Here is a 72,089-nt window from a genome sequence, read left to right as displayed (position 1 = left end):
TCTCACATCCTCTCCCTACTTTTCTTCCTCCTTCCCTTCCTCTCTCTTCCTCCCACTACCCCTGCACTTGCCCCTGTTCCTTTTACTTCCTCTCAACTCCTTTTCTCTTGTATCTCCCCCCTTCTCCCTCCTGCTTTCCCCCACCCTCTTTCTCAGTCCTTTTCTCTGCTCCCTTCTTCTCTCCCCTCGTTTCTGCTCCACTCCAAAAAAGAGCCTAGACATCATCTTTCAAGAAATTACCAAGGAAATCTGACCTGATATTCTGGAGCTAGACAGTAAAATGAATATCGAAAGAATCCACAAATCACTTTCTGAAACACATCCCAAAAGGAAAAGTCATAGAAATATTGTAACCAAATTCCAGAGCTCCCAAATGTCCCTCTCTCCCCTTCCTTTGGGGTTTACTGGCTAGATGTCCTTCCTTCCTTCCTTCCTCTCTCTTCCTTCCTCCAGGGCCATCCTTGACTACTTCTTAAAGAGGCCTATTCACTCAATGGGCATTACCTCCCTCTAAGTCTGTACTGGAAAAGCCCTAGCTTAAAAAGGTCAAGGTCTACCATTGCATCCTGGGCCATCTCCAGTCATCCTGATGGATATCTGTTCACTGGATCTAGATGGCTCAGAAGGAGAAAGTGAGCCTGGTGACCTTGCACAGTCCTCCCTTACTCAGAACAAAGTCAAATGCAAGTCATGTCATCATTTCTCTGATGTCATGATCTTCTTAGAAAAGAAGGATGAACACAACTTCCATTTCTTTTTCCCTTCTCTTTCCTTTACCTCTTCCTCCACCTTTTCTTTATTTGACCTCAGACCCACTCCTCTTCCTCATCTTTTCCTACTCCCCACTTCTCCTTATTCCTCCCCTAACTCCTTTTCCTCTTGCCTCTTCCCCCTCTTTATTTCTCTTATTTCCTCCCCTCTCCTTCCTCTCTTGTACTATTCCTCCCCCTCTTTCTTACTTGTTCTCCTTCCTCCTTGTCCTCCGTCTTCTCTTTCTCTTTTCTTCTCTCCCCATCTTCTCCTTATTTTACCTCAGACTCCTTCATACTCCCCCTCTCCATCTCCCTGCTCCTCCCCTTCCTCCTCCCACTTCCCTTCTCCCGATTACTCTCCTAACCTTCCCCTCATTCATTCTCTTATCTCTCCCCTCCCCCTTCCTGCTCCCTTTCTTCCTCCCCATTCTCTTACCTTCTCTTCCTACCTTCTCTTTCTCTGATGTCAAACCCCTTCCTCCTCCTTCCCTTCTTCATTTCTTTCTCCTGTTTTCTTTTCCTCAACTTTTCTTTATCTTATCTTCTCCCCCTCCTTCTTTCCCTTATCTCTTCCTTTCCCCATCTCCCTCCTCTTTTTCCTTTTCCTGTTTATCTGTTTTCCCTCCTTCCCTTCCTCTTTCTCTTACTTCCTCCACCAGCTTTCTTCCTACCTTCCCCTTCCACCTCTGCTTCTCTTTTTTCTCTTACTCTCTTCCTCGCTTCTCCTGCATCCTAGAATTTCTAGCTTCATCAAGGCTGCCTTCCACATGAAGCCTTTCCCTGTCTTGGGGCAACCAAAGAAATTGGTTGGAATTAGTGTCAAGTGGTTGGAAATAGGGTTAGATTGGACCTCGTGTTGGAAGACTCCAGTTCAAATATGATGTCAGATACTAGATGCGTGATCCTAGGTAAGTCACTTCACCTCTGTCTGCCTCAGTTTCCTTATTTGTAAAATAAGTTTTTTTCTTTTTTTAAATGTTCATTTATTTTTAGTTTTCAACGCTGCTTTCCACAAAACTTTGAGTTCCAAATTTTCTCTCCATCTCTCCTCTTCCCCAACCCAAAATGCCATGCATTCTGATTACCACTTCCACCAATCTGCCCTCCCTTCTAACATCCCTCCCTTCCCTTATCCCCATCTTCTCTCTTGTTCTGTAGGGCATGATAAACCTGATCACCTGTCTTTCTTACTTCACAGTTGTATGCAAAGACAATTCTCAACATTTGTTCCCAAAACTTTGAGCTCCAACTTCTTTTTCTTCCTCCCTCCCCACCCATCCCCATTGAGAAAGCAAGCAATTCAATATAGGCTATAGATGTGTAGTTTTGCAAATGACTTCCATAATAGTCATGTTGTGTAAAACTAACTCTTTCCCTCCATCCTATCTTGCCCCCATTTATTCTGTTCTCTTTTTTGACCTTGTCCCTCCCCAAAAGTGTTTACTTCTAGTTGTTCCCTCCTACCATTTGCCCTCCCTTTCATTATCCCCCCCCCCCACCTTGCTTATCCCCTTCTCCCCTTAGGTCCTGTAGTGTAAGATACATTTTCATATCAAATTAAGTGTGCATGTTATTCCTTCCTTAAGCCAAATGTGATGAGAATAAGGTTCATTTTTTCCTCTCACCTCCCCCCCTTTCCTCTCCGTTGAAAAAGCTTTTTTTTGCCTCTTTTATGACAGATAATTTGCCCCATTCCATTTCTCCTTTTCTCCTCCCAATATATTCCTCTCTCACCCTTTAATTTTAGTTTTTTTTTTATATTTCAACCATTCCTATATGTGTGTGTAATCCCTCCAACTACCCAAATACTGAAACAAGTTTCAAGAGTTACAAATATTATCTTTCCATGTAAACAGTTCAACTTTAGTAAGTCCCTTATGATTTCTTTGTGCTATTTAGCTTTTCATGCTTCTCTTGATTCTTGTGTTTGAAAGCCAAATTTTCTACTCAGCTCTCGTCTTTTCATCAAAAATGCTGGAAAGTCCTCTATTTCACTGAATGATCATTTTTTTGCCTGAAGTACTATACTCTGTTTTGCTGGGTAGGTGATTCTTGGTTTTTATCCTAGCTCCTTTGACCTCTGGAATATCATATTCCAAGCCCTTCGATCCCTTAATGTAAAAGCTGCTAGATCTTGTGTTATCGTGATTGTATTTCCACAATATTCAAATTGTTACTTTTTAGCTGCTTGCAATATTTTTTCTTTGACTTGGCTACAATGTTCCTAGGAGTTCCATTTTTTGGATCTCTTTCAGGAGGTGATTGGTGGATTCTTTCAATATTTACTTTGCTCTCTAGTTCTAGAATATCAGGGCAGTTTTCCTTGATAATTTCATGAAAGATGAGTCTAGGATCTTTTTTTGATCATGACTTTCAGGTAGTCTCCTAATTTTAAATGGTCTTTCCTGAATCTATTTTCCAGGTCAGTTGTTTTTCCAATGCGATATTTCACATTATCTTCTATTTTCTCATTCTTTTGATTTTGTTTTGTAATTTCATGGTTTATCATAAAGTCATCAGCTTCCATCTGCTCCATTCTAATTTGTAAAGAACTACTTTTTTCAGTGAGCTTTTGAACCTCCTTTTCCATTTGGATAATTCTGCTTTTTAAAGCATTCTCCTTTTTGGACCTCTTTTGCCAATTGAGTTAGCCTATTTTTAAAGGTGTTATTTTCTTCAACATTTTTTTCAGTCTCATTTACCAAGCTGTTGACTCACTTTTTATGATTTTCTTGCATTACTCTCATTTTTCTTCCCAATTTTTTTTCCACCTCTCTTACTTGATTTTCAAAATCTTTTTTGAGCTCTTCCATGGCCTGAGACCACTGCATATTTATTTTGTAGGCCTCTGATGGTAAGCATTGTTCTTCCTCATCTGAAAGGATGGAAAGAAATACCTGTTCACTAAGAAAGTTACCTTCTCTAGTCTTATTTTTCCCCCTTTTGGGGTATTTTCCCAGTCAGGTACTTGAGTTTTGAGTTCTTTGTCAACAGGGAGGTACACTCGGGGCACCTGTAAGTTCTCAGTTCCTCCAAGGTGGCACAATGAAGGGAAAGTAGTTTACTCCTCTCCTGGGCTGTGCTTTGGTCTGGGAGCTACCAGACCTTTTCTGCCTAGAATCTTCAAGTAGAATTCCCTTTCCAGAACATTCACCAGCTCCACCACAACAATCATCACTCTTCCTCACTCCCAGGCTGCCACTCAGGGCTGAGACTCAGATCAACAGCTCAGTTCCCCCAGGGGCTATAAGTGGAAGGCTCCAAAAATGGACATTGCTGGTGCTGCTGCTACCACCACCACCACTGCTTGGAGCTGGGCTGGGGGAGGACCCTGCTCCCTTCTCACTCCAGTGAAAAAACTTTCTCACTGGCCTTTAAAGCTGACTTTGGCGTTTGTGGGTTGAGAGATCTGAGAACTGCCTCTGCTGCTGGGGATTCCACACCCGAGGCCTGTTCTGGTCCTGTTCCTGCTGGTGCCACAGCCAAGGCTGGACTGGGCTCCGTAGCCTGCGCTCCATTCTGTGTTCCATGTGATAGACCTTTCCTGTTGGTCTTTTAGGCTACCTTGGACTGGAAATCTCTTTCACTCTGCCATTTTGTGGCTTCTGCTGCTCTAGAATTTTTTTAGAGTCATTTTTTTACAGGTATTTTATGGGCTGTGGGGGAAGAGTTAGAGTCTGTGCATCTTTCTACTTCCTCATCTTGTTTATTTGTAAAATAAGGACAATAATACCTCCCTCTAAGGCTGTTTATGAGGATCAGATGAGATAATCATTATAAAGCACTTTGTCAAACTCCTGGAACATTGTCGTCACTAATCAATGTTAGCTATCATTTTTGACATTTTGATTATGATGAACTATTTTGAGTGTTTTCCTAATGCTGAGCCATCCTTGCATCCCTGGTATAAATCCAACTTCATTATAACAAATGAATTCTTCAGTAATTGGTTGTAGTGTGTTTCACAAGATTTTATTTAAATTTTTTAAATCAGTTTTCACAAATGATATTGGCATCTAGTTCTTCTATGTTTTATCTTTTCTTGGCTTAGGTATTAGGAGTCTGTCTCATAAAAGGATTCTTGTAGGGTGTTTTCTTTCTCAGTGTTTTGGAATAATCTGTGTGGGACACTTACTAGTTCTTCTTTTAAACATTTGATAGAATTCTTTTGTCAACTCACAAGAACCAGGAGGTTCTCTCCCCCTATTCCCTTTGGGAGTTCCTTTAGAATAAGTTCTATTCCTTTTTCTGAGATAGGGTCTTTAAGATCTCTATTTGGTCTCTCTCAGCTTGGCATTTGGCATTTTTGAAAGTGTTCCTCTGTCTATTCTCAATTGTGTTTTGTTTTTGTTTTTTTGCTTTTACCATATAGTTGTAACTATTCTTTAATTTGTCCTGGTTTTGTTGTGATTTTCCCTTGCTCTTTGACTAATTTGTTTCTTTGATTTTTTGCCTTTTTAACCAGATTGGTGAATCTACTTATAAGTTTTTATGAAGCAACTACTTGGCAACGGGCACTGTTCTAAGTGCTGGAAATGTGAAGAAAAAGAAAAGAAAAAGAATCCCTGGACTCACAGAGTTTATAACGTATTGGGAGAAAGTAATGTGGAAAACAAGCTGAAAAGCAGGTGTGTTAGAGTTAAGGGGGCTAGGGCAGTCGGTACCCAGTTCACAGCCCAAAGAGTGCAAGCTGGTGGGAAACAAGGAGATGGTTGCCCTGGGGGCCTTCTTTAAATGGAGAAGTCCTTGCTCCTGTCCCTGTAGCCCTCCACTCGTAGAGTACTGTGGCAGTGTGAACCCCAAAACTCATGAAGTCTCCCTGGATGAAGAGTATCCTCATTGTAGGTTTCCTGGGGCTCTGCAGTATCCAAGGAATGTAGGATGGTGGAAAATTTTTGCCGTCTTTCCAGAGAACCAGTTTGTAGTTATCATTTCTGTAGAGATTTCTGTGTTTTTCAGTTTCTTTCCAGTTTACTTACCTCTCTAATTTCTAGTATCTCTTCTTATGTGCTTATTTTAAGATTATGTGTTTACTTTCTAATTTTCTAAATTTATAATCAGTACATTAATCTTCTCTTTTTCTATGTTTGTAGGCTATGTTTAGCCCCCTGGCTAAACAGAGAAGGACATTGAAATGTCCTGTCACCACTGTGTTACTCTCTGAGTGTTCTTGTGTCTCTGTTCATTTCTCCTTTATTAATTTGGATGCTGAGATTTGAAGTATATAAGTTTAATATTGATATTTGTTTGTTGTCTCTGGTTCCATTTAGCATAATGTAATTTCTTTGTTCTCCAGTTTTTATGTTTCTGTGTATATGTTGCTTTGATAGTGTGATTGCTGTGTTACCATTTTGGATTCACTTAAAATATAGTAATTCTTTTTTCTGGGCCCTTATTTTTATGCTATGTATATCTCTTATTTATTGATATGTTCTGCTTGTCACATCACCACCATTTCCCATGTATCCTTTCCACATACTCTCCCATAGAGCCATCCCAAGTGACAAATAATTTTTTTTGTAGGGGAGAAAAGAGGGGGGAGAAGAATAACTGTTGGAGACATTGAAAAAGTCTGAAAACATGTGGGAGCAGGTTAGCTGTGTCTTCTCATTTCTCTTTTTCTGAGTCCTCTTTGATGATGTAATTTTGTTACATATAGTTTTGGTTTTTTGTTGTGGGTTTTTTGGTGCACCGTTATACTTTCCATTTACATTGTTGTAGTTACTGTACAGATTTTTTTTCTTGGCTCTGCTACCTTTCCATGCTTCTCTGTATGCATCACATGCATCATGTCTTACAGCACAGGAAATCTCCCATTATATTAACCTACAACAATATGGTTAGCCATTCCCCAGTTGATGGGCATCTACTTTCTTTCCAATTCTGCACTATCAGAAAAACTGCTGCTATGAACATTTTTGAATATGTGGTGCGTTTGTTTTGTTATTTCTTATTGGTGACTGCTTTGTCTATGAGCCCAGCAATGGCGTTTCTGATTCTAAGAGAATAGGCAAACATTTTAATCACTTAATTTCCATGATTCCAAGTTACTTTTCAAAATGGAAAGGTCCATTAATTGGGTATTAGTTAGCCTCTTTCCCCATAACTCCTCCAGCAGTGTGTTGCCATTTTTTGGTCAATTTGTGGGGGGAAACCTCAAGTTTGTTTTGATTTAAATTTCTCTTACTATTAGTGATTTACAATATTTTATTGTGAATACTTTACAGTTCTTCTTTTGGGAACTCTGTATTTCTGACCTTAGGTCCATTTACCTATTGGTGAATGGATATAAGTCTTATTTATATTTATTAATTTAACATATGTCTTGGTTATCAAATTCTTTTTCGAGAACTTTGATAGATATTTTCCCCCTTATTTTACTACTTCCTTGTTGTCTGTGCAGAAACTTTTCATTTTCAAGTAATCAGTATTGTCTGTCTTAATCTTTAGTATTCACCTCTATTTCTTGTTTGGTCAAGAATACTTCCCCTACTCATTGCTAGGAGAGGTATATGATCCATTTTTCTTCTAATTATTTTTATACTATGATCTTTAATATTAAAATTGGGTATCCACTTAGAATATATTATGCAATCTGTTCTAAGATATTGTTTTATGCCTACTTTCTGTCAGATTGCTTTCCAGTTTTCCCAGCAATTTTAATCAAATAGAGAGTTTTTCCCTGGGTAATCTATGTTTTCCACTTTATTAAACATTGGATTGAATTCCATTCTTTCTGATTCTCTTTTATCTAGGTTGTTCCAATGAATTTTTTTAAACAACTACCAGAAGATTTTGATGACTACTGCTTTATGATACAGTCTGATGTCTAGAAGTGATATTTTCTCTCTGCTCTAACTTTTTTTCAGTCATTTACCATGATATTTGGGATATTTTTGTTTTTTTAAAAGTGAATTTTGTTATTATTTTATCAAGTTGCATAAAGTATCCACTTGGTCATTCAATTGATATAGCATTAAAAGTGTAAATAAATTTTCATGATATTGTCACCTTTTTGATGACAGTTTTATCTCCTCTTTACCTATTATTATTCCTTTAATTGATTTCTCTTATTACTATTTCTAGCATTTTCAGAACCTGATTAGGAGAGTAGACATCCTCACTTCACTCCCATATTTGTTAGAAGTGTATCCTTCTCTGTGATGCTTGTTTTTGATTTTCCATAGATACATTTTTAGGATATTGAAAGGTCTCGCTATGCCAGTACATTGTAGAGATTTTAGCGTAAAGAAGTATTTTACTTTCTCAGAGGCCTTTTCTACAACTTTGGAGATAATCACGTGGTTTTGAATGTTTGGCCTTTTATTGTGAGTTAGTATACATTTCTTTTGTTTTTCTAATATTCAACAAACCTTGCATTTATGGTATCAATACTATTTTGTCATAATGAGTTTTTTCTTAGATGAATTGCTGCAGTCTGTTTAATATGATTTTGTTGGAAATTTTTGAACCAATGATGGTTAATTATGTTGGCCGGTTTTCTTTCTGCGTTTTATCTCTGTTTTATTTAGGTATCAGGACTATCATCTCATGAAACAATTCTAATAGGATGCTTTCTTCCTCCATTTTTGAGAATAGTTTGTCAAATACGTGTATTTACTTTCCTTTAAATTTTGATCGAATTCTCCTGTGAATTTCATCAGGTTCAGGAGTTTTACTTGTTGCCAGTGCTTTGAGCCTGTCTGAGGACATGTGGTTTTCCTGTTTACCCTTGCTTTCCACAACTGGACTCATGGTATCCTACTTCCTGATTATAACTGCAGCTGTCAACAGGTTAAGTCCTTGTCCGGAGACCTAATTTATGTCTAAGGAGAGGCCCATGGGACAACCAAGGATGTCAGGAAAACGACCCCTTAATGAGTTCTTGTGCGGAGAATAACATGTAAAACAAGAAGAGTCAGTTTCAATGGCAAGCTTATTATAAACAATGGGGAAGAGGGGGAAGGGAAGAGAAGAAAGTGGGACCCAACATATAACTCAGGCGCATGCTCTAACAGAGTACATGACTTACATATGGGCAGTGCTGCTCTGGGGAGCATAGAGACATGGGGCAATTCAGCAGAAAGGGGGTACTCCAGCATGGAGAGGTACTCCTGTTGGAGGGCAGGGGTTGCTTCAGAAGGAAGGGATGTTCCCATTGAAAGGAAAGGGATGCTCAAAGTACTCTTCTGGGAGTGAGGCTCTTATACTATGATTTGGGATAACTTCTCTGTTGCTGCCTGAAATGTATGTTGGAGGTCAGGGCAAAATACTATTTTAGAGGATTTCTTATCAGGGAAAAGTATTATTTGGGGGGTTTCCAGGTCAGGGAAAAAATGATCTGGTGGTAGTGAAAATATTACCTGTGGTCCACAGCTGTAGCAACTTTGAAAAATGTTATTGATAGTATTTTTAGTCTTATAACAATGGTTTCCTTGTACAGATTATATAAGCTACAACCTCACTTAAGGGGAGACTGTCATGGAGGTCTGATGACCATTAGGTATAATGTTATAACCACCGATGATCCTTATACTGACAAGACAAAACCTGTTGGGCTAGTGCCTGTGTGTAAGTAGGCCTTGCAGAGGCAGTGGTGCACAGAGAAGGGAAGAGGAGGATCAAACTCTAACTTATTCTAATTTCATGACCAATTCAATGAACTGGAAGGGCCCATGGTTCAAGTTAAGTGTCAACATGTTAAAGAGAAAGCAGTTTAGGTCCAAGATCTCCAGTTCTTGGGGAGGGCCTAGGAGAATAGGTTATTCAGTTGGCCTGGGAATATGGAATAAATAGGAGCTCGCCAACCTCCCAGGCACTGTTCTTTGTTCTTCTGTGGGTTCATGAACTATATGAGAGAGATCAATCCACAAAGGACGAGAGGAGTTAAGAAAGGTGAACATTCCCCATTGGTCTGCACGCACGTAGTCCAGGAAGATATCACATTGGTCCTGACAATTCTTTGTTCCTTTGTTTTCCACATGAAGGCTTTCCTTTATACTGTCACTGGCCAACATCCATGTCAGAACTGGAATTCAGTAATGATTGTCAGAGGATGGCCCACCTAGCCAATGTGTGGGGAACCCTTCCTAACATCATAGAGAAGAAGTATTTTGAGGTCTAGGTTGTGGATCGCTCTGGTGTCCATAGCATGTGAAGACCAGGAGAATGAGGCTCTTTTTGCTTAGATGAAAGTCAGAGTTTATTATCTCATTTACTTTTTATTTAGCAGCAATAAGGAAAGGGTCATCTTCTCATCTAGCTATTAACAACAGAAGGAACATACCAAAGAAGAGGGGACATACCAAAAAGGGGAAATCACAATTAAAGAAGCAATGAACAAAAACAAGAAATGTCTTTGGGGGACTGAGTATGGTGGGGTTCTGAGCCAATCTGCAAGGTAATACCACAGCTCTTGCCTTCTGAATTCCAGAACAGAACCTCACATTTCTGGCAGATAAGCTTCTCCCATGGAATGGCACTGAAGCCCAATTTCTTCCACTCAGCTATTTTTCCTCAATGGCCACGGACAAGTTCATTGGAATGTCTAGAATGCAAAAGCCAGGGCATGGAGGTGGGATGTGCTGAGGGTATCCAGAGTCTTCCTGTGACTTCAGGAAACACAAATCTGGTTTGCAGCTCTTGCTCTACAATCTTCAAAGTGCATGGAGGCATTTCCACATCATTTCAGCAGTACTAACCTCAGCCAACCTCACTTTCAAGGATGTTCTAGATGGAAAGAGATACAACTCCTCCTTTGATATCCTTAAGGCATTTGCAAGGCAGAATTTTATATAAATGGCAAAGAGAGAGCACCTCTGACCTCTAAGGATTGTCATGTGTGATTGAGTTTTCTTTTCCCAGTGGCCTTTCTCCATTCTAAGGATAGGCTGCAATCTGACACCATGTCCAGTTTTAAACTCCGTGTTCAAGACAGCTGTTTATTTTCTTTTAAAAATGTATCCATTTATCGTTTTCAACATTTACTTCCATAAGATTTTGAGTTCTCAATTTTCTGCCCTTCCTCCCCACCCCATTGCCCCCAACCGAGTAGGGCATGCCATCTGATACCATCTTTTCATATACCTTCATATGAAACATATTTGCACTTTAGTCCTGCTGCCAAAAAGAATGAGAATCAATGGGAGGAATCACAAGAAACAATAAAGAAACAAAACAAAAGAGAGAGCAAATCATATGCTTCAATGTGCATTCCATCTCTGTAGATCTTTGGCTTGATGTGGATGGTATTTTCTGTCATGAGCCTTTGAGAGTCTTAGATCCTTGCATTAGTCAGAAGAGGTAAGCCTATGAAATTATGTCACACAATGTTGCTGCTATTGTGTACAGTGTTCTCCTAGTTCTGCTCACATCACTTAGTATCAGGTCACATAAGTCTTGAAGGTTTTTCTGAAGTCCAAAGGAAGTTCTTCAAACATTTGTTGCAATTCATTTGTCTTCTCTTCTCTGCTACCATATTTTTTTAGGTGATTTCTAAATGTCAGGCACCTGGATGGAGAACAATTATGAGACAATAGGATCAAAGCACATGCAGTCAAGGCGGTGTCTCTGTCTCCAGTAAGTGATCCTATTGAAGTTTTTCCTACTGTACCCCAGGGGTGGTCAAACATCTTGTTGAAATGACATCTCCAGTCTCCTCCTCCAAGTCACTGTCAAGATTTTTTATTTGTCATTGAAGTCCTGTCATACAGTGAGAGCAGGATCCCATGAAAGGGCAGGTTCTCCCTTTTGAACCAATATGGCTAATGCCCAAGTGACCACTTTTCTGTTCCCATGAAACAGTGCTCCACTGATCAGTTATGCTTTTCCCTCAGGCTTTCTAGGAAAGTTCTCAAGCCAGGAATGGGACCTGAATTTCCAATGGAGGCTGCCTCCTTCAAGAAGGTGAGTATCAGATGAAATGGAGTTTCACAACATTATCTACCAGCTAGCATTGACTCTGCTGGGATGGTGACAATCAGGAGATAGACAAAGCAGATGTAGAATGGATGGAGAATGTTGATTGGAATCCTCCCTTTGATTCTTTGGTGTGATCTTTCCCTGTGTGCCTTGACTGAGCAGGTACTCCTTTACTTCTCCTTGGGTTCAAAAAGGTGACTTTTTCCTTGTTTGGGGAGGAGATCTTCAGTTTCTCAATGGGCAACCATATGGCTTCCTGTGAATTCATTGGGGGGACAAAGCCTATATGGCCATGTTGGTGTAATGCAATAACTCTCAGTGATATGACTGAGCTTCTTCTTTGGATGTGTAGGGTACTTTGATGGTGAATCTGGAAATGGAGATTGGCCATTAGTTGTAGAATATCTCCATGTCAGAAGGATCCACCTCTGGTTTGATTACCCACACTTGACTTTTTCAAGGATTTGATGTGGAAGATGGAGAGAAATGCCTACCCAAGTGGATGGAAGAAGGGATATTTGAGGCGGGTTTTAGATTGGATCAGTCAGGATTTCCCTTGGGCCTGTTTGCCTGCCAGAGTCCTTGCTTCTCCTGTAGACAACTGTTTCATTGTTCAGGAGATGCCCTCTCTCCCCCTTAAATTTTTATATCATCCCATACCAGTCAATTTATATCTACAACCTCTATGTATATTCCTTCTAACTAGTGATAGTGTTTTTAAGAGTTATAAATGTCATCTTCCCTTGTAGGGATGGAAACACTTTAATCATATTGAATAACTTACATTTTTGCTTTCATGTTTGCCTTTTTATGCTTTTCTTGAGCCTTACATTGAAAATCACATTTCCTCTTTAGCTCTGGTCTTTTCTACAGGAATGTTTGAATGTCCCCTATTTCTCTGAATGTCCGTTTTCCCTCTTGAATGATTACAATTGGTTTTATTGGATAATTGATTCTCATATATAATCATATATATATATATTATCCATATGTGACCTTGCTAATTAGTGGTAAGATATTTCCCCAAAATGGCACCCAACAACTCCTGAGACAAGCATCGTAGCTCAGAGGAAAAAGCTCTGAAGTGAAAGTAAAAAGACCTGGGGACCTGGATTCTACTGCTTCTACCATTAATCAGCTGTGTGACTTTTGGTAAGTCCCTTTAACACTGAATTTCATTTGCTTCATCTTTAAAATAAATGGGTTAGTCTGTACCATTTTAATTATCAAATTTGTTCTGAAGAAGAGAAGACAAATGTACTCCCCTCCCTTCTTTGCCTAGGTGAGGAATTCTGGAGGGATTCTGCAGCTATTCTCAGATGAAGTTGATATGCTGTTAATTTTACCAAACTTTTTTTCTCTCTTTCTTTGTAATTATAAGGAAGGGTTTTCTGGGATGGGAAGGGTGTATATTTGTAAACAAAATCAATGAAAAAACAAACTATCAATTTAAAAGTTGAATCAAAAATTCTTTAATAATAAAATCAATACTAAATACTAAATAGTAACTGTTTCTCTTTTACCCAGGAGCCCCGAGGGTCTTCCCCTCCCAGTTTAATTTATTTTTCATTAAAAGGGCCATCCTTTGAGTAACTCCTTAAAGAAGCCTGTTCATTGAATGGTATCTCACTTAAAGTGACAATCTGTTAAGACTTTAGCCTAAAATGGCCGGGGTCTCACACTGCATCCCAGGTAATCTCCGGTCCTGATGAATACCTGGTCACTGGATCCAGAGGGCTTTGTAGAACAAAGTGAGGCTGGTGACCTTGCACATCCCTCCCTCACTCAAATCAAAGTCAACTGCAAGTCATGTCATCACCTTGATGTTATGGTCCTCTTCAAGAACGAAGGACAAACACAACCAACAACCTGATTCTTGGTTGTAATCCAGGCTTCTTTACCTTCCAGAGTCTTACTCCAACCCCTCTGATATATGTATGTTTACTGTGGTTTTTAAGCATCCATACTGATAGCAGTAACAATCTCTAGCATAAAAATGCTTTATTGATGCCCGTTAAGGAAATGATGGAGAGTATGTCCCCAGGAGAATGCTTATAGGGTAACAGCATCAAGAGGGCGAGCCCAGTTAAAGACCTTCAGCAAGTCCTTGTATTTTGGTAAGAATACCTCTCCTTTCCTAAAGGAAGTCTGTCTGGTTCAAACAGTCTCAGGCGTTTCCTGAGCATGCTTAAAGAGCTTTTCCATAGGGAAGCCTGACTTTGATGGAGCTCCATACAGCACTTGTTTAATATGGCTATAACCACAGTAGCCCCAATACCCCTTTAGCTACAGCTGTGCCTGTATCTCTCAGAGTGATGCACCCATTCCTTTGAACCCTCTGTCTGCCAAAGAGGAGGAGACTTTCCTACTATCCAGGCCCTCTCCCAGAATATGGCCTTCTTAAAGTAGCTGCCCTCTTTGACAGGGCCTAGTGTAGAAGGACCTTCTCCTATTTCTGCACAAATGCACATCATGGACTTGCAAAGTATCCTAACAAATATCTACCTAATAATGAAACACAGAGATCAACTCTTCTCAATAAAAGCACATATTAAACAAGTTTAAAATGAACAGAAACATTTGGGGATCACAGAGATGTAACACCTCACTTGGTAATAGTAAAAGTAAGTTTAAAAAAAATAAAATAGATACTCACTCCTGGATGTGTCCACTGTATCTGAAAGTGTTCAGTCTCTGGGGGAAGGCTATAAAATAGAAAAGATTCAAGAGTGGAGACCCAATGCACTCCATAGTGACATTCCACAGGAATTCACCCAACAATGTGTGTACGGAAAACCGTGGAATACACCCTCATCATATGGGTTTGTTTATAGAAATGGAGGTGGTTTCTGATGGAAATACCACATCAGGTCATTGTTAGAAATTACAGACTGAGCTTCAGGAGCCCAGATTTAGCAAACAGCACAGACTATGGAAGGAAGTGTGAGAAACTGAGCAACACTTCAGTGCAAGTTGTAAAACATTTATAGCTAATAAATACTTAGCAAGACATGAACTGGTGGTTGGAATTATCTATCAGAAGCTCAATATCTTTCAAAAGTGAAATATGACAAATGGAGACTTCAAGATATCCTTGGAAATTCAAAAATAATTTGTACTGGAACTGGAACATGGTCAGGGAACAAAACCATTGTCCCCATCTTGTAGTCATAACTTTGATCCATAAACATTCAAGAACGATAATTTAAATAGCATACCAAGTGTTACCAATCTCCAGGCTGCCTGGATGAAAAGCTTAAAACGTACATAGACCTAAGGGAAGACCTGAAAACCACGTGGGAACAGCATGAGGAACATGGGACACCACAGCTTTGTCTCCTAGAATTGTCCTAAAGATGTATTGCTGGAGCCCGCACCAGGTGAGTTCACATTCCAGTACTTTGACTGAGATAGAATAGACAGTAATTCTGTGCAGTGATCTGAAGAACATTAAGTAGAAAAGAATCAGCATGAAATGTAAACTCCATCAAAAAGACTAAGAGATGAATGAGAGTGATAATAATGATAGTAATGATGAACACTTCTATGGGATGTCATGCTTTGAAAAGCCCCTTGTAAACATTTCAATTGAACCTTAAACCCACAGTGTAATTTACTTAGCCTAGGTATTATTGTCACCCCCTATTTTACAGATATAAAAATTGAGATTTACAGAGTTTAAGTGGTTAGCTTGTGGTGACACAGTAGTCAGGGCAGAACTTTAGTGTAAGTCAGGGGTGGGGAACCTGCAGCCTCCCTCAAAGCCACATGTGGCCCTCTAGGTCCTCCAGTGTGACCCTTTGACTAAATCCAAACTTAATACAACAACTCCCATAAAAAAAGGATCTGTTCTGTAAAACACAGACTCGGTCAAAATGCCACATGTGCCCTCGAAGCCTCCAGTTCCCCTAGTCCTGGTCTTGTGACTCAAGTTCCAGGTGACTCTTCACTATGACAATTTACTAGTGGCAGCGGGGCTGATGTTGGAGAGCATAAAGCCCCTAATCTGAAATAGTTTTAGAAAAAAATGTATGAAGTCCCATGGTAGAGGAGACTGAGGCAAAGAGGAGGGTGTAGCTGCCTCTTCTGCGGGCTCTGGAAGGTTTGTATGACATAGGATTCAGACAGGGGCACTCACATAAACAGCAGGGGCAGAGGCGCTGCCTTCTTGGGTGCCTCCATGTCCCTCCCCACCTGGCCGGATCTTTGTCTCCTCCTGCCTGGAGAAAGAGGCTCCCCCTTTCCTCCTCTGCTCTGGGGGATGGAAGGAATCCAAGTCCCATTCAGGGACTGCTGGTTTGCAGAGGCTGCTGCAGCTCCCATGCTTTCTTCCCTTTTGTGGAGCTCAGGACAGACCTCCCTCGACCTCTCCTCCCCCTATTTGTCCTCCCCCTCCCAGTTTATGTAAAGGGACCGACCCTCCACGACCCCAAGCTGAGCTCAGCTGATACCTGTCGCCCCACCTCCGCCCCCAGCCCCTGCATGCTGCCCTCAGCAACTTGGAGCCTGCTCAGCCTGGGTCCCACCTCCAGGTGGAGGATGCACTTCAACCCCTCCCCTAGCCATGTGGGAAACACAACAATGGAAAAAATAGATATTTAGTGAAATAGAGGCATTTGAAGCATTCCTGAAGGAAAGACTGGAGCTGAAGAGAAAATGTAACTTTCAAATGCAAGACTCCACAGACACATTAAAAGGTAAATATGAAAGAGAAATCATAAGCAACTCAATAAGGTTAAACTGTGTACTTTTCTATAAGGGAAGATGATACTCATGTGCTTTACAAATTTTATCATTATTAGAGCAGATAGAAGGATTCTACAATGAAAGAAGGTTAGGAAGTGAGCCAGTTACGAAGTTGTAAAATAAATTGAGTGTGATTTTCCATAAAATAAGTGTGCAGGGAAGAACTTTTACCCTGGAGTGAAAATGGCAGGGGGGAGGGGCCATTGCTTGAACCTCAGCCACATCTAAATTGTTTCAAAAGGGGAAAATATCAATGCCTATGTTTATATCTGTATCTATATATACTTACTCAATTGGTCATATAAATTTATATTACCAAAGAGGTAAGTAAGAGAATGGGAAAAGAGAAAGAAAAAGTTGTGATAAAAGGGTGGTTTGATAAAAGAATACAGTGGTCATGTGCAAAACAGAAATTAGAGTAGTGACAGAATAAAAAGAGAGAGAGAAGGAGGGAAAAAAAGAAAATAGAACGCAGGGAAATGCATAGTTAGTAATCTGAACTGTGTAAATGGGATGAACTCACTCTTAAAATGGAAGAAGGTAGCAAAAAAGGATTAGAAACCAGTATCCAACAATGTATTTGTTGTTTTTTTTAAAGCAAGTAACACACTTGAAACCAAGAGACAACCCAAGAGTTAAAATAGGGGACTGGAGCAGAAACTCTTATACCTCAACCAAAATAAAAATTGGAGGAGTAGCATTCATGATCTCAGACACAGAAAATGCACAAATAGCCCTATTATAAGGGCAATTAGGGAAACGACCTCTTGTTCAAAGGAAAGACAGACAATGAAGTAAGATCTGTAGTAAACATATTTGGGAAATGGTATAACATTCAGATTCTTAAAAGAAAATTTAAATGAATTACAGGAAGAAATAGTAAAACTATAGTAGTGGGAGACCTCACCTTTTCCTTCTGAGAACTAGATAAACCTAACCATAAAATGACTAAGAAAGAAGTTAAGAAGTGTAACAGAGTTTTAGAAAACCTAGATAAGAAAGACCTCTGGAGAAAACTGAACGGGAATAGAAAGGAGCACAGACGTGTTGCTTTTTTGTAAATTCACATTATACAAATTGGACTTTATGTAAGGAATTCTCTAAGAAATCTTCATTCCCAAAAAAAATCTTTGTAAAATTTACCAGAACTTATTGAGATCTCTTTCTGTTCCTGCTCGTCAACTTGGTGCTCTGTAGTCACCTCCCACCCACCCCACCTCCAGAAGTAAAGCTAAAAAAAATCCTCCAAATGAAAGCAGAAGAACAGACCTGCAGAGAGATGGCCACCATCACTGCTGGACCAGGGCTTGGCTTGAGACCTCCAATGCTGAGAGAGAACTTGGTTTCAGTGTGCCCACCCACCCGAGAGTTTGGTCCCTGAGTTTTGGTACATCCCCGTTAGGGTACCGTGTGTCTGTCCCTGTTTCCCACCTCGTGTGGTCTGTCCTCTCCTGAGTGTTTCCATCTCCAGCCCTCATGTGTCTGCCTGCAGGCGTGCTCTTCATTTCAGTTCCAGCCACACCCTCATGTGGCTCTCCCCACCAGCCATGTGCTCCTCCTCTTGCTCATGCTTCTCTGTGCCCGACCTCCGTTCGTCCTTTCATCCATGTGCCAGCTCCCCTTCCACATGAGTCCAATCCCCTTCCTGCCCCCTGCCTGCCTTTTTCCACATCACTGGGTAAAATCACATTACGTAAAGAGCATGTGAAACAGTCGAGTTACGTTGTTGTTGTTCTTCTAATACTTATTTTGTTATTTATTTTCTCTAATCACATGTAAAAACAATTTGTAAAATTCATTTTTAAAACTTTGAATTCCAAATTCTCTTCCTTCCTTCCTCTCAACCTTCACCCCCCAAATTGAGCAGGCCAGTTATTTGATATAGGTGGTATATATTTAGTCATGCAAAAAATATATATTTCTATATTAGTAATATTGTAAAAGAAAACATAGACCAAAAATATCCCTCGAGGAAAAATAAGTTTAAAAACTATATTTTAATCTATATTTAGATACAATCAGTTCTTTCTCTGGGGATGGATAACATTTTTCATCATAAGTCCTTCACAGTCATCGTGGATCTTTATATTGCTGAGGATCACTAAATCCTTCATAGCTGATCATCTTATAATATAGCTGTAACCGTATACCTTGTTCTCCTGATACTACCCATTTCGCTTTCCATTAGTTCATGTAAATCTTCCTAGGTTTTTCTGAGACCATCCTGATGATCATTTCTTATAACATAGTATTCTATCACAATGATACCACAACTTAATCAGACATTCCCCAATAGATGCTCATCCCCTCCATTTCCTAATCTTTACCACCAAAAAAAAGAGCTGCTATAAATATTTTTCTCCATATAGGTCCTTTACCTTTCTTTAAATGTCGTTTAGGATATAGAGCTAGTAGTGGCATTGCTAAATCAATGGGTATGCATCGTTGTATTGGACATGGTTCCAAATTGTTCTACAGAATGATTGAATCTGTTCACAATTCCACGAACAGTGTTTTTCATTTTCCCATGTCCCCTCCAGCATTTCTTTTTCCTTTTCTGTCCTATTAGCCAATCCAATACATGTGAGGTAGTACCTCACAATTTTTTACTTTGCATTTCTCCACTCAAGAGTGATTTAGTGTTTTTTTTTTTTCACATGGCTATAGATAGCTTTGATTATTTCATTTGAAAACTGACTGATCATATCTTTTGATCATTTATCTGGTGGGGAACGTATATTATTTGTCCTAATTTGACTCCCTTCTCTACAGATTTGTGAAAGGAAGCCTTTATAAAAGGAATTTAGCTTTAAGAATTTTTTTAGCCAGTTATGCTTGCTGACTGTATTTCTCTCCATCCTATTACCCCCCCCCATTCATTCTATTCTCTCTCTCCTTTCACCCTGTCCCTCCTCAAAAGGAATTTGCTTCTGACTACCCCCTCCCTCAATCTGCCCTCCCTTGTATCACTCCACACATTTCTCTTATGCCCTTCTCCCCCTACTTTTCTTCAGGTTAAGACAGATTTCTAAATCCTTTGTATATGTATGTTATTCCCCTTTTGAGGCAGTTCTGAAGAAAGTAATGTACAAGTGTTCCCTGCCACCTCCCCCATCATCTTCCACTCCACTATAAAAGCCCCTTTTTACCTCTTTTACATGAGATAATTTATTCCATTCTACCTCTTCCTTTCTCTTTCTTCCAGTGCACTCCCCTTTCTCACCCCTTAATTTCATTTTTAGATTGATTAGATTCCTTCATATTGAACTCACACCTCAGCCCTCTGTCTATGTGTACTTCTTCTGAGTGCCCAAATGATGAGAAATTTTTTATGAGTAACAAGTGTCATCTTCCAATGCAGGAAGGTAAACAGTTTAACCTTATTATGTCCCTTATGATTTCCCTTTCCTGCTTACTTTTTTATGATTCTCTCCAGGCTTGTATTTGAAAGTCAAATTTTCTAGTCAGCTCTGGTCTTTTTTTAAATTAAATGTTTTGTTGATAATCTAATGTTGAAAAATAATGCAGTCCCTAAAACTTGTTTTGCTCCCTTTGACAGTTTAATAATTTCAAAGAGTAAAATACCATAACTTGTTTCTTTTTCTTTGTTCAGTATTTTATTTTCCTCCAGTTACATGTAAAAGTAATTTTTACCATTTGTTTGTAAAACTTTGAGTTCCAAATTCTCTCCCTTCCTCCCTCCCTACCTACCCTCATTGAGAAGGCAAGAAATTCTATATAGGTTATACATGTGTAGTCATGCAAGATATATTCATAAGAGTTATGTTGTGTAACAAATCATAGACAAGGAAAGAAAACTCAAGAAAAATACTGAAAGTAAAAAAAAATGTATACTTCAGCACTTTTTCAGTACTATATTCAGACACCATAATTTCTTTCTCTGGGAATGGGTAGCATTTTTCAGCATAAGTCCTTCAGTTTTCTTGGAATGTTGTATCACTGAGAATAGTTAAGTCACTCACAGATGATCATCTTACAATACTGCCGTAACTTTGTACACAGTTCATTTCACTTTGCATTAGCTCATCCAAGCCTTTCCAAGATTTTCTGAGAACATTTTGTTCATCATTTCTTATAGTACAATACCATTCCATCATAATCACATATCACAATTTGTTCATCCCTCTCCCAGTTGATGGACATCCCCTCAAACTCTGATTCTTTGCCCCCAGAAAAGAGCTGTTATAAATATTGTTGTACATATAGGTCCTTTTCCTTTTTGTTTTTTATCTCCTTTGGGATACAGACCTAGTAGTAGTATTGTTAGGTAAATCTGTATGTATGGTTTTATTGGGTATAGTTCCAAATTGTTTTACAGAATGGTTGAATGAATTCACAACTCCAGTAACAGTATATTAATATCTCATTTTACCCACAGCTCCTCCAACATTTATCATTTCCCTTTTCAGACCTATTAGCCAATCTGATTGTTATGAGGTAGTACCTCAGAATTGTTTTAATTTTCCTTTCTCCAATCAATAGTGAATTTGAAGTATTAATATGTTTATGTATAATTTTGATTACCTCATCTGAAAATTGATAATATCTTTTTATCATTGATCCATTGTAGAATGGCTGTTATTTTGATAGATTTTACTTAGTTTTCTATATGTTTGAGAAATGAGGTCTTTATCAAAGAAAATTGCTTCAATTTTTTTTCACAGTTACTATTGATGGAGTGTATTTCCCTCCATTCAATTCCCTCCCCATTTATTCTATTTTCTCTCTCCTTTTCACCCTGTCCCTCATCAAAAATATTTTGTTCCTGTCTGTTCTCTCCCCCGATGTGTCCTCCCTTTTATCACACCACTAACTTTCCTTTATCCCTTTCCCCTCGTACCTTCCTGTGAGGTAAGATAGATTTCTATACCCAATTGAATGTGTATAGTATTCCCTTTTTGAGCCAATTGTAATGAGAGTAAGTTTCATTCACGCCCCCTCACCTCCTACCTCATCCTCTCCACTGTAAAAGCTTTTTCTTGCTTCTTTTATGTGGGGTAATTTACCCCATTCTACCTCTCCCCTTCTCTTCCAGTACACTCCACTCTTACCCCTTAATTTTATTTTTCTAGTTATTATCCATTCATGTTCAACTCACCCCTGTGCCCTCTGTCTACTTCTTCTAACTACCCTAATAATAAGAAAGGTCTTATGAGTTACAGATATCATCTACACATTTACATTGGAATGTAAACAGTTTAATTGTATTAAGTCCCTTATGATTTCCCTTTTTTGTTTGCCTTTTTATGCTTCTCTTTATTCTTGTATTTGGAGGTCAAATTCTCTATTCAGTTCTGGTCTTTTCATCAGGAATGCTTGAAAGTCTTCTATTTCATTGAATGTCCATTTTTTCCCATCTCTCCATTTTCCTTTTCTCCAGCTTTGCTCAACTTGAGTGTAGAGGTGGTGGAAAGTGGATGGCTGGAGTTAGGATTACAATATCATGGTATTTTAGTTGAGGAAAAGAGTTTGAAGTAACTGTGGTGGTACTGGGGGTCAAAAGAGGTACACACCCTGCAGAGATAATAAAAGGGCTGAAATGAAAGGATTTATTAACTGATTGGACACGGATGTGATGGAGAAGGAAGAGGCAGCCCAGTTGTGCAGTGAATACAACACTGCCAGTGGAGACAGGAACACCTGATTGTAACCCTGCCTCTCATACCTGCTAACTAGTTGTCCCTGGGAAAGTCATTTAACTGCTTTGTTCCTCTGTTTCCTCATTTGTAAAAATGAGTTGGGCTGTGATGGACCCTCAATTCCCAAGCCATGGTTTATCTCACATAATTCACCCCGCAACTGCCTGGACTCACTCTCCTGTGTTGCATTCTTTCTCTTTGATTGCTGCCTTGCCCACCCCTTTTCCCCTCCTCCAGGATATACCCTGAGCCTGTGCTTAGCACAGAGCTTGGCACATAGTAAGCACCTAGAAGTGCTTTCTTTCTCTCTTATTATCTCTCTCTCTCCCTCCCTCCCTCTCTCTCTCCATCTATAACACTTCAGGAAGTCTTCATGGAAAATATGGGTCTGGAACACTGGTCACGTTCCCTGGACAGATGGTGGCAGAAAGTACCTGGTGGTGGATGTCTTCTTTAGGAATTTTCTGGAGCCAGAGAATGTAATTGCTAAGGTATGAGCCAGTAAGACCCATTCCCCTCAGGGGATCTCTGAAGTCATCCCTTAGATGACAACCTTACTCCACTTAGCACCAGGGCCTGTGGGGCCTGGGGAGATGGGGGGGGGTGGCAAAGAAATTTAAAGTACACACTCCACACGTATGAATACCCAAACAGACATAATTATTGTTCTTTTACAAATTGTCTCTTCTGATGGAGCCTGGAGAAAATATAGTGATAGAAAACCACCAAAGTTGAGAATGAGAAAGAAAGTACAACCATCAAACCAGCAGATGCTGGCAAAGTCACTAAAGCAGGCAATATCTTCAGAAGGAACTGAGAATTTACAGTGACTCGTTGGGGTTTATAAGAAAGTTCCAAGAGTCAAAGGAAAACTTAGCTACAAGATAGGTAAGTGGCTGGGAAAGGCTGATGGAGGACGATGTGAGGGAGAGCAGAGTCTGTGGCTTGGGCAACTGTCTGACTCCTCTGCATGATTCCATAAGCAGTGGTATCCTGGCCATGGCACTGAGCCCTTAGCAGCTCAGGGAGAACCCAAGTACCCACATAAGGACTGGACATTTGAGAGCGGTGTCAAAGATGCCCCTTGGCACGAGCATTTCATCTGTGATGGGCATATGGGTAGTAAAGGGTCTGTGAACATACTGTCTGACTTGTACCTTTACAGACAACCACCCAGGGCAGATGTGGAAACTCACTCAGAGAGGGATGTCAATTGTCCTTAGACATACAGGTGCTAAGTATCAGAGGCAGTTCGAGAACTCTCTTTACCAAAGAGTCACAGAGTGTGAGAACTGGAAGGTACATGAGAAGTCACCGAGTTCAATCCTCTGCCTAAAAGGAATTCCAACAATAACATGCCTGAAAGGTGGTCATGCAGCCTCTTCTGGAAGAACTCTAAGGAGTGTCCAAGCGTCATCACTTCAAAGGAGCTCATCTCACCTTCGGGCAGCTTTTATTGTGAGAAACTTTCTTCTGACATCTGCCCTGGATTGTGACTCTTTGCAACTTTTTGCCATGTGCTCCCACCCCATCTCCTATCCCTAAATATTACGTGACTTATTTCATGCTTTAAAGTTTCCAAAATGCTTTATAATGTAAGTGACCTCATTTAAATCTTAGAGATGCAGCCCTAGGGTTCAGAGAAGGGAATATGAGGCATATGGTTAGTTCTCTGTGGCTTTGGCACAAATCTTGACCCTTTGATTATCTTGGACAGAGTACCTGTAGGCAGCACAGCTGGCTCCTGGGATCTCCTTAGGTTTAGGTGGGGATTTTTCACAATGATAGGGACATGTGAAGGTGATTCTGGGACATTCCCCTTGGCACCAGTGTAGCCCATGTGGCAGATTTGCTGGTGTAAGAAAAGCAGTGACACCCTGAGAAAGGACACAGTAAAGTACAATTCCTAGAAAACATAATGATGACCCTAATTCAGCTTCTACATAACTTTCTCAAAATTGGGTAGCTAGGTGGTGCAGCGGATAGAGCACCAGTGCAGGAGTCAGGAGGACCTGAGTTCAATTCTCACCTCAGACACTTGACACTCACTAGCTGTGTGACCTTGGGAAAGTCACTTAACGCCAATTGCCTCATCCTGGGTCATCTCCAGTCATCCTGATGAATGTCTGGTCATTGGATTCAGATGGCTCTGGAGGAGAAGTGAGGCTGGTAACCTGCACAGCCCTCCCTCACTCAAAATAAAGTCAAATGTAAGTCTTGTCATTATGTCTCTGATGGTGTGGTCTTCTTCAACAATGAAGGATGAAGACACATACAATTTTCTCAAAGTACATTCCCATCCACCCTCTCCCTGTATCAGGAGGAGGACAGGCACAGGCAGTCTTTGCAATGTTCTTGGCTGGGTGGCCTGGATTACCTAGGAGAGAGAGTGGCAATACATGGCATCGCATTTGGGTAACTGAACTCACATGCTCCCATCCTGAGACACAGACTGTCTACCTGTGATCTGTGTCCTGCCAAGTCCCTGTCATGAGGCCCCAACGGGCCCATTCACTGCCCCTTCTGAGCTGCATATCAGGGAAAGGGAAATGGGTCAAGGATCCGAGGGTATGTGGGAGAGGAGCATGGTCCTGAGGGTCATAGCAGAGGCATTGCTGGCATACATGAGGAGGAATGCAAGGGCAGAGAATGGAAGGGACAGTGTCTGGTGGCTGCTCTATTTGTGTCCTCCAGACAGACAGCAGGGGGCATGTCCTCCCCCCTCCAATATGGTGAGAAGGAGGCATAGAGGCTGTACCAGCCTTGCCCTAAGTGCAAAAATAAGGAAGTCAATGTATTTTAGGAAATGAATCTTTCATCCACTACATATTGGTTGATGCCTGGTGGCCATTATACCCTTGCCTGTGCCCATCCTGCCAGTAGCCACTGTATCTCACAGCAAAGTATTTCTGAGATTGGAGTGTGCAGCCTTGCTGATGAGGAGAAAATGTGCCCCATTATCCAGTATAATTATGTTGATCTGAACAGGAGGCTGACAGGCGCTGAACTGAGAAGGAATGCTGATTATTAGTACAAACTGGCAAGAAACCAAATACACTGAATTAACATTAATGAATGAGCAAGGGGAATGTCCTCCAGGAACCTCAACAAGGAACTTTAATTTCAAATGTAATTTAAAGGTGGACGTCTAAGCCCAGAACTCTAGAGAGTGACTAATAATATGTGACCCTAGACAAGAGGAAGAAGGAATTGAGACACCATATTTTGCAAAGTTTCTTATGACATTAGAAATAGTGCTCTGTAAAGGAGTTAAGCTGTTTTCTTTCACAGTCTTTATTACTGGTTATTTCATCAAATTCCTTATCAATGTTCACTTGCCTGAAAACCTGGGCTTCTTTGAGATCCTCTGATAGCTTTGTTCTTGTCATCAACGATGTAAAGTATTTAATGAAGAGAAGAGAAACACCTCAAGGGTGTAGCACAGGAGAAGGATGAGCAGCTAGATTTGGAGTGGATAGGAGCACAGCACCAGGCAGTATCTGATTCCATACTCAGGGAAATGGCCTTTTTCAAAGTGAGGGAAAAGTTCTTTAAAGATCACCTTGGTCATGGTAAATATTGTGGTCCTTTGCCTGGCCTTAGCTTGGGCTCATGTTATGCCTGGACTCATAATCACAGGGAATGCACCTGGAGAAAAAATAGCAATCAGTCACAATGGGAAAAGGAAAACAAGGCTTTATTTGCAGCTATATGCATGCCTGTATGTAGGTAGTATCTCCAGTTAAATCTCTGAATGATTCATTGCCAGTGCAGATAACCACTAAGGGAACCCAGACATAAACATGAGAAGGCAAGCAAGGAGAACTTACTATGGAAAGTGGCAGAAACCCTTTAAATAAGCCCTTTGGACAACGTCTTCCTTTGGTTTGCCTTCTCAACCCATTTTCTCTTTTGTCTTTCAGTACTAATGAGGACAATTCCTACTACAGATCCTGACAAACAAAAGTTTTCAAGTCAAATTTAGCAGTTAACTCATTTATCTGTAAGAAAATGTGTATGGCAGAGAGAAAAATTTCTATTCATATCTAAATCCTTTGGTGAATGCTTCTACTTGGTGTTATTTGGATTGCTCACTCTCCTCCCATTTAAAAGTTTACACACACAGTTTATAACTTGCCACTCTGTTTCATGTCAATCCCTTCTAGTATGTAAGAATTTTTCCTCTTTGAGACTGTGGACTATCAGTTTTGCCCTTAGAAACAGTTCAGCTCTAGTTTTTGAAGTCTGGGGTTTTTTTGCTGTGCACCTGAAAATGGATCATATTCCAGTTCTACTCAGCCTTCCCCTTGTCTTGTCCAGTGGAATGGAGTGCATTCATTTGTCAGAAATTGTTGAAAGGAAAGCTAATGTAAATGGAAAAGATAAACCCCTGAAAAGCTTAGCCTAGAACTCCTGTTCCTGGTATTTCATCTTCCAAACCCATTCAATGTCAGTCTCTTCGGAAGTGGTGCCCCTGTTGTATTGGAGACTGACTAAACGTTTCAGAGAGCTTTATTCTCTTCAGCAAACTATGAAGTCCCGGAATGTGCTGGCTTTGATGAGCTGTCAAGGAGCATGAGTCAGCAGTTTGATGACAATGTCTTTCCCTTGATTCACTTCTTGTCTCCTACTTCCTTCTATTTAGTCTTCTTTTATGCTATGTGCTTCTGCAAGTCAACTTCATTACTGTAAAGTCCAAAGAGAGAGAGTCACCTTAGGTCTATTTTATACCAAATTAAATGACAAGAAATTACATCGTGCTCTTTCTATTTTCATCTAAAAAGATTAGGAGATTTATTATAGGGGGCGGAGCCAAGATGGCGGAGTAGAAAGACACACATATGCTAGCTCCGAACCCACAGCCCATAAAATATCTGTAAAAAAAGAACTCCCGGCGAATTCTGGAGCAGCAGAAGCCACAGAACAATGGAGCAGAGGAGATTTCTGCTCCAGAGAGCCTGAAAACCTTTCACAAAAGGTCCCTCATGTCCCAGACCCAGAGAAGAGCCCAACCCTGCCTCGGTGGCCCGGCGCCGAAAGGAGCGGATCCAAGCAGGCTTCAGGGATGGAATCTCCAGCGGCCACACGGGTCCCTCCACCCACAGAAGGATCTGCAAACCTCTCGCAAAAGGTCCGTCGCGCTGCAGACACAAAGCCCAGCCCAGACCTGCTGCGGCCACGGCTGTGGCACCGAGAGAAACAGATCCGAGCAGGCTTCAGGGACGGGATCTCCAGCGGCCGCACAAGTCCCTCCACCCACAGGTGACAGGGGTGGGTGAGAGAGTCTCTTTGGCGGGTCGAGAGGGGAGTGGGGTGCCCCCATAATTCAGGCCCCCCCCCCCCGGGAGGTAGAAGCTGAGAGGCGGCTGCAGACAGGGGCTCCCCAAGCGGGCGGGAGCCTGAATCCATTGCGGAAGGTCTGCGCATAAACCCCCTGAGGGAACTGAGCCTGAGAGGTGGCCCTGCCCCGATCTCAGCACCAGATCATAATCTCATACTGAATAGCAGCCCTGCCCCCACCAAAAGCCCTGAGGCTGGAAGCAGCATTTGAATCTCAGACCACAAACACGGGCTGGGAGGATCAGGAGGTGAGGTGGGTGTGAGGAAAATATTCAGAGGTCAAGTCACTGGCTGGGAAAATGCCCAGAAAAGGGAAAAGAAATAAGACTATAGAAGGTTACTTTCTTGGCGAACAGGCATTTCCTCCCTTCCTTTCTGATGAGGAAGAACAATGCTTACCATCAGGCAAAGACACAGAAATCAAGGCTTCTGTGTCCCAGCCCACCCAATGGGCTCAGGCCATGGAAGAGCTCAAAAAGAATTTTGAAAATCAAGTTAGAGAGGTGGAGGAAAAGCTGGGAAGAGAAATGAGAGACATGAAGTCAAAGCATGAACAGCAGATCAGCTCCCTGCTAAAGGAGACCCAAAAAAATGTTGAAGAAATTAACACCTTAAAAACTAGCCTAACTCAATTGGCAAAAGAGGTTCAAAAAGCCAATGAGGAGAAGAATGCTTTCAAAAGCAGAATTAGCCAAATGGAAAAGGAGATTCAAAAGCTCACTGAAGAAAATAGTTCTTCCAAAATTAGAATGGCACAGATGGAGGCTAATGACTTTATGCAAAACCAAGAAATCACAGAACAAAGAGGGAAGAATGGAAAAATGGAAGATAATGTGAAATATCTCATTGGAAAAACAACAGACCTGGAAAATAGATCCAGGAGAGACAATTTAAAAATTATGGGACTACCTGAAAGCCATGATCAAAAGAAGAGCCTAGACATCATCCTTCATGAAATTATCAAGGAAAACTGCCCTGAGATTCTAGAACCAGAGGGCAAAATAAATATTCAAGGAATCCACAGAACACCGCCTGAAAGAGATCCAAAAAGAGAAACTCCTAGGAACATTGTGGCCAAATTCCAGAGTTCCCAGGTCAAGGAGAAAATACTGCAGGCAGCTAGAAAGAAACAATTCAAGTATTGTGGAAATACAATCAGGATAACACAAGATCTAGCAGCCTCTACATTAAGGGATCGAAGGGCATGGAACAGTATATTCCAGAAGTCAAAGGAACTAGGACTAAAACCAAGAATCACCTACCCAGCAAAACTGACTATAATACTTCAGGGGAAAAAATGGTCTTTCAATGAAATAGAGGATTTTCAAGTATTCTTGATGAAAAGACCAGAGCTGAAAAGAAAATTTGACTTTCAAACACAAGAATGAAGAGAACCATGAAAAGGTGAACAGCAAAGTGAAGTCATAAGGGACTTACTAAAGCTGAACTGTTTACATTCCTACATGGAAAGACAATATTTGTAACTCTTGAAACATTTCAGTATCTGGGTACTGGGTGGGATTACACATGCACACACGCTCACATACATAGAGACAGAGTGCACAGAGTGAATTGAATAGGTTGGGATCATATCTTTAAAACAAAATGAAATCAAGCAGTGAGAGAGAAATATATTGGGAAGAGAAAGGGAGAAATTGAATGGGGCAAATTATCTCTCATAAAAGAGGCAATCAAAAGACTCATTAGTGGAGGGATAAAGAGGGGAGGTGAGAGAAAAACATGAAGTCTACTCTCATCACATTCCACTAAAGAAAAGAATAAAGTGCACACTCATTTTGGTAGGAAAACCTATCTCACAATACAGGAAAGTGGGGGATAAGGGGACAAGCAGGGTGGGGGGGATGATAGAAGGCAGGGCATGAGGAGGAGAGTGCAATTCGAGGTCGACACTCATGGGGAGGGATAGGATCAAAAGAGAATAGAAGTAATGGGGGACAGGATAGGATGGAGGGAAATATAGTTAGTTCTATACAACACAACTATTATGGAAGTCATTTGCAAAACTACACAGATATGGCCTATATTGAATTGCTTGCCTTCCAAAGGGAAGGGGTGGGGAGGGAGGGAGGAAGAGAAGTTGGAACTCAAAGTGTTAGGATCAACTGTCGAGTAATGTTCTTGCCACTAGGAAATAAGAAAAACAGGTAAAGGGGTATAGAAAGCTATCTGGCCCTACAGGACAAAAGAGAAGACAGAGACAAGGGCAGAGAGGGATGATAGAAGAGAGAGCAGATTGGTCATAGGGGCAATTAGAATGCTTGGTGTTTGGGGGGGGAGGGGATAAAAGGGGAGAAAATTTGTAACCCAAAATTTTGTGAAAATGAATGTTAAAAGTTAAATAAATAAATTTAATAATAAAAAAAAAAAAAAGAAATTATCAAGGAAAACTGCCCTGAGATTCTAGAACCAGAGGACAAAATAAGTATTCAAGGAATCCACAGATCACAACCTGAAAGAGATCCAAAAGGAGAAACTCCTAGGAACATTGTGGCCAAATTCCAGAGTTCCCAGGTCAAGGAGAAACTATTGCAAGCAGCTAGAAAGAAACAATTCAAGTATTGTGGAAATACAATCAGGATAACACAAGATCTAGCAGCTTCTACATTAAGGGATCAAAGGGCATGGAATAGGATATTCCAGAAGTCAAAGGAACTAGGACTAAAACCAAGAATCACCTACCCAGCAAAACTGAGTATAATACTTCAGGGGAAAAATTGGTCTTTCAATGAAATAGAGGACTTTCAAGCATTCTTGATGAAAAGACCAGAGCTGAAAAGAAAATTTGACTTTCAAACACAAGAATGAAGAGAAGCATGAAAAGGTAAATAGCAAAGAGAAGTCATAAGGGACTTTACTAAAGTTGAACTGTTTACATTCTTACATGGAAAGACAATATTTGTAACTCTTGAAACTATTCAGTATCTGGGTACTGGGTGGGATTACACACACACACACACACACACACATGCACACGCACACACACATAGAGACAGAGTGCACAGAGTGAGTTGAAGAGGATGGGCTCATATTTTAAAAAAATGAAATCAAGCAGTGAGAGAGAAATATATGGGAGGAGAAAGGGAGAAATGGAATGGGGCAAATTATCTCTCATAAAAGAGGCAAGCAAAAGACTTATTAGTGGAGGGATAAAGAGGGGAGGTGAGAGAAAAACACGAAGTTTACTCTCATCACATTCCACTAAAGGAAGGAATAAAATGCACACTCATTTTGGTATGAAAACCTATCTTACAATACAGGAAAGTGGGGGTAAGGGGATAAGCAGGGTGGGGGGGGATGATGGAAGGGAGGGCATGGGGAGGAGGGAGCAATTTGAGGTCGACACTCATGGGGAGGGACGGGATCAAAAGAGAGAACAGAAGTAATGGGGGACAGGATAGGATGGAGGGAAATATAATTAGTTCTTACACAACACTACTATTATGGAAGTCATTTGCAAAACTACACAGATTTGGCCTATATGAAATTGCTTGCCTTCCAAAGGGAAGGGGTGGGGAGGGAGGGAGGAAGAGAAGTTGGAACTCAAAGTTTTAGGAACAACTGTCAAGTACTGTTCTTGCCAGTAGGAAATAAGAACTACAGGTAAAGGGGTATAGGATGGGGACAAGGGCAGAGAGGGATGATAGAAGAGAGGGCAGATTGGCAGATAGGGGCAATTAGAACACTCGGTGTTTTGGGGTGGGGGGAGGGGACAAAAGGGGAGAAAGTTTGGAACCCAAAATTTTGTGAAAATGAATGTTAAAAGTTAAATAAATAAATAAATAAAATATGTAAAAAAAATAAAATAAATAAATTTCAAAAAAAAAAGAGATTTATTATAAAGCCATGCAAGTTTTTAAAAAATGAAGAGTGAATAAGGCCAAATGAAGATAGAAATGCTTGTTCACTGAGTGCATGTGTATTTTTTCCTGTCCAATTTCTATATATGGTTCTTTATCGAAGAAAAATTACTTGCTAAGACTTACAGCATTTTCCAAATGTGACTGCAAAAATAGACATATTTCTCAGTAGTACATGAATCTTCTACAAAAACTGACTATGCATTAAAGCACAGATATAGTGAAAATGATTGTAAAAAGGCAAAAATGTTTACTACATCCTTTAAAAAACCATCACACCATAAAAATAGCCATTGGTGCAGGGAACACTTACAATAAACACAGATCCATAGGAAGCCTTAACCAGCAACATCCTAAAGAAGGAGGAGGTCAAGTTAGATGTGACAGAAACAATGAATAATGAAGTTACAGAAAATGATAATTGTTCAATTAATAAACATTTGTTAAACACCTACAGTGTGTCAGGCACCCTGGGAAGCACTACCAACACAAAAAGAGGAAAGACAATGAATGCCCTGAAGGAACCCAATCTTTTTTTGGTGAAGGGGGTGGGTGGAGTTGAAGTTTTACTTTAAAAGTATTTTTTTTTTAAAAATTTTATTTTTTTCTCCAATTACATATAAAAATTTTTAAACCTTTTTTTACATTTTGAATTCCCAGTTCTATCCCTCCAACTTTGCTTTCCCCTCCCCTCTCCCTGAGACAATAACTGATCTAAGTTACTATAGTGTCCTAATTGAGGAAAAGCTATCAAATACAGTGATAAGAGAAAAGCCACAAAAACTTAAACTCTGTGAAAGGTGGAAGCCCAAACATAGTGACCTGTTAAAAAAATCATAACTTAGGGGCAACTAAGGAACTCAGTGAATAGAGAACCATCTCTTGAATCAGGAGGACCTGACTTCAAATTCGGCCTCCAAGATGTCTCCCCACTACTACCTTCTCCAACTAGAGGGAGAGAGGAGTCCAGGGTCAGAGAGTACTGAAGAGGTGGGAATTTCCCCACTGATTTCATTTTGTGATGAAATGATAGTTTTTGGAGATGATGAAGTCCAAGAAAGCAGCTAAGTGGGAAATGATAGAGAGGATTTGAGCTTCCCAGTCCTCGTGAACTTGCTCATTACAGTATATTCTCCTGGGAATGGTCCTTTCTTCTGGGCAGAGACAGAAGTTGTATATAATGTCCAACAACTGAGCTTGGAAGAGATACTTCTGTACAGTGAGGTTCCCCAAAGAGGTGGTGAATTGGTCATCCAATTGGTCGCTGGTAACTGGCCTGACCACAGCAAGACCATCAGCTACTGCACAGCAATCAGTAAAAGGAAATATCTCCTTTGTGGTGGACAACTCAAGGAACAGGAGAGCTGTCTGGAGATCTGCCCTTGGGTAGACTGGACGGTGCTTTGGGTGCAATAAATGGAGCTATATGCTGAATGTGTTGCTGCGGTGTTCCAATGAGTTTGGTCGTGTTTAAGGAGGTCTGTACATTCTGAGAACCAGGAATCTCCTGCTTCTGGGAGCTCAGAAAACCAAGGGCCCCAGGTTGCAAGAGGGGATTTCACTGGAGGTCTACCAAGACTATCTCTGTAGCATCCCGTTGCCAAGTAAGGATCTCATGTAGGTGGCTAACTCCCTTTGGACCTGGCCTGGCTTAACTCTGAATGTATTTCTTCCATTTGATGATGGATGACTCTAGAGAATTTACCTCATCATTTCCCACCTACTTCTTTCCTGAGCTTCATGATGTCCTAAAACTCATCAATCCTTGTGATGAAATCTACTCAGAAACTCTTGTTTCCTCAATTCATTTCCCACATGGTTTAGCACTTCAGCATGTCTCCTCTAAAAGGGAGACTTGGGGACCAGGACCCACCTTAATCTAGTATGTTCTCTTTAAATGAGGTGAGGTCGAGAGGGCAGAGACCTTCGTGCCACCCTTCATGTCCTCCTCTGAGAGCAGTGGTGTCACAGGGGCAGTCAGGGCTTACAAGGGCTCATTTTGATTTGGTCTTAGAGCATGTCCATGAAATGTTGGCTTCTTGGTTTTTGGAAAATTGTGCATGAACAGGGGCATCTTGAATGATGGAGATCCAAATGGGAGCAGCTTTTGCTCTTCCCTGCCTTCCACCCTGCCCCTCTTTTTGTGCTTCAGGCCTCAGTGAGACAAACATCCTTATGTCTCCTTCATCTCAAAAGGGATCCTGATCTCTTTCCAAACCACTGTACACACCACTGATTCCAGCAGATGAGGATTTCATGGACACTAGATCTTGTTTGTATGTAATTGGACACAGAACATATGGGACAATATGAGACTCTGGGGAGAGTTGGGTGGATCCTAATTGGAAGAGAAATGGCATAAATGATCATTGGCTATTTTAACTCCTGTGAGGTGTGTCACATCTTTGCCTCTCCTCTCTTCCTCTTGTAGCAATGCAGGAAGCAGGGGATGGCTGGTAGTGTTCATCCTTTCATGTCCTGAAGGGACAGGAGAGCCAGTGTCTAGAAATCAGAGCTGGCTCACCTGTGCACTAAGCAAGGAAAAGGACCACAAGTGACAGCACAGGAGAAGGCTAGAGGACTATAGACTACATACTGATGCCTCCCTCGAAGACACTAATTTCCCACTTCCCTATTTACTCAGTTGTCACGAATTATTTCACCACATTTTGGACATCTCAAAAGGGAGGCCTCATCAATATCTCAAATCCAGCATATTCAGAAAAGAACACATTTTTCCTCCTTCCCAACTCTCCAAATTTCTTTATTACTATTGAGGGTTCCAGAGTCCCCCAGTCACCCAGGCCCGCAGCCTCCAGGTGCCCCCCAACTTCTTACTGAAATGCTCCCCACAGTCCAATGTGTTGCCACATCCTGTTGATTCTCCCTTCACATCTCTTGGGTACTTCCCTTTCTCTCCATGCCCAGCTGCCAGGCTGGTGAAGGCCCTTATCACCTCACACCTGAACTGTTGCAGCAGTCTTTTGGTTGCTTTGTCAGGTAGTTACCCCCTCCAACCCATCCTCCCCCCAGCTCCCAAAGGGATGTTCCTGAAGTGCAATTCTGGACATGTCACCCCTCCATTCAGTAGAATCCAAAGGTTGCTTTTCACTTCCAGAAAGAAATAGAAAAATTCTGTTTCCCATTAAAGCTCTTCACAGCCTGACCTCTTTCTACCTTTCCAGTTGCCTTAAACCTTCCTGTCTGCCATATACCCATCTCCATACTTCATATCTTTCCACTGAACTTCCACGATAGCGGGAATTTTCTCCTTCCTCATCTGCATCTTCTGACTTCCTTCAACTCTGCTCAAATCTCACCTTCTTTCCAGTTCAGCTTTCACCCTCCACCATCAGTGTCTTTCCTCTGTGATTCCCTTCCAAATTCATACAATGTCTAGGTTTTTGTATGGCCATAGTAATTTGCCTCTTGTCTCCCCCAGTCAAATCTGAGCACCTGAGAGCAGGGACCCTCTTTTCCATTTTCTTTGTATCCTTAGTGCTTATCACAGTGACTCCTATGTGGGAAGTGTTTGAAGATAAATGTCTGTTGACTGACTGCCTGATCAAGGGCAAACAGAAACCTTCTCAGGCTCAACTTCCTCTTTTGTAAAATGGAGTTTACAATAGCACCTAGTTGGAGGATTGTAGTGAGGATCTAATGAGAAAGCATTTACACAGTTCTTTGACATCTTCAAGAGCTCTATATAAATGACGGCTGTTTTGATGATTGATAACAGCAATAAAACAGAAGTAACAGCATTTGTATCACCTCTTTTTGGGGTGGGTGAGGACAACCCAATCCTTATCATACCCCTCCAAGATAGCTTCAGATTTTTCTCATGAATTTCACATTTAACCCTTCTGCCTCCTTCTTTTCAAAGTGCAGGGGCAAGTTGATTGGCTTTTTCTCACAACTTTACTTGTGGCATTAACACTAGCCCCTCATGCACCCCAGTCATTTCCCCTGATGACCTTACACCATAGAAGAGAGACAGGAATTGTAAGAGTTGGAGCTGAGGAAGGTTGACATTCTAGACTTGGGGGACTTTGTGTGTGCCAAGGGATGGAAGTCAGAGAAGAAGAGCTAGATTTGGGGAGGAGACAAAAGGGGAGTTTAACTGAAATGTAGAGTATGTGAAGGTAGCCTCCAGCTTGTGGAGAACTTTATTTGCTAGGCCAATGATTGTGCAGTTAATCCTGGAGGGCATGGGGAAGCAGAGAATGTTTGTGAGTAGGGGAAGGATGGGGTCAGATCTGGCTAAGAAATGAACAGTTTGGGACCTGGGTGGAAGGTGGATTGGAGTCTGGAGAGACTTGAGACTGGGAGATCAACTAGGAGGGAATTGGAAGAATCCAGGCATGAAATGTTGCTAGAGCTTGAATCAGGGTGATTGCCATGGGAATGAAAGGACTGATGCAAGATAGGTTTTGCTGGTAGAATCAAAAGGACTCTTGAACTGACTGGACTTGGGACTGGGGTGTGGGGAAGGAGGAAGAATCAAGGATGACCTTGAGGGTCAGAGAGTGCTGAGGTGGCAGTAACAGAACCTGAGTTTGAATCTGGGCTCTGGTACCAGTGTGACACTGGATGAGCCACCTCCTCTGTCTGGGCCTCAGTTCCCACAAATGTAAAATGAGAGGGTTGCTATAGGGATGCTGAGGACACTTTTGGCAGTTCTACCTTCTCAATACCAGCTGCCAGTGTCCCACATGGACCCCTTCTGAGCATTCTTGTGGACATTCATCTCATCTTTGTGGGCAGTGAAAGCCATGCTCAGTAAATTGGAGTTGGCAGATGCTATTCTCTCCCCTTGTGGAAAATCAGGATGACCTGTAGCCTTCTCCTCTCCTGGGGAGTCTCTCCTTTTCTCCAGGAGCTTTTCAACATCACTGACACTTGACTGTTCAGCTGTCACATCTGCCCGTTCTTTCAGTACACAAGGGCTAAGAATGTCCTGTGGAGTAACTGGTCTCTGTGGATCCCTGCTGCCTCAGCCTCACACATCTTCTTCCTTTCCTGGCATCTCCCCCACCCCACCCCACCCCTCTCCTCTGACTGCAGCTCCCATCAGTCAGTGCTTTCCCTAACTATATTATGGAGCTTACTTGGGCCAAGTGACCTGACCTCATCAAGAGCACCTGGGCACTCTCTTACCATCTCCTCGATTGGCTTTCTTTGCTGCCCGTTTGGGACCATTTTTAGTCTGTGCTTCTCTGACCAAAGGGCATGTTCCTGGTCAGAAAAGATGAGATAAAAGTCAAGGAGTAACCTCTACATCTTCCATTAGTTATTGCCATTCATTGTATAATATATTCCTCTCTGGCCTAAAACACTGAACCCGATGCAATATTATGTCTGTGCACAAGATGGCACCAAAGGTTGCTAAATTCTGCATTGTTGAATTGTCAGAAGACATTGCTATAACATGCTACAATATTTATTTGACCATTAGATGTCACCAGAGACTGTGACATTATCTTCAGTGGCATTCAATTGGTCAAGAAACATTTACTAAATGCCTACTGTGGGACACACATTGCTCTAGGTGCTAGGAGTTCAAAGATAAAAAGGAAACAGTCCCTGCACTCAGAGAATAGTACATCTTATTGATGGAGACCAACTCTGCATGACTAATACAACTCTCAATACGCATGACCCTGAAAAAGAGGGAAGAAGACAGTTCTCAACACTCCTTTCCAGAGGGCAAAGATCCACAGGGAGGGTAGCAGGAATTTATGTTCAGACATTTTCAATGTCTTGACTTCTTTTATTGAATATTTATTTAAACATTTTTTTTCTTCTGTAGGATGACTCTATATATACATTTGTTGTTTAGCCGTTTCTCAGTCATGTCAGACTTTCATGATTCTATTTGCGGTTTTCTGGGCAGAGATCCTGGAGTCTTTCCATTTTCTTTTCCAGATCATTTTACCAATAAAGAAACTGAGGTAAAAAGGAATACGTGTCTTGCCCAGTGTCACATAGCTAATAAATGTGTGAGGCTGTATTTAAATTCAGGTCTTGCTGACTCTGGGCCCAGAACTCTATCCACTGAGCCACCTAGCTGCCCTGATCTTTATCTAGTAAAGCACTAGAGACATATGAACCCTCTATTAATCAAGGCTTTTAAAGTGAATTGCCTGGAGGCCAAGGACTGAGCTCTAATGGGGGCCCTTCCTTCCAGAAGCACTGACCGATAGCTTCTTTGCCATTTTCTCAAGCAGGCCCCTACCCTTCTTGCATGCTAAGCTTTGTCGACCTCAGTTTCTTCATTTGTAAAGTGGGAATGATCCTGGCATTCCCTACTTAACAAGGCTTATGGAAAGAAATTGCTATATCCATCTCCAAGGTATACAAAAATATAAGTTGCTCTGTTGTTATTATTGACTCAAGGAGTCTCTTTCCTGGGAATAGGAGAGAAAGAAGAAGGATGCAACTAAGAGGAAGCTTGTGCCAGGAATAGTAAAGGTCAAATAGTGAGTACTACAATGTAATGTTAATAAGATCTTCCCTGTCCATTAATGGGCGTGGAGCCATTTAGGGGAGATACTTGCCTAAGGAGGAGCTTGCTTAGGGGGAGGCTAGCTTATAAGAAGACTTCCACACCTCTTGGTACTAAGTTGATTAGGCACTGAGTCAGAGGGTCATAATGCCTTCTGGTTCTGAGAAGTGTATGTATACTCTGAGTTGGTATTTTGCTTTGGGGGTTTGCTTAAGAGAAGGACCTTTTGATTTTCTGGTCAAGACTCTTAAGTACCTGTATGTTCACAGCCCCCAGCTGTTCAGATATAAAGGCTCTCTCCATCCAGTGGTGTATGAAAAGTGTGTAGCAATATTGCTCTGATTCAGACAATCAGGGGTCTGTCTGTGGGTCTTTATGCTAATTTCTCTGCTTGTATTTTTTCTGACTTTCAGGGTGCTGACTTTTCCCCTGAACTAGTGAATGTAATTTTAAAAGGTTTTTAACCCCTCAAAAGTTGCTTTCTTTTCAGAAAAGCAGATCCAAGAACCTCTGCTATCAAGTCATCCTGGGTGTGTCAGGGTGCTTGCTGTTATATCCAAGTACAGCAAATACCAGGGGACACTTGGCATAAGGGAAGACTGAGCCCTGGGAAGCATAACTTACACAGTGAAGTGGGAGAAGAAGCCTGGAGTCTGGGCCAACAAGAGAGCAGCAGGGGGAGATAGGAACGGAAGCAAGAGAGGTGAGAAGGGATTTCATATACCTCTCACAGGAAGGGAGTCAGAGGGCAAGGACACGGATAAAAAAGCCTGCCCCAAGCAGAGGGGAGACACTGGTGCTGCTTCAAGGCCTCTGGGGACACAGAGTTTGCAGAAATTAAACAAATGATGTTCTTCTAAGAAGAGAAAGGTAGAAAAGAGATCTGGCAAGAGAACATCACAAAGACATTACAGAAAGGGCCCCATGAGTAGGCAATAGCCCCCCCTTGGAACAAACTCTGGGACCCAGAAGCAGGTCCCCTATGGAGAAGGGATTGAGCAAGGGGACCAGGAAAATTTGCTCTTGAAAGAGACCTTGTCAAGTATACAGGACAGAAAAGAAAAGAAACAGAAATGTCCCTTCCCACAACCCCATCAAAACTGTGTGAAAGTAGACAGTCCACAGGAGCACTGGAATTTAGACCTAGAAAGGACCAAAAGTCAGCCTCTCATTTCCTACCTAAGACACAGTAAATCCTCTCTCTTGTATCCCTGAGAAGAGCCCATCCAATCTCTGTTTCAAGTTCTTCAGTAATGGGGAAGTCACTACCTCCCAACCTAGGTTATTCCTTTGGAAAGTTCAGTTTTTCATTGTATTAAGTCAAGCCTGTATCTCTGTAATCAATCCATTAATCAATCAATTCTAGAGCTATTTATTAAGCACCCACTATGTACCAGGTGCTTTATCTTTCACCTTGATTCTAATTTTTTATTCTTAAGCCATGGCAAAGTCTAATCCCTTTGCCATGTGTCAATCCTTCACATATGTGAGGACAGCTACCACTGCCTCCACTGTCTTCTCTTTTTAGAGTGAAATGCCACCCACTTATGGATTCATGTAATTTAGGGCTGGCAGGTTCCAATCCACTCTAGGAAACAGGACTGGAGAGGGAGGTTCAGTGACTTGTCCAAAGTAGCATACATAGGCTGTAGGGAATAGAGATGAAATTCAAATTGAGGTCCTGATTTTACATTCAGGACTCCTTCCACCACATGAACCTTCCATTTTCATCTTTTACTTATAGGGTCATGTTTCCAGGCCCCTCACCATCTGTCAATACCCTTCCTAAATGTTTCTCCTAGAAATGAACATGATATTCTAAGTGTGGATCCTAGAAATGAACATAATATTCCAGGACCGTAGAGAGTTGCTTCTATTTTTGGCATGATTATTTTATCCAGTCCTGTGATTTCACTGGTGTGGGGCACTCCAGTTTGGAGAGTTTTGCTGCTCATGTCAATCAACCAGGGGTTCAGGAGTTGCTTGGGACCCAGAAGGGTTAAATGATTTGATTATGGTCATATGGCCAAGTCAATAGGTAGGACTTGTACCCATGTCTTCCTGACTCCAAGACAGGCCTTCTATTGTCTACCCCAGTCTCCATCCCATACTTGCATTAATGCATCCTGAAAGAAACCTAGCTAAGTCAGCTATGAGCCAGCCATTGAGCAATAGACAGACAGAAGTAAACCAACCCCACACAGACACTTTTATCCTCCAGCAGCCAGACCTCCACCTGCTTCAATGAAGCCCATGAGAAATGCAGGAAAACACCATGTGACCTCGGCAAACATCAGACATGGCCACTAGGACCCTAGCTCAGCAACAGGAACGCTGCCAGCCCCCACAGCCTCCAGCTGGCAGCACCTGAGGACCCAGCACAGAAAGTCAGTGACCAGGCCCCTGTCCACTCCCACAAAAATCTTGAGACAGTGCCCCCTGTGCTGCAGCAGGAGAGTTCAACTTTACAAGTCAGGAAATAGGCAAACAACATGAACACAAAGCAAAAATAGATTCATTGATCACTTCCTGAAAGAGATCCAAAATGAAAACTCTAAGAAATATTGTAGCCAAATTCCAGAATTAACAGCTATTGCAAGCAGCCAGGAAGAAACAGTGTAAATAACATGGAACCACAGTCAGAATTACACAGGATCTAGCAGCTTCTACATGAAAGAACAAAGGGCTTCCACTATGATATTCCTGAAGACAAAAGAGCTTGGAGGACAACCAAGAATCACCTACTAAGCAAAACTGAGCATAATGTTTCAGGAGAGGAGATGGACATTCAATGAAATAGGTGACTTCCAGACTTTCCTGATTAAAAAAAAAAAAAACAGAGTTGATCATAAAATTCAATCCTCAAATACAAGACTCATGAGAAGCATAAAATCATAAACAGGAATGAAAAAAATACTTTCTTCAATAAAATTGAACTATTTGCATCCCTGCATACGTAGACAATACAAGTAGCTGTTGAGAACTGTATCTTTATTATGATGCAAAAAAAGGGTATATATAGACAGAGAGTGGGGGTATGAGCTGAATTTGATGTGATGATAAAAATAATTAAAGAGTGAAAAAAGGGAATGTACTTGGAGAAGAGAAAAGGAGGAGGTAGAAAAGGATAAATTGCATCACATGAAGAGGCAAAAAGATCTACTATAATACAGGGAAAACAAAGAGGAAGACAAGACAACCTTACTCTCATTGGATTTGGCTCAAAGAGCAAAGGTCACATATATAATTAGTTGCATCTAGAAATTTATCTTACCTCATAGGAAGTAGGAGAGGAAAGTATGAAGAAAAGAGAGGGAATGGAAAGAAGGAAAGGCAGAAGCAGTAGGGGAAATAAAAAAGGAAAGGGAAGGAGGTCAGTAGAAGGGAGGGCAGGTTGAGGGAGGAAATGGTCAGAAGGAAAACCCTGGTTAGGAGGGAAAGGAAGAAAAATGAAAGGAAAGCATAAACATGGGGGAAAATAAGAGAGAGAGACAGTAATCATAACTGTGAATGTGAATGGGATGAACTTTTCCATAAAATAGAAGTGGAGAGCAGAGTGGATTCAAAACTGTAATCTTACATCATGTTGCTTATAGAAATACATTTGAAACAATGACATACACAGAGAGTAAAGGTAAAAGGATGAAGCAGAATATATTATACTTTAACTGAAGTAAAAAAAAAAAAAAAGCAAGGATAGCAATCCCAATCTTAGAGAAAGTAAAAGCAAAAATAGATCTAATTTAAAGAGACAAGGAATAGAACCACATCTTACTAGAAGGAACCATAGACAATGAAGCAAGGTAAATATTCAACACATATGCACCAAGTGGGATAACATCCAAATTCTTAGAGAAGTTAAAGGAGTTCCTGGAAGAAACAGAAAGCAAAACTGTACTAGTGGGAAATCTCAACCTCTCCCTCTCAGAACTAGGTAAATCTAATCACTAAATGAACAAGAAAAAAGGAGAGGAATTAAACCTTAGAAAAGTTAGCTTTGATAGACCTCTACAGAAAACTGAATAGAGGTAGAAAGCAATAAACCTTCTTATCAGTGATACATAGCACTATGCAAAACCTGATCATGTACTAGGGTATAAAAACCCCAGAATCCAATTCATTAAGGCAGAAATATTAAATATATCCTTTTCAGAACATGACATAATAAAAATTACATGTAATAAAGGGCCATGGAAAGATAGACTAAAATTTAATTGGAAACTAAATGATCTATCCTAAAGAATGAGTGGGTCAAACAGCCAATGATAGGAACAATTAATCACTTCATCCAAGAGAATGACAGTAGCAAGACAACATACTAAAACTTACAGGATGCAGTCAAAGCAGTTCTTATGAGAAATTTTATATCTTTAAATGCTTACATGAATAAAATACAGAAAGAGGAGATCCACGAATTGGGCATGCAAATAAAAAAAAACCTAGAAAAACAAGTAATTTAAAATCCCAATGAAATATTAAATGAAAAATTCTGAAAAATCAAGGACAGCTTAATGAAATGGAAATTAAGAAAACTATTGAACTAATAAATAAAACTAAGAACTGGTTATATGAAAAAATGAAACAAATACATCTTTGGTTATCTTGATTTAAAAAAAAAAAAGGAAACCAAATTACCACATCAAAAATGGGGGAAAAACAGTAAATTTAACACCAAAGAAGAGGAAATTAAAACAACAATTAAGAGGTATTTTGCCCACATATATGTCAATAAATCTGATAATCTCTGGGAAATGGATATATTTACAGAAAATACAAAGTGCTCAGATCAACAGAAGAGGAAATAAAATACTTAAATAACTCCATTTCAGAAAAAAGAAACTGAGGAATCCATCAATGCACTCCCTAAGAAAAAAAATCTCCAGAGCCAAATGGATGTACACGTGAATTATACCAAATATTTAAAGGACAATTAATTCCAACATCATATAAAATTTTTGGGAAAATAGGCAAAAGAGTACCACCAAATTTTTTTAATGATACAAATATGGTACTGATACCTAACCAGAAAGAGCCAAAACAGAAATAAATTAGAGACAAACTTCCCTAATCAATATAAATGGAAAAATCTTAAATGAAATATTAGCAAAAATATTATTGCAACTTATCATAAGGATAATACACTATGACTAGGAGGGATTTATATCAGGAACATCTCTTGATATAACGCATGATTTTTGTTGATTTTTTTTATTGAGATGGTCAATTATGTTGATAGTTTTCCTGACATTGAAGCAGCCCAGCATTCTTAGTATAAATCTTGGTCATAGTACATGGTCCTTTTGATATATTGCTATAATCTCCTTCATAGGATTTCTTTTCTTGTGTTTCACTGTAATTTATTAAGGAAAGGAGTCTATAACTTCTTTATCTGTTCTTGCTCTCCCTTGTTTAAGTATCAAAACCACATTTTTTTCTATAAAAAGATTTTGGTAGGACATCTTCTTTACTTATTTTCCCAATAGTGTATATAATATTTAGATGAATTGTTCCTTCAGTGTTTGGGAGAATTCATTTATAAATCCATCTGGTCCTTGGGATTATGTGTTAGGGATCTCATTTATGGTTTGTTCAAAAAAAATTTTTTTAAGATGGTGTTGTTTAAGTATTCTATTTCCTTTTCTGTTAACATGAGCAACATATTTTTGTAAATATTCATCCATTTCCCATAGATTTTCACTTTACCGGGCATATGATAGTGCAAACTACCTTCTAATAATTAAAGTAATGAATTAAAGTAATTTCATCTTCATTACTTATGCATTCACTCTGTTCATTGTCAACAGTGGAAATTTGATTTTCTTCGTTCTCTTGCTCTTTACTCAAATAACCAATGGTTTATCTATTTTACTGTTGTTTTTTTTTCATAAAACCATCTTCTAATTTTATTTACCAGTTTAATACTTCTTTGTTATTTTCAATGTTATTCATTTCACCTTTGAATTTAAGGATTTCCATTTGAATATGTAATTGAAGATTATACATATCTTCTTTTTCTATTTTTAAAAAAATTCCATGTAGCCATTTAGAAAAAGATAATTTCCCTAAGTAGTTTTTCTCATTGCTTCCCACTCCTTTTGGTATGTTGTCCCATTTTTGGTCTTCTCTTTAATGAAATGATTGTTTTCTATGATTTTTCTTTGACCCACTCAGTCTTTAAGATTAGATTATTTAGTTGTCAGCTAATTTTTAATCTGTCCTTCCACATCTCTTTATTGGATGTATTTTTTATTGTATTGTTGTCTGTAAAAAGTGCATTTAACATTTCTGTTTTTCTTAATACCACATTAAAGCAAATAATAGAAGAGAATGGCCCAGAATTTCTGAACATAAAAGGGGTGGAATAGTGTATCCTAATGAACACTGGAGCTCAGGATGCAGCCCAGAGTGACATATCTTGTAAATCTGAGTGTAACAAGAAATAAATTTTTGAAATATTTTTAGAAATAAAATGATAGTGGAATAGATTGCTTCCTTCTTGCACATCTTAAGGAAGAGTAATGTGGTAGGAGTGAATGAAGGTTGATGGCAACAGTAACAGCTGACATTAGAAGACCAGTAAGAGACATTTTTCTAAAAGTACAAAAGGAGACAGGCATGAATGAAGAAATCTGGTATAGGCAACAGGGAAGAGGAGAACATGGCATATTATGAACAGAATCTTGTGACATTCTGCCTACAAAGAAATATTTCTCTTGTGAGCCTACATTGCAATATGGGAGGGAATATGAAAGGAAGGGGAAGTGGAAGACAGAGAGGAGTAAGAAATGTACTGCATTAAGATCAATGACTACAAATGAGGAGAAGGTAACCTCTATGTTCTCAGAAAGAAAAGAACCTACAGGGGAAGACAGGGGTGAGGAGGAGGGCAAAAAGAGTGAAAAGGGGAGGATAAAAAAAAAGAAAAAGGGGAGGCCTTATTTTAGAGGTGAAGAGGTTCCACTGACAAATGATCTTATTCTTGACAGATGAAAATCTGACACTGGAAGAGGCCTAGGGAATTTTGTACCTGAAAAGCCTACTTATCGTGAGAGGGGCACTTGAAACTAATGGGCACCGTGGAGGGTAAAAGTTGAAATGAATGAAGAAAGGTCTGATCTTTTGAGTATATCAATTTATTAAACAATGTATGCCAATTGCCTAACAAAGTGAGATCAGACCTCCTCAGTTTAGGCCTAGAATCTGAATGCAGGAGAAGATAAGTCTAACTGATTAGAAGGAAAATTGGGTGACGATTTCTAAAGGGTTGAAAGATTAGGAACTTTTTAAGTTGAGTGAGGGAGAGAAAAGAGGGTGATATTTTCTGAATTCAGGAAAAGGGGTGTCTCACTCCTCTCAGGCATCTGGTAATTACAGAAATGCCTAAGAAGCACACTATTGAACTATGGGGCATTTGGCATAAAACTGTTTGTGATTCAGCAGATCATTTACTTTCGTTAATTTGACTTTTATTGTTATTGCAAATTAAAGAAATTAAGACAAGTCATTGAAAATTCTTGTTCTGATTAGATTAACTTTTGCTTTTGAGGGTTGCTTGAACCAATGCTTTCTACTCACATCTCCCTAAAAGGACTTTCTTCTTTATATCTTGTCTATATGTCTGTCATATTGTTCTGTACAGTTTTCAGAAAAATTTGACCCTTATGTCTTTAGTGGTTTTGAAGATTCTGAACACATCAGGGAGCCTGGTCTGCAAAGCTGGGAATCAAGAGGGGACTGCCCCAACTACCACTGAGAAGGGGAAGGAGAGTAGGTATAAGGGTAAGAATGGAACAGGGATTCATGACTTCTCTGCATGGCTGGGGCATGGGAGCATTGGCAGAAAGGCTGGGGAATGGCACTCTGCTGGGCACCAACTCACATACAGTTACTGCAAATGAACACTCATCACCAGCGTTCTGAGAAGAAGCCCTTCTTCTTCTCCCTTCCTGCTCACCTTCCAAATTGTCTTGTGCCGGAGAATTGTTTCACCTCATCTTTTGATTGGTTCTGTATTTCCAGAATTCCTTTTGAGGCATTATTTTAGACTTGTTGGAGGTGAATTTTTTTTTTATTTTTTTTTATTTTGTAATGTTTAACAATCACTGCCATACAATTGTGATTTTATCCCCCCCACTTACCCCCCACTCCCCCCCGCCCTCCCCACGACTGCATACAATTCTGTATAGATTCTACATATACTTTCCTATTGAGTATATTTTCACTATAGTCATGCTATGTAGTCAGACTAAGATAAATGAAAGAAATCGTATAACAAATCAGAACATGATACACAAACACATACACATACACAAACATGATCTGCTACAATATGTGAGTGACTTCCATATTTCTCTCTCTGAGTGTGGCAGGCATTTTGCCTTGAGATCCTCCATTGGGATTTTTTTTTTTTTTTTGGTAAGAAGTTCTTGTGTTATTACACAAATCTAAGTCTACCAGAAAAAACTCTCACACACTGTGGTTGTTGCTGTGCATAAAGTTCTCCTGGTTCTGCTCCTTTCACTCAGCATCAGGTCATATAAGTCCTTCCAGGCCTCTCTGAAGTCTTCTTGTTCATCATTTCTTATGGCACAATAGTACTCCATTACATTCATATACCATAATTTATTCAGCCATTCCCCAATTGATGGACATCCCCTTGACTTCCAGTTTTTGGCAACTACATAGAGTGCTGCTATAAATATTTTTGTACATGTGGGACCCTTTCCCATTTTTATGATCTCTTGGGGATATAGTCCTAGTAGCGATATTGCTGGGTCAAAGGGTATGCACATTTTTGTAGCCCTTTGGGCATAGTTCCAAATTGCTCTCCAGAATGGTTGGATGCGCTCGCAGCTCCACCAACAATGAATTAGTGTTCCAACTTTCCCACATCCTCTCCAGCATTTATCATTTTCTTGTTCTGTCATGTTTGCCAATCTTATAGGTGTGATGTGGTACCTCAGAGTTGTTTTGATTTGCATCTCTCTAATCAATAGTGATTTAGAGCATTTTTTCATATGATTATAGATAGCTTTAATTTCTTCCTCTGAAAATTGCCTGTTCATATCCTTTGACCATTTATCAATTGGGGAATGACTTGTATGATTATACATTTGGATCAGTTCTCTATATATTCTAGAAATGAGGCCTTTATCCCCGAGCTTAGCTGTAAAAATTCTTTCCCAATTTACTACATCCCTCCGGATTTTGGTTGCATTGGGTTTGGTTGTGCAAAAACTTCTCAGTTTAATGTAATCAAAGTTATCCATTTTGCATTTCATAATGCATTCTATCTCTCCTTTAGTAAAGAATTCTTCCCTTCTCCATAGATCTGATAAATACACTATTCCTTGCTTCTCCAGTTTATTCATGGTATCAATCTTTATACCTAAATCATGTACCCATTTGGACTTTATTCTTGTGTACGGTGTCAGGTATGGGTCTATGCCTAATTTCCGCCACACTGTTATCCAGTTTTCCCAGCAATTTTTGTCAAAAAATGAGTTCTTATCCCAGAAGCTGGGGTCCTTGGGTTTATCAAACAGAAGGTTGCTATATTCCTTGCCTACTGCATCTTGAGTGCCAAGTCTATTCCACTTGTCTACCTCTCTGTTTCTTAGCCAATACCAAGTGGTTTTGATAATTGCTGCTTTATAGTACAGTTTGAGGTCTGGTAGCGCTAGGCCACCTTCCCAAGCATTTCTTTTCATTAGTCCCTTTGATATTCTGGACCTTTTGTTTTTCCAAATAAATTTTGATATTATTTTGTCCAGCTCTAGAAAGTAATTGTCTGATAGTTTAATTGGTATGGCACTAAATAGGTATATTAATTTGGGTAGAATTGTCATTTTTATTATATTAGCCCGGCCTACCCATGAGCAACTAATGTTTTTCCATTTACTTAAATCTGACTTTATTTGTGCAAAAAGTGTCTTGTAATTGTGTTCATATAATCCCTGGGTTTGTTTTGGCAGGTAGACTCCTAAGTATTTTATACTGTCTACCCTAACTTTAAATGGGATTTCTCTTTCTATCTCTTGCTGTTGGACTTTGTTGCTAATATATAGGAATGCAGAAGATTTGTGTGGGTTTATTTTGTACCCTGCAACTTTGCCAAAGTTGTTTATTAATTTTAGTAATTTTTTACTTGAATCTCTGGGATTCTCTAGGTAAATCATCATATCATCTGCAAAGAGTGATAACTTAGTTTCTTCTTTGGCTATTTTAATTCCTTGAATATCTTTATCTTGTCTAATTGCTACAGCTAACATTTCTAGTACCATATTAAATAATAGTGGTGATAATGGACAACCTTGTTTCACCCCTGATCTTATTGGGAATGCATCTAGCTTATCCCCATTGCATATAATGCTTGCTGAAGGTTTTAGATAGATACTGCTTATTATTTTATGGAAAGTTCCCTTTATTCCTACGTTCTCCAATGTTTTTAGTAGGGATGGATGTTGTATTTTGTCAAAAGCTTTTTCTGCATCTATTGAGATAATCATGTGGTTTTTGTTAGCTTTGTTGTTGATGTGATCGATAATGCTAATAGTTTTCCTAATATTGAACCAGCCCTGTAGTCCTGGTATGAATCCTACCTGATCATAATGTATTAATCTCATGATAAGATGCTGTATTCGTTTTGCTAGAATCTTATTTAAAATTTTTGCATCTATATTCATTAGGGAAATTGGTCTATAATTTTCTTTCTCTGTTTTGTCTCTTCCTGGTTTGGGTATCAAAACCATATTTGTATCATAGAAAGAATTTGGGAGGACTCCTTCTTCCCCAATTTTCAAGAATAGTGTATGTAGTATTGGAATTAACTGTTCTTTAAATGTTTGATAGAATTCACTTGTGAATCCATCTGGCCCTGGAGATTTTTTCCTAGGGAGTTCATTGATGGCTTGTTCAATTTCTTTTTCTGAGATGGGGTTGTTTAAGTATTCAACTTCCTCTTCTTTTAATCTGGGCAATTTGTATTTTTTAAAATATTCATCCATCTCATTTAGATTATCGAATTTGTGGGCATAAAGTTGGGCAAAGTAGTTTCTAATTATTGTTTTAATTTCCTCCTCATTGGAGGTGAGTTCACCCCTTTCATTTTTAATATTAGTAATTTGGTTTTCTTCTTTCTTTTTTTTAATCAGATTGACCAAAGGTTTATCAATTTTATTAGTTTTTTCATAAAACCAACTATTGGTTTTATTTATTAATTCAATAGTTTTCTTAATTTCAATTTTATTAATCTCTCCTTTGGTTTTCAGTATTTCTAATTTGGTATTTACTTGGGGATTTTCAATTTGTTCTTTTTCTAGCTTTTTCAACTGCAAGCCTAAGTCATTGATCTCCTCTTTCTCTATTTTATTTATGTAAGCATTCAGAGATATAAAACTTCCCCTAATAACTGCTTTTGCAGTATCCCATAAGTTTTGGTATGTTGTCTCACTATTGTCATTCTCTTGAATGAAGTTGTTGATTGTTTCTATGATTTCTTCTTTAACCCAATCCTTCTTTAGAATTAGATTATTTAGTTTCCAATTGATTTTTGGTTTCTCTTTCCATGGCCTTTTATTACATGTAATTTTTAATGCATTATGATCTGAAAAGGATGCATTGATTATCTCTACCTTTCTGCACTGGATTGTGAGATTTTTATGTCCTAGTACATGGTCAATTTTTGTAAATGTTCCGTGTGCCGCTGAGAAAAAAGTATATTCCTTTCTATTCCCATTTAATTTTCTCCAAAGATCTATCATATCTACCTGATCCAGAGTTTTATTTACCTCCTTAACCTCTTTCTTGTTTATTTTGAGGTTGGATTTATCGAGTTCAGAGAGGGGGAGGTTGAGGTCCCCCACTAGTATAGTTTTGCTATCAATTTCTTCCTTCAACTCTCCCAACCTCTCCTCTAAGAATCTGGATGCTATACCACTTGGAGCATACATGTTTAGTAATGATATTGCTTCATTGTCTATGGTGCCTTTTAGCAGGATATAGTTTCCATCCTTATCCCTTTTGATTAGATCTATTTCTGCTTTTGCTTTGTCTGAGATTAGGATTACTACTCCAGCCTTTCTTACATGAGCTGAAGCACAATATATTCTGCTCCATCCTTTGACCTTTATCCTATGTGTATCCCCCCGTTTCAAATGTGTTTCTTGTAAGCAGCATATTGTTGGATTATGGCTTTTAATCCATTCTGCTATCCGTCTCCGTTTTATGGGAGAGTTCATTCCATTCACATTCACAGTTATGATTACAATCTGTGTATTTCCCTCCACCCTCTTTCCCACCATTTGTGCTTTTAGCTCTCCCGTCTCCCTTCCCCTCCTCAATAGTATTCACTTTTCTCCCCCTCCTCCTGCAGCCTTCCCCTCCTTCTTTTGACCCCCCTCCCTTTTAGTTCCCTTTACTCTTATTGCTTCTTTCCTCCATTTTAGCCACCCTCCCCTTTCTTCCCCCTTCCCCTCCTACTACCTATAGAGCTAGTTAGGCTTATCTACTTAAGATTATTGTTCCCTCCTTTGAACAAATCAGATGAGAGTACCTCTCAAACAATGCTCATCTCCCTCCCCTCCTTCCCTCTACTATAGTTTTGTACTTCTTCCTGTGATATAATTTGCCATTTTCTGCTTCCCCCTTTCCACACCTCCTATTACATTCCCTTCTCATACTTAAATCATATTTTTGACATGACATCATTTACTTTATGCCCGTTCCCTCTACATATATCCCTTTTATCATAATAGCTGCACAGTTCTCAAGATTAACAGGTATCATCTTCCCTTATAGGGAGGTAAACAGTTTGCCCTAATTGAGTAGCAAGTTTTTGTTTTTGTTTTTTCCCCTCTGTTTACCTTTTTATGATTCTCTGGAGACCTGCATTTGAAGATCAAATTGTCTATTGAGTTCTGGTGTTTTGGTCAGGAAGCTCTGGAAATCCCTTATTTCGTTGAATGACTTTCTCCTTGCCTGAAATGTTATGCTGAACTTTGCTGGGTAGTTGATCCTCGGTTGGAGTCCCAACTCCTTTGCCTTACGGAATATTGGGTTCCAATTCTTTCGATCTTTTAATGTAGAAGCTGCAAGGTCCTGTGTGATCCTGACTGTGTGTCCTTGATATTTGAATTGTTTCTTTCTGGCTGCTTGTAGTATTTTCTCCTTCACTTGATAGCTCTGGAATTTGGCAACTATATTTCTTGGGGTTTTGAGTTTGGGATCCCTTTTGGGAGGGGAACGGTGGATTCTTTCGATGACTATTTTGCCCTCTGAGTCTAGTACTTCTGGACAGTTTTCCTTGATGATTTCCTGGAAGATATTGTCCAGACTCTTTTCTTCATCATGGGTTTCTGGGAGGCCAATAATTCTTAGATTTTCTCTCCTGGATCTATTTTCCAGGTCAGTTGTTTTTCCAATGAAATATTTTACATTTTCTTCTATCTTTTCATTCTTTAGATTTTTTTTGACTGATTCTTGTTGCCTCATTGAGTCATTAGTTTCTACTTGCCCAATTCTAATCTTCATCGTAGTGTTTTCTTCAGTTAGCTTTTCCATCTCCTTTTCCATCTGACCAATTTTTCCCTTTAGGGAGCTATTTTCTCCATTTAATTTTTGTACTTCTTTTTCCAATCGACCAGTTTTCCCAGTTAGGTGTTGGGTTTCCTTTTCCATCTGATCAATTTTCCCAATTAGGCTTTGGGTTTCCTTTTCCATTTGATTAGCTCTTCCTTTTAGGGAATTATTCTCTCCAGTTAATTTTTGAACTTCCTTTTCCATTTCTTCAATTTTCTTTTTCAGGGTGATGTTCTCATCAGTGAATTCTTTTTTTATAGTTTTAAAATCATTGGCCAGTTTTTCTCTTATATCCTTCTTCAGATGTTCCAGGTAATCTAGTTGTGCTTGCGAGAAATTCATAGTCCCATCTGAGGTTTCAGATGGAAGTACAGTCTCAGCCCTAACCTCTTTGGTGTTTGTGTTTTGGTCCTTATCCCCATAGAAAGATTCTATGGTTTTTTCACTTTTCGTCTGCTTTTTCCGATTCATGATGTTGGCTGAGTGTTGTAGCTTTTGGTTCTTTCAGTCAGAAGGTACAGATCTTTAAGTTGAGCTGATGTGTGTCTGGGCTAAAAGCAGGCTTTTGTTTTTTGTTTCCCTGATCAACCCTGTGGTTAGCTTGTTAGGTGTGTGGGAGGTGTGGTCTGGTCTCAGGCTATCTCCTCAGCTGACTTGAGGCAAATTCAAGGTCAGGGGATGGTAATCCCAGCTTCCCTATTGTCTTCCCTTTTCCCCTGGAGGGCTGGGGCACGCCTAGAAGCTAACGCGTGTTCCCGCCCCTCCTGGGGCTCGTCTCCTGGCTCTGAGGCTTGCCTGGGTCTCAGTGCGAATTTTCTCTGCCCTGGGTCGTCTGTCCCTCCAGATCGCCTCCACCACAGTAGGAAGAATCCCCCTTTGCCACTTTTCCAGCCTCTGGTGTTATGAGACCACCCGCCCCCTTCTGCTGTTCCCGCTGATCCAGGATTAATCTGGGGAAGAATTTTATGGTTCCCTCACGGTCATCAGGGGGGAGGAGAGAGCACTTACTGATCACTCTGCCATCCCAGTTCCTGGAAGGTCAAGTAGTGACCCACCGAAGTCCGTCTTCAGGCTGAATATTTCAAGGGCTGCTGCGGTGATGTCTGGCACTCAGCGGCTCTCACCGGCTCGGCCTGGCTTATCTCCTGCTCCACTGGTCTCGCCCGCCACTCTCGGGCTCCTCTGGTCCCCTCCGCCCTGCCGCGCCGACCGCGCTGCGCTGTGCGCCGGGGTCTTACCCCCGTGGAACAGATCCCTCCCGTGGACCCTCCGGTCCAGCCTGGGCTCCGAATCCGTCAAAGTCCGTCACCCACTGGATTTTACACCTCCAAAGTCTGGTCAGACTCTCCCCCCAGAGATATCCAAAGGAGTTTTTCCAGGAGCTTAGGTGAGTCGTTGCTTTCACTCCCCAGAATTCTTGATTATCTTGGAGGTGAATTTGAGAGAGTTCAGGCAACTTCCTGCTCACTCTGCCATATTGGCTCCCTTGCACAATACTATTCCATTACATTACTATACCATGATGTTTTCAGTCACTTCACAACTGATGGACACCCCATTGATTTCCAGGCCTTGGGAACTACCCAAAGAGCTCCTACAAATATTTTTAAGCATACTTTACTCATTTTCTCCTTACTCCGATTTCTTTGGGACTAAGAGCCTTGTGGTAGTATCACAGCCAATAGAAGCATGTTCAGTTGAGTGGCTTTTGGGGCCAAATTGCTTTCCAAAACGACTATACCAATTCAGTGCTACACCAGCAGTGTGTCAATGTGCCTATTTTCTTGTAGCTTCTCTAGCATCTGTTGTTTTCTGTCAATCAGTCAGACAGTATTATTAAGGCCTTGCTATGTTGCAGAGATGATTCTAAACCCTGGGCATACAAAAAAAGGCAACAACACCCTGTCTTCAAGGAACTCACATTCTAATGAGGGAGACAACAACCAATAAGGGAAGTCACTAGCAGGTAAGAGACCTGGAAAGGCCTCCTGCATATGGTGGGACTGGAGTCGAGTCTTTTTTTTTTATTTTTTATTGTATTTATTTATTTTTAGATTTCAACATTTATTTCCACAAAATTTTGAGTTTCAATTTTTCTCCCCATCTCTCCCCTCCCTCCACCCCATAATACCTTGCATTCTGACTATCCCTTCTCCCAATGTACCCTCTTTTCTATCACACCCCACCCTTTCCTTATCCCCATCTTTTCTCTTTTCTTGTACCTCAAGATAAATTTCTATACCCCATTACCTGTGTTTCTTATTTCCCAGTTATATGCAATAATAGTTCCCAACATTGGTATCTAATGCTTTGAATTCCAACTTCTTTCCCTCCCTCTCTACCCATCCAGGGCAGGAAGGTGGTACAGCGGATAGAGCACCATTGCAGGAGTTAGGAGGACCTGAGTTCAAATCTCACCTCAGACACTTGACACTCACTAGCTGTGTGACCTTGGGCAAGTCACATAACCCCAACTGCGTCATCTTGGATCATCTCCAGTCATCATGATGAATATCTGGTCACTGGATTCAGATGGCTCTGGAGGAGAAGTGAAGCTGGTGACTTACACAGCCCTCACGCACTCAAAAGACAAAGTCAAATGCAAGTCATGTCATCATTTCTTTGATGGCATGGTCTTCTTTGGCAATGAAGGACAAACACACACACACACACACACACACACACACACACACACACACACACACACACACACACACCTTACCCATCCCCACTGAGAAGGCAAGTCATTCAATACAAGCTATATATGTGTCATTTTGCAAAAGACTTCCATAACAATCATGTTGTGTAATACTAACTACATTGCCCTTTATCCTACCCTGTCCCCTCCTTTTTTTCATTCTCTCATTTGACCTTGTCCCTTCCCAAAAGTGTTTACTTCTAGTTACTCCCTTCTCCCATTTGCCCTCCCTTCTATCATCCCCCTCACTCCACGTGTCCCCTCCTCCCCTACTTTCTTGAAGTGTAAGATAGATTTTCAAACCAAATTTAGTAAGCATGTTATTCCCTCCTTAGGCCATATGTGAAGAGAGTAAACTTCACTTTTCCCCTCACCTTCTCCCTTTTCTCCTCCATTGAACAAGATTTTTCTTATCTCTTTTATGAGTTATAGCTTGCCCCGTTCCATTTCTCTCTTTCTTCTCCCAATATTTTCCTTTCTCACTCCTCAATTTTTATTTTTTTATGGATATCATCTCTTCTGATTCAACTCAATCTGTACTCTCTGTCTATACAAGTGTGTGTGTGTGTGTGTGTGTGTATAATCCCTCCATCTACCCAAATATTGAGAAAAGACTCAAGAGTTAAAAATATTATCTTTCCATGTAGTCATGTAAACAGTTGAGCTTTAGAAAGTCTTTTATGATTTCTCTTTCCTGTTTACCTTTTCCTGCTTCTCTTGATTTTTGTGTTTGAAAGTCAAATTTTCTATACAGTTCTGGTCTTTTCATCACGAATGCTTGAAAGTCCTCTATATCATTGAATGACCATTTATTCCCTTGAAGTATTATACTCAGTTTTGCTGGGTTGGAGCTGAGTCTTAAGGGAAGACAGGAGGACAGGAGGCAGAGCTATGGAGAAAGAGAATCCTATGCATGGGGAGACAGCCAGGCACAAGGCCTGAAATTTGGACCCAGAGCAGTGTTCAATTATCAGTCAGAAGAAAAATGTTTCATGGAAGAGAGTGAAGTGTTAAACAACAGGAAACATTAAAAGGGTCAGGTAGTGAAGGGCTTTAAAATATTTTTCTTGGGTCCTGGATATAATAGGAGCCATTGAAGGTTACTGAGCAGAGGGTGACGTGGCCACACTGTGTTTTAGGAAGATCACTTTGGAATAAACTGGAGTGGACAGAGACTTGAGGCAGACAGGCACAACAGCAGATTATTTCAATAGTTCAGGAGTGGGGGGAATGAGTGTCTGCACCACAGTGTCAGTGGTGTAAGTAGAGAACCATGAGCATTTGGAGAAGTTAAACAGAAGTTAAAGCAGAAACAACAAGAGTTGGCAAGAGATTGGAGATGTGGGGTGAGCGTGAGGGAGGAGTCCGGGATGACACCAAGATTATGAGACTGGATGACTGACTGGGAAGACAGTGGTGCCCCTGAGTGTAATAGGGAAATATGAAAGAGGATAGGGTTGGGACAGGGGGTAAGATAATCAGTCCCATTTTGTCTGTGTTTAAGTGGAGGTGCCCAGAAGACATCCAGTTCAACATCTGCAAAATTACTTGATGATGTGAGACTGAAGCTTGTGATGGAGGTTAGAGCTGGAAACATACATTTGGGAGTCATCTGTATAGGGATGATCACTGAACCCATTGGAGCTTATAGGATCACTAAGTGAGAGAAGAGGGCCCAGGCCAGGCCACTGGGGGACACTCATGGTTTGTGGGTTTGATCTGGGTGAAAGCCTAGCAAAGGAGACTGATAAGGAGAAGTCTGATGGAGAGGAGGAGAAGAGGAATAGAGCAGTGTCGCAAAACTCTGGAGTGAAGGAAATGTCCAGGAAGAGGGTGATCAACCTTATCAGAGTCTACAGAGAGGTCAAGAAAGAGGAGGATTAAGGAAAGACCATTAGATCTAGCAATTAACAGATCACCAGTGACTGGAGAAACTGGAAAGAGCCCTTTAGGTGAATAATAAGATTAGAAGTTGTACACATTGTCTTTCCCATTAGAATTCCAGCTCCTTAAGAACAAGGACTGGCTTTCCTTTCTTTGTATCACCAGCCCTCAGCACAATGCTTTGTACACAGTAAGCCCTTGATAAATGTTTCAATCCTTCATTCACTGAGTGTAGCTGACTTCTCCAAGGAGCTCAGCTGAGAAAGTAGGGAGTGATATGGGATGAGAGTCTAGGATGGTAAGGATATGGAATGGCTAGGTATGGTAGGATCAAGGAAGAATTATTTTTTCCATTATATTTGAATTTATTTTAAACTTAAATGCAAAATATGAAAAGAAAAAAAAAACAATGCCAAGCACACAGCAGAACATAAGAGAAGATTCTATATAAAGCAAAAATTTTCCATTTCAAGAAAACCTATGTAGTAAATGCTGCATATTCTTTTCAAAGCTGTACATCTTTCCTTTGCTTTCTTGTATGTTTTTTTGTCCTCTGCTCTGCACTTTTTACTTTATTTTTTTCTTCTTCCCCCCAAAATAAGGCTACAATTAATCATGGATGTACACACACACACACATATAGATATCCATAAACAAACATGTACACTTAAACAAATATACATAAGAACACATTATGGTTATTTCTACTTATCATCCCTCTTTCTGTAGGTGTTATCTTCCTTTATAAGTCCAAGTCTTTCCATGTTGTTCTAAATCCACCAGACCCTCATTTCCTACACCACGACAATGTTCCGACCCAATCACATTCTGTCTGGGAGATTGTCTATGAGATTTTTCCCCCCAATTTTTCTGTATTCTCTCAATTCTTGGCTGCAAAGATTTTATTAATACAGGAGAAATTTATTTCATATGATCAAAATATTCATCTTACACTTGAACACTGCTCTTACCTAATATTGCTTTAGCTCTGATACTACTGATTCAAGTTCCTTCACATTTTTTCCCCAGAATCATTGAAATTCCTGATGCTCTGCTCTACCAAATGAACCCTCTTATTATTTTTTCCTGACTCAGTAAGATAATTTTTAGTAATTTAACTGAGATTATATTATATAACTAGATTAGCTAGGTAAAATTGCCAGTTTCCTCAATATTATATTACCTTTACCTACCCATGCACGATAAAATGTTACCTCAGTGGTTTAGATCTAACTTTGTTCATATAAAAGGTGTTTTGTGTTTATATTCTTAAATTTCCTACACCTATTTGGCAGGTATATTTTCATTTTTTATACTGTCTAGATATTTTATATGTTCTAAAACTAATGATTAATATGGCTGATACAGTGTAGTTTCCCTCTTTTTGTCTTTTGTTACATTTGGTTTTAGGTTTAACTTTGTCTGAGATCATGATTACTTCCTTGCTTTTTTATGTAATAAATTCTACTCCTGAGCATTATTCTGTATTTGTATGTATCTCTCGTTTTTACAGCATTTCCTAAAAGCAACATAATGCTGAATTAAAATTTTTAATCTGAGATCAATTTCCATTTTATGGGTAAATTCATCCCATTCTCATTCTAAACTATAATTACTTGTATACGTTTCCTCCTCCCTAATTTCTTAAGTATTCTTCTCGCCCTATTCCTGTCCTTCCTTATTGCTCTACTTTACTTCTACCTGTTACCTTGCCCTCCTATTCGTCAAACTACTCCCATCCAAAAATCTCTCATCTTCTCCTTCCACTTTATGCTCTCATCCTCTTACTTCTTTTTGAATTTAGATTATACCCTTCTAAATATATGTATATACATATATATATATATATATATATATATATATATATATATATATATATATATATATATATATATATATATATATATATATATATATATAGTTCCCTATTTATTCAATTTCTGTTAATTTGCCACCATTCCTACCACCTCTCCATTCTATTCCTTATCCATCCCTTATCCCCTCACCCCCCTATATCTCTTGCCCTCTTATTTCTTTCTGAATTTAGGAGATTTTTACACACATACACACACACACACACAAACACACACATATACATACATACATACATATATGAATATCCAAAATGCCTTTCAGCTCTGCCATCCTTACTGTCATCTCTAGGGTCAAATACAAAATTCTCTTTTGAGCATTTAAAGCCACTTTTAACGGATCTCCCACTTATCTTTTCAGTTATCTTACATCTTACATTCCACAGTGTACTCTCTGATCTAAAGCTTCTGATATCATTGCTGCTCTAGGAGAAAAACACTCCCATCTCTTGACTCCAGGCACTTTTTCTGGCTGTCTGTCCAGTCTGCAATGTTCTCCATCCAATTTCTCTGCCTTCCTTCAAGTCCCAGCTAAACCCCTATCTTTTGCAGGAAGCTGTCCCCAATCACTCTTAGTTCTAGTGACTTCACTCTATTAATTATTTCCTAGTTATCCTATGTATTACTTATTGGTACTGAGTTATTGGCACATTGTGTTACCCATTAGACTGTGTGTTTCCTGGGGCCAGGAACTGTCTTCTACCTTTGTTTGTATACTCAGGGCTTAGCACGGTGCCTGGCATATAATGAGGGCTTAATAAATCCTTCCTTAGTGAGTGACTGAAGGCCTGGGTCCATTGTGATTTCTTATTACATGAACTCAACTGGGTTCAACTGCAGCCAGGCACTGGTTTAACACTCCCTAATCAACTTCCACTTGCTGAAGCAGCCATTCCAAATCTTCTCATCCTTCCTCAAGTCTTCCATGGCATCCCTCCCCCACCTTCTCAGCTGAGACCCTTATCTCATGTTTCACTGAATAAAATGAGGTCATTTGCTGAGAGCTCCTTCTTCTCCCCTTCCCCTCACATCACCTTATTCCTGGCTTCAGAGTGATTATCAATAGCAACTGTTGCTGTTTCCCTCCCAGCCTGAAGTCTTCATTTTTCTTTGCCTCATTAAAGGGTCAGCCCCCAGCTACTTCTTAAACAAGCCTATTCAATGAATGGGCATTACCTCACCCTAAGTGAATACCTGAATAGACCTTGGCCTAAAGGGCCCAAAGTCTCCCAATGCATCTTGAGTCATCTACAGTCATCTTGATGAATTATCTGGTCAGTGGTTGCAGATGGCTCTGGAGGAGAAGTGAGGCTGGTGACCTTGCACAGCCCTCCCTCACTCAAAACAAAGTCAAGTGCTGCCCGGGGCGACTCCCGGGCCTTCGCCCTCTACTTACCTATCCCCGGTCCTCAGACGTCTCTGGCCCTCCTCCTGGTTCGGGGGGGGGGGGGGGAATTCCCTCTCCCTGTTGGGGAAGGGGAATAAACAGGCAGAGCACCCGAAAGGAGTTGCAGCCAGCAAGCTTTATTCCGTTTCTCTCTCTTTCCAGCTCTCATGGTCATCCCCTTTTATTATCCCCTGTCTCCTCCCCCATACCTCCCATGGGCGGGCGAGCTCCTCCCAAGTGCCTCCCCGTGGGTGGAGCCAGCCTGTTACCAGGGCCATCCCAGTACCTCGTGGCTTGCTAGACCAGCTAGCCTGCCACGTAAGCAGGTTCGGACCCTCAGGCGTCTCACGGTCCTCACGGGGGACCCCGGTCCAGAGCTGTCCCCCAACATCTCCCCCCTTTTGTTTTACATGGGTAGATTGGGTGGTTCCCCCCACGGGGACCTGTCTTTGCGATGTCTCAGAGACAAAACATCTCCTTTAAGACTCTCTAGTGCCCGTGTCAATAACTGCAGGGGGCACTTCAGGAGGCACGGCAGGACGAGACACATAAGGAGAAGAACTGCAACAGAGGAGAGCATGCCTGGCAGCCAATGCAAGTCCAGGATTCGTTGTAACCAATCGAAGATGGAACGCTCTTCTTGTTCACGCTTTTCCTCAAACGTTCTTATTCAGCTTATTCAGCTGATCAATAAGCAAGTCCAACTGATGGATGTCATCTGTGGCGTTGAAAGCCAGCATAGCCCCCTGGAGGGCTTTGCGGACCGCCGGCCATTGATTGGGGAAGGTTGAGGAATGTTGAGTCTGCATAAGGCAGGGAGTCCCTGTGCTAATGTCCAGTAGGTGTCGCCCCTTTGATCCGTGGCTCGCTGCTCTGCGGGGGTGGCATTGTACCATTTGGACTGGACAGCCTCGGACCCAGGAAGGAACTGTTGTAAGGCCATCAGAAGTGTGAGCATGGTTATCTCACGCTGTTTGCACACCCGCTTCGGATGGTGCCTTCCTCTCCGCCCTCGTCTCCTCCTTGCTTTCGGCTTTTTGCAGCTCAACTGCCCATCGTGTGGGGATCCAGATCTCCGTCCCTGGGTCAGCTCCATCTGGTTGGACGCAAAGATACCCCTGACCTCTAGCTAAAACTACTCCAGGGCCATGCCATTTGCCTTCTTGGTCCCTCCACCGGATTTGAGCTCCGGTGAGGCAGGCAGTAGGGGTCTTTAACGGCCTTTCCCTTCTGCCTCCCATCTCGTGAAGATAAAATCTTTGTGCGGGGCATGCGCCATCGTCTCGGATTTGCAAAAAATTGTGAGTGAAGGGGGGCGGAGCCAAGATGGCGTAGTAGAAAGACGCACATACACATAGCTCCGAACCCACAACCCATAGAACAACTACAAAGAAGTAACTCACGGCGAATTCTGCACCCAGAGGCCACAGAACATTGGAGCGAGGGAGATTTCTGTTCCGGAGAGACCTGCAAACCTCTCGTAAAAGGTCCTTCGTGCTGCGGACTGGGCGCCGGGACTGGGAGCTGAGTACAGCCCTGCCGTGGCCGCGGCACCGAGAGGAACAGATCCGAGCGGGCTTCAGGGATGGGATCTCCAGCGGCCGCACAAGTACCTCCACCCACAGGTGACGGGGGTCTGTGAGAGAGTCCCTTTGGTGGGTCGAGGGGGGAGTGGGGTGCCCCCATGGCTCGGGCCCCCTCGGGAGACAGAAGCTGAGGGGCAGCGGCAGACCAGGGCTCTCCAAGCAGGCAGGAGCCTGGATCCATTGTTGAAGGTCTGTGCATAAACTCCCTGAGGGAACTGTGCCTGAGAGGCAGCCCTGCCCTCACCTGAGCATCTGAATTTAATCTCACACTGAATAGCAGCCCTGCCCCCGCCCAAAGCCCTGAGGCTGGAAACAGCATTTGAATCTCAGACCCCAAACACTGGCTGGGAGGATCAGGAGGTGAGGTGGGTGTGAGGAAAATATTCAGAGGTCAAGTCACTGGCTGGGAAAATGCCCAGAAAAGGGAAAAGAAATAAGACTATAGAAGGTTACTTTCTTGGTGAACAGGCATTTCCTCCCTTCCTTTCTGATGAGGAAGAACAATGCTTACCATCAGGCAAAGACACAGAAATCAAGGCTTCTGTGTCCCAGCCCACTCAATGGGCACAGGCCATGGAAGAGCTCAAAAAGAATTTTGAAAATCAAGTTAGAGAGGTGGAGGAAAAGCTGGGAAGAGAAATGAGAGACATGAAGTCAAAGCATGAACAGCAAATCAGCTCCCTGCTAAAGGAGACCCAAAAAAATGTTGAAGAAAATAACACCTTGAAAACTAGCCTAACTCAATTGGCAAAAGAGGTTCAAAAAGCCAATGAGGAGAAGAATGCTTTCAAAAGCAGAATTAGCCAAATGGAAAAGGAGATTCAAAAGCTCACTGAAGAAAATAGTTCTTTCAAAATTAGAATGGAACAGATGGAGGCTAATGACTTTATGAGAAACCAAGAAATCACAAAACAAAACCAAAAGAATGAAAAAATGGAAGATAATGTGAAATATCTCATTGGAAAAACAACTGACCTGGAAAATAGAGCCAGGAGAGACAATTTAAAAATTATGGGACTACCTGAAAGCCATGATCAGAAAAAGAGCCTAGACATCATCTTTCATGAAATTATCAAGGAAAACTGCCCTGAGATTCTAGAACCAGAGGGCAAAATAAATATTCAAGGAATCCACAGAACACCGCCTGAAAGAGATCCAAAAAGAGAAACTCCTAGGAACATTGTGGCCAAATTCCAGAACTCCCAGGTGAAAGAGAAAATATTGCAAGCAGCTAGAAAGAAACAATTCAAGTATTGTGGAAATACAATCAGGATAACACAAGATCTAACAGCTTCTACATTAAGGGATCGAAGGGCATGGAATAGGATATTCCAGAAGTCAAAGGAACTAGGACTAAAACCAAGAATCACCTACCCAGCAAAACTGAGTATAATACTTCAGGGGAAAAATTGGTCTTTCAATGAAATAGAGGATTTTCAAGCATTCTTGATGAAAAGACCAGAGCTGAAAAGAAAATTTGACTTCCAAACACAAGAATGAAGAGAACCATGAAAAGGTGAACAGCAAAGAGAAGTCATAAGGGACTTACTAAAGTTGAACTGTTTACATTCCTACATGGAAAGACAATATTTGTAACTCTTGAAACATTTCAGTATCTGGGTATTGGGTGGGATTACACACACACACATGCACACACGCACACACACATAGAGACAGAGTGCACAGAGTGAATTGAAGAGGATGGGATCATATCTTAAAAAAAAATGAAATCAAGCAGTGAGAGAGAAAGATATTGGGAGGAGAAAGGGAGAATTGAATGGGGCAAATTATCTCTCATAAAAGAGGCAAGCAAAAGACTCATTAGTGGAGGGATAAAGAGGGGAGGTGAGAGAAAAACATGAAGTCTACTCTCATCACATTTCACTAAAGGAAAGAATAAAATGCCTACTCATCTTGGTATGAAAACCTATCTTACAATACAGGAAAGTGGAGGATAAGGGGATAAGCAGAGTCGGGGGGGATGATAGAAGGGAGGGCATGGGGAGGAGAGTGCAATTTGAGGTCAACACTCATGGGGAGGGATAGGATCAAAAGAGAATAGAAGTAATGGGGGACAGGATAGGATGGAGGGAAATATAGTTAGTCCTATACAACACAACTATTATGGAAGTCATTTGCAAAACTACACAGATTTGGCCTATATTGAATTGCTTGCCTTCCAAAGGGAAGGGGTGGAGAGGGAGGGAGCTAAAGAAGTTGGAACTCAAAGTGTTAGGATCAACTGTAATGTTCTTACCACTAGGAAATAAGAAATACAGGTAAAGGGGTATAGAAAGCTATCTGGCCCTACAGGACAAAAGAGAAGACAGAGACAAGGGCAGAGAGGGATGATAGAAGAGAGAGCAGATTGGTCATAGGGGCAATTAGAATGCTTGGCGTTTGGGGGGGGAGGGGAGAAAAGGGGAAAAATTTGTAACCCAAAATTTTGTGAAAATGAATGTTAAAAGCTAAATAAAAAAAAAAAAATTGTGAGTGAAGATGGCTTGTGCCAGATCACCTCGGGAGAGGCGCCCCGCTGCCCTTACTCCCCCTTTTTGTTTTAACAGAAGAGTTTTTATAGTGCGGTTAGCACGCTCAACAATGGCCTGACCTGTGGGATTATATGGGATGCCAGTAATATGAATAATAGAAAATTCTTTACAAAAAGAGGCAAAGGCAGAAGAAGTATAAGCTGGCCCATTGTCTGTCTTTATGGCTCGAGGCACCCCAACCATGGCAAAGCAACCATAGAGGTGGTCGATCACTGCACGGGCTGTTTCCTTAGGCTGTATAGAGGCCATAATAAAATTGGAGGCCGTATCAATACAAACATGTATAAGAACTTTGCCAAAATGTGTTACATCCATTTGCCAAAGATCGTTAGGGAGATCACCACGGGGGTTAATTGCGGTGTCTCGGGCAAGAGGGCGAAATGGGGCACAATTGATACACTGTTTGACTATTTGGCGAGCGTTTTCTCTGGACAATCCATAAAGGCATCGCAAAGATCGTGCAGATAGGTGATACTTATCATGTGCTGCCTGTGCTTCTAAATGCAGAGGGAATATAAGGGCTTTATCTACAATATCACTTCCCTGATAAATGGGTCCTATGGTGGACATATGTGAGCGAATATGCAATACATAAAGAGGAGTAGAGCGTTGTAACATGGACTCTTGAATATCATATAGGATTTGAGCTATAGTTGAAGCACGGGGATTAATGAGGGCAAAAGGTAAAGCAGCAATAGCATTTGCACAATACAAGCTATCAGTAACAAGATTAAAGCTCTCATTAGGTAATATGGAGAGAGCATATTGTATTGCCAGCAATTCATTTTTCTGGGCTGAGGAATGCTCGGTGGTGTACACCTTAAGGGATATAAACCGCAGCCCTATGGTTTTTAGTAGCATCCGTAAAAACAGTGGGTCCCGTAACTGGCTGTAGAGATACAATAGAAAAAGGCATATGGATAGGAAGGACTTCCCATCCTCTAAGCGCTGGGGGGAGCGGAAGCTTTATGGTATTACACATACATAAAAGAGAGGCCCATTCTGGAATCTCATCGGAGAAGCACCTTAAGGCTTCCTCTGATGCCTCTAAATTCAAAATGGGAAATCTGCCAAAAGCCAATAGGCAGCGCTCGGCACCTAAAAGAAAAAATTGGGTGACCATTCGCCATTTATGTGGAAGGGCCTTTTTGTTGCGAGGGGGGTACAGCCACTCCAAAATGCCATGTGATTGATAGAGGCACCCAATGAAAGTACTGGCTTTTAATATAGTGGCATAAATGGGTTGGTTGGGTTCCTGCCGCACAACAACTGTGGAGCATCTGTTGAGGATGCTCTTGGCTGCCATTAAGGCCTCGGATGTCCAATGTCTGGGTGAAAGCAGAGCGGGATCCCCTCGCAGCAAATCATACAACGGGTATAACTCACCATCAGGGATAGGGGTAACTGCCCGCATCCACTGTATAGCGCCAATCAGCTTTTGAAAATCGTTGAGAGTGGTGAGCTGAGAAAGATCAATGCTCGGAGGATGGCGAGCAATCCGTCCTTGTTTCAATTCATGGCCAAGATACTGAAAAGGGGGTGTAGTCTGTACCTTGTCTGGAGCCACAGTTAGCCCGTGGGCAGCTAAGGTATCGACCATAAGTTGAGTAAGCGCCATCGTGGAATCCTGACTAGGTGTGGCAATAAGAATGTCATCCATATAATGAATGATAATGGCCTTGGGGAAGCACTGTCTGAGTGGGGAGAGGATGGCATGGACATACATTTGGCACATAGTAGGACTGTTTGCCATCCCTTGAGGGAGCACGGTAAAATGATACCTTTCATATGGCTGCTGGCGATTTTCCGAAGGGATGGAAAAGGCAAATTTGACTCTATCTTGTGGATGTAAGGGAATACTATAGAAACAATCTTTGATGTCAATAATTGTCATACTAAAATCTCGGGGGATCGCAGCAGGGCTAGGGAGACCAGGTTGTAGCGCCCCCATAGGCAGCATGCATTTATTAATCTCTCTAAGGTCTATGAGCATGCGCCAAGATCCATTTTTCTTTTTTATAACAAAAACAGGAGAATTGTAAGGGCTTGTAGTGGGCTCAATGTGGCCCTGCTCCAAAAGGGAAGCAACTATAAAGCGTAAGGCGGTGAGCTTTTGAGGGGTTAGGGGCCACTGCTCAACCCACACAGGGGTCTCGGTTTTCCATGTTATAGGCGGGCTGCTCACCGTCACAGTGGCCCCAGCATGTTTAACTGAAGGTGCTCTGGGGTGGTGAGGTATAACCCAAGTTGCTGAAGAAGGTCGCGCCCCCAAAGGGCGTAGGCAAGGCCGGTCAATTTCAAAGGCCTAAAATACCCCTGATGATTCTCAAAGGTCCAATTCAAATGTTTAGCAGCCCGTAGTGCCAAACTGGCACCCCCTACTCCAGCAACCTGGGCAGCACCATCGTTCACCGCCCAACTGGGGTCCCACTGGGATGCATTGATGACTGAAATATCTGCTCCGGTGTCGAGCAGACCCATGATTGGGCGTCCTTCAACCAAAACTTGTATCATGGGGCGATCGCCCACAATGGGAAAGCACCAATTAACTTGATGGGTTTCCTGCCAGGACTCTTCAACCCAAGGCAGATAGATACCCCTCCCAACGGGAGTTCCTGGGGCAATATTTATAGGATAACAATGCGGATTAGTCAAATAAATCGTGGAGGACCCGCTGGACAACAATTGAGTATGGACTATGAATGGCACATAGCCAGAGGGTCCCACCACCAGACGGGGGAAAGGAGCGGGGGGCACGTCGATCCCTTCAGTATGCCAAGGTCTTATAACTAAATCGGCATCGGGGGAATCCGTGGTAGACGTGCATATTAGGGTTGCAATTTTTGGAGAGCCTGTTGATACTGCTGCGGGAACGATAGGGGTACAGAATTCCCGGGCTGAGGGGCAGGGACAGGGCCTACAGCCTCCACTGGGAAGATCTGTTTCTGGGGTCGGGGGCCCCCCCGAGGGAGGCCCCCTTTCCCGTTTCCCGACCGAGGTGATTGAGGCTGCTGCTTTAGACGGCAATGTTTGGCAATATGGCCCGGTTTCCCACAGCGAAAACAGGTGGGCAATGCTCCCATTTTAGCGACAGGGCACTGGCTCTTAAAGTGCCCCATTTGGCCACAGCGATAACATTGTTTCTGGGCCTTGATACCTTGAAGGGCCTGGGTCACCCCTTGGGCCACCGCCGTCACCATGGCCTGGTGGGTGTCTTTAGGTGGAATGTCTAACAGCCTCTCTACTATCTCCTCAAGGGAGGCGAGAGGCCCCAAGCCCGCTAGGGCTTGGGAGCATTCAGGACGCAGCCCATCTCGGACCAGCTGAGTTATCAGGGAGTCCGTTCCTGGTCCCGAGCCAAGAGACCGCTGGACTGCAAGCTGGACCCGACTCACAAAATCCGTGGGGGACTCGCTAGCCCTCTGCTTTAGCCCTACCAACTTGTCCCTCATAGTCCCCGGGGCGTCAATCTTGGCAAAACCCCTAATATGACAATACTGAACTGCAGCCATCACCCGAGGATCGAATTGGAGCTGGTCAATAAGCTGCGAGTATGGCCCTGCCCCTGTTATCATATTCACAGCGTCCTCTGTCCCTGCCATATTGTGTTCCTTGACATATCTGAGCGCCTCTTGTCTAACGGCAGCGCCATAAGCCACTAACTGTCCTGGTGTAAGGATAGCCCCCGATACCTCCCTCCAATCAGCTGGGGCCCACGGCCAAGTGGCTGTGGTATTCGCAAAGAGATGTTTCACATAAGGTGACGAAGGGCCGTATTTGGAGACGGCCTCCTTCAGTTCTTTCAGTAATTTGAAGGGCACCGGTCGATGGAAACGGTTCTCGTTTCCCATCGGATCCCGCTCCACAATGACAGGGTAAGCGCCTGCCCCCTCCCACTCCTCTAAATCTATCTCCTGTCCCTCCGCCAAAGCTGCGGATAGGCTCTGAGTGAGTACACTCAGAGGCTCCGAGGGCCCAGATCGCCCATAGGTAAATGACCGCGTTCCTTGTGATGATTGTGACAAGGACGTGGCGGCTGGGGAGAAGGAGAGGGCATTCAGCCCGACCTCGGGAGGACTGGGAGTTCCCAAATTCCGTTGAAACTTTTTCCTGCGAGTTCCCCAGCCCTCTCTCTTGGGCGTTCCCTCCTCATCAGACTTTCCCTTTGTCTCGGGGGGCTTTCCACTCCCTCTTGGGCGTTCCCTCATCAGACTTTCCCTTACGGTACTTGTTAACTATCGGTCTCGTGCCACCTCTCAACAGTTTCACACCCTCTTGAACTCTCTCTTCAAAGTCCTTTTCAACTTTCCCTTTTGTTCTTCCCCTCGGGGCTCTAGAGTCCCTGCCTGCACATTCTCTTAACATACCCCATGGATATAAGGGCTTGGGGTTGGGATCATCCTCATCGGATTCCTCTTCTTCTTCTGTCGTCCCTTGAAGGGACTGCCCTGACTGGGTCTAGCCGTTTGATCGCCAGAGGGGACGGGGATCCGAGCACAAAACTGCGGCGACCACTTGAAAGAACGTAAAGTCCTCCTCTGTTAATACACCCGCGTTCACCCTCTCATAGGCAACCATCTGTTGTCCCACTATGTCCCATTTAACTGGGCATAACCCACAATGCTCTAGCCAAGGGGAAACATCCCAGATCTTTTCCACAAATGCTCTACAGTCCCGAATGTGGGGCTTAAGCCCATAGATCTTACAAAGCTTATACAGCTGACAAGCAAGTACTCCTTTATCTTCGGGCTTTAAACTGGGAAAACTATTTCCCTGACCCATCCTGGCCACTTCCCAATATTAAGACTGCCTGAATCTTCCCGCAGTAGCGGGTCAAGGCCACTTCTCAATACTGAGGCTGCCTGAATCTTCCCGCAGTAGCAGAGCAAGGCTACTACTGCGGGGCAAGGCGGATTCTCCTCTCCCTACGGTGGTCCCTTGTTCGGGGCGCCAGATGCCCGGGGCGACTCCCGGGCCTTCGCCTTCTACTTACCTATCCCCGGTCCTCAGACGTCTCTGGCCTTCCTCCTGGTTCGGGGGGGGGGGGGGGGGGGGGGGGGAATTCCCTCTCCCTGTTGGGGAAGGGGAATAAACAGGCAGAGCACCCGAAAGGAGTTGCAGCCAGCAAGCTTTATTCCGTTTCTCTCTCTTTCCAGCTCTCATGGTCATCCCCTTTTATTATCCCCTGTCTCCTCCCCCGTACCTCCCATGGGCGGGCGAGCTCCTCCCAAGTGCCTCCCCGTGGGTGGAGCCAGCCTGTTACCAGGGCCATCCCAGTACCTCGTGGCTTGCTAGACCAGCTAGCCTGCCACGTAAGCAGGTTCGGACCCTCAGGCGTCTCACGGTCCTCACGGGGGACCCCGGTCCAGAGCTGTCCCCCAACAAAGTGCAAGTCATGTCATCATTTTTCTGATGGCATAGAGAAGGGACGACTTTATTACCAAGCAAGAGATAGAGAAAATTATTGTTGAAGAGAGAGATGGGAGAGTTGGTTCAAAATGTGAATGAATTCACTTAGACCTTCTCTGTAGCCATTGGGAGCTTTATTGATACAAAAGCACTGGGCCTAAGATTTAACAAGGAGCTAAGCAAAGGCCATGATTTGGAAAAGGAGCAGACTTATATAGGATGATTTTAGGGTTTCCTTGTGGGGGTTGGAGATCTAAGGTAAGTCTTGTAAGATAAAGGCACAGAGTGAGGGCTATGAATGACACAAGATAAGGAAATTCCATTCCCTAGGATGAGGGGTGGGAACAGGGAATCTTATGGTCCAAGATGAGGGGAAGTTGTGGTAAGGGGAGACTTTAGGGCACCAAGGGCTTCACAAAGTCAATAAATATTATTTTCACTCTCAGGGCACTGATTCTATCCACATCGTTATGATATAAAATGGATGATTTTAATTGTATTAAATTTAAAAAAGTTTTGCACAAACAAAACCCATGCAACCAAGATTAGAAGGAAAACAGAAAACAGGAAACAATTTTTACAACAACTGTCTTTGATAAAGGTCTCATTTCTCAAATATATAGAGAACTCCATTAAATTTATATGAATTCAAGTCATTTCCCAATTGATAAATGGTCCAAAGTTATGAACAGGCAGGTTTCAGATAAAGAAACCAAAGCTATCTATACTCATAGGGAAAAAAATGCTCTAAATAACTACTGATTAGAGAAATGCATGTTAAAACAACTCTGAGTCACTACCTCATGCCAATCAGATTGGCAAATATGACATAAAAAAAGAAAATCAGTGTTGGATGTGATGTAAAAAAATTGGGACACTAATGCTCTGTTGGTGGGATTGTGAAGTGATCCAACCATTCTGGAGAACAATTTGGAAATATGATCAGAGGTATAAAACTGTACATACCCTTCGATCCAGCAATACCACTCCTAAATCTACATCCCAAGGAGATCACAATAAAGTGACAAAGGACTTATTTGTAGAAAAATTCTTATAACAACTCTTTTATGGTGGCAAAGAATTGGAAATTGAGGGAATGCACATCAGTTGGGGAATGGCAGAACAAGTTGTGATTTACAATTGTAATGGAATATTACTGTGTAATTAGAAATGATGAACACCCACAATATTAAATCTATTAAATAATAGATTGATACTGGAACATCACTGAGTTAATAAGCCTAGTTATATATTGCTGTATAATTAGGGTGCTCTAATTACTCATAATGATGTAGGGATTATTAGGCCAAAGACTTGTGAAACCCGGATATGATTCTGTTAAATTAGGTAATATAACCTCAATTCTATTATAATTAGTTGTTTCAGAAGAATAATGACTTGTGGTCTATCTTTTAAATTCCTTAAAAGACACACCCACTTTAATTAAGGGCAATTTATTTGAACATGACTAGAAGTTGGAAATATTTTATTATAAATAACTTATTTGATATGAGCTGTTTTAAAATTGATTACTCAATGTATTTATGTACACCACGCCTCAATCTTCTGCAACAGCCATAGTTAATCTGGCAATTTTTAAATGAATTCATTTATGTATTGGAGTCCATCTTCTTATAAAAAGCTTTATGTTATTAATTCCTTAGTGGAATCTCATCCTCCTAGTGGTGAATGAATAATGTGAAAGACAAAAACTGGGCTCTAATTTTATTTTAGTTTCTTAGGTATATCAATATGACAATTGGCCAACATAAAAATGTAAGTTCTCTGCTCTCCAAATTTTCCAAAGTTTGCAAATTTAATTTTATTAATAATAGACAAAAGGGTTAAGCTTTCATTATTTGACCTATTCTCAAAGTCATTTAAAATTGTGTTAAAACTAATTTTGTAGGTGTGTTACTCCTTTGTTGCCAAAGAAGACCATGCCATCAGAGAAATGATAACAGAACTTGCACTTCACTTTGTTTTTTGAGTAAGGGAGGGCTGTGCAGGTCATTAGCCTCACTTCTCCTCCAGAGCTATCTGAATCCATTCATCAGGGTGACTGGAAATTACCCAGAATGAGGCAATTGGGGTTAAGTGACTTGCCCAAGGTCACACAGCTAATGAGTGTCAAGTGTCTGAGGTGAGATTTGAACTCAGGTCCTTCTGACTCCTGCACTGGTGCTCTGTCTCCTGCACCACCTAACTGCCTGCTAATATTTTTTTGTAGACTTTTAAGAAAGAAAGAGGATCTTAACAAGTAACCTGAGTCTCAAAGTCAATTAACTGGAAACTGCTTAGACCACACCCAGAAGAGAACTTCATTAGTGTTCTGAGAACTAGATAGCTGGATTAAATGACACTTCTGAGCATTAAATGTACAATTTTATTGACTGTTTAACTTTTCCCTTTGTGTTTTCTATCTGTAAGGTCTACTTTATAAAGTGGATTGCTCCCTTTGGTTTTGTCAGTGTGTGGTTAATTTTCTCCCTTCCCCCCCCTCCCATAGTTATTCATCATAAGTCCCCAAACCCTGGATTAAGTCTTGGCCATATCAGTTACTGATTCATTGAGGAGGCCACGCCTCTCATTAGAATAAGACAGGGAATATGAGAAATGATTACTAATAAACAACATCTTGGAGATTCAGTGCTTCCTCCAGCCCCCTTCTTTCAAATGCCAAACTTTAAGTTCACTCTTTCATCAAAAGGACATTACGGATAAACAGACAGCATTGCCTCTCTATCTCCTGGGTCTGTCCCCCACCCAAGTTTACAAATAATTTGATGTAAAGTAGGGAAAGGCACAGAGTTCAACTCAATCTTGGGTGGAGACGAATTCTTTTGTCTAGATAGTGCAAGGAGGGTTGAGTGGTCTGATAAAGGAGAAATTTCCTGTCCAGAAGGGAAATGATGGCTTGACATCAGCCCCAGTGTAAAGAATATGTAAACTGTGCACCCTAATCACAAAGTAAGCTGAGTTGAAAACTGCAGCTCTCATGTATAATGCATGAATGCTGCCTGCTTTGAGAGAAATAAACATAGATAAAAGCTAAATAAATAAATGAATGAATAAAATTGCTTTTGAGAATTGCTGGACCAATGCATAGCTGCACCAGCACTTTATAATTGGGCCTGTTTTCTCACAGCATCTCCAACAATTGTCTGTATATTTTTTTTTTAATTTTTTTAATGTTTAACAATCACTGCCATACAATTGCGATTTTATCCCTCCCCACCCACCCCCCACTACCTCCCTCCCTCCCCACGACTGCATACAATTCTGTATAGATTCTACATATACTTTCCTATTGAGTATATTTT

General features: G+C 41.3%; 1 pseudogene; it reads left to right on the top strand.

Moving 5' to 3' along the window:
* The first annotated feature begins 25,146 nt into the window (after positions 1 to 25,146).
* On the top strand, positions 25,147 to 59,835 carry LOC140515806 (CCR4-NOT transcription complex subunit 7 pseudogene; annotated as a pseudogene).
* The last annotated feature ends 12,254 nt before the right edge of the window (positions 59,836 to 72,089 follow it).

Source organism: Notamacropus eugenii, chromosome X (genome assembly GCF_028372415.1).
Source record: "Notamacropus eugenii isolate mMacEug1 chromosome X, mMacEug1.pri_v2, whole genome shotgun sequence".
Taxonomy (NCBI): Eukaryota; Metazoa; Chordata; class Mammalia; order Diprotodontia; family Macropodidae; genus Notamacropus; species Notamacropus eugenii.
Note: the sequence above shows the minus strand (reverse complement) of the source record. Positions and strands in the feature narration are given on the sequence as shown.